The sequence below is a fragment of the Sinohyriopsis cumingii genome, chromosome 11 (genome assembly GCF_028554795.1).
Source record: "Sinohyriopsis cumingii isolate HCF-2022 chromosome 11, ASM2855479v2, whole genome shotgun sequence".
In the NCBI taxonomy this organism is placed as follows: domain Eukaryota; kingdom Metazoa; phylum Mollusca; class Bivalvia; order Unionida; family Unionidae; genus Sinohyriopsis; species Sinohyriopsis cumingii.
The window spans coordinates 17,316,994-17,371,562 of NC_142971.1; the positions used below are offsets into that span (position 1 = coordinate 17,316,994).

The following is a 54,569-nucleotide window of genomic DNA, read 5'->3' on the forward strand; positions in this document are numbered from 1 at the left end:
AGAGACTGATAGAAGACATAGAAACTGGATTTGTATATCAGGTAACTTGACCAAACTTTGCAAATGGCTGACATCTGATATAAGGAAGACATCTATTGATTTCGGGATAAAAGGTCAAGGCCACAGAGACTCAAAAGAAGAAAAATGGTTTTTGCACAATGTCTCAATTTCATTATCACCTACTTTACCAAAATTTTGTGGATGGTTTGCACTTGAGACATGGCTGATAGTTATTTATTTTGAGGTCAAAAGATCAAAGGTCAAGATCATATGGTCTAAATGAAGGAAAAACTATTTCCACAAAATTACGTAAGTTCTGTACAACATGCTTCAACTAAACCTTGTTGATGGTTTGAATTTGAGACAAGGAAGGCACATGTATTTTAGGGTTAAAATGTCAAGGATTTTCCATGTTGTAATATATCAAATTAACACAGATTAAAACCAGAATGTTTCCTAAAATTATTTAAATTCTGCAGGTAATGTTTTAAAAATATTTTAGTATTATCAGCCAAATTTGATGGCAGATCAGCAGCATCTATATAAACTGAAAGGCCTTTATGCCAAGATGCTTTTATATTTGCAAAGTTTTTTTCAGCAGTTTTTGAAAATAAGTAATTTCCTAGTTTTAGTAACTCTATACCAGGATGCTTTCTGTAAAATTTAATCATATTCTGCTCTGCAGTTTTTAAAATGTCACTTAAATGTTTTTCTATTTTTAGTAACAGATGCCATGTTTCATGGTGGGTCAGCATCAATTGTATAAAGCTGAAAGACTTTCATGCTAGGATGTTGTCTGCTATATTTGGTTGAATTAAGTTTTGAATTCAAGAATGAGAAAAAAAGAAAATAGCAATTGCTGACAGATTCAAGACAGATGTAGGGGCACACCGTACACTTGCATGGCCTTAAGATAGGCAGGTAGTTCACAAATGATGTGGCACACCATTATGTGTTCCTCTTTTACTGGATCAGGAAGATAGTACTAGGTTTTGATCATGTGACTTGCATAAATAGCCGGCTCATTCTGCAGCAAAATTCTTTCAGCTGCACTCAATTTTTTTAAACTTATAAAATATAAAATCTTAATGCCTGATGATATCCAAATCATTTGTTATTATTATTATTATTATGTACATCACATATTATCTCTGATCTTGATCTATGTACTGTCATTCGTTAGTGATATGCTATTTACAGGCAAAGACTCCTACCTAATCCAGACTCTGCAGAAAACATAAAACAACAGCCAGAGAAGCCAATATCAAAACATGAAAACCACCCAGGCTCATTTACATGCCAACTCACTGGCAGATCAGTACAGGAAAAACTAGTATTTTCTCCAACTATACTTGAACCTAAATGAACAATATCTTAACGATGGTTCTAAAGGCAGACCTGAAGTTCATGTACAAATTTTGTGTCAAAATTAATTTATGCACCTGAATGTACAGGGTGAACCTGTTTAAATTCTAACAGCTTATTATATTATATTAATAATTAATGACCATTATTTAAGCATTAGGAAATTAAATTATAAACACCATTCTGCATACACCTCTTTAAACATATTTTTTCCCAACTGTGAACATCACATACCAAGATCTGGTGTCAACAATGTACACCAAGATCAGGAGATCTATGCCACACCCTCTAAATCGTATGTATCATAATCAGCCAGTGAATGAAGCCAAGGCATTTCTAGGCTTATATTATGCATTCATGAGCAAATATGGTTACCTGTCCTTTTATCTGCTGACTGACTGATCTTTAGAGATCTTCATGTGCAAATTTATCTGTAATGTCTATGAAAATCCACAAAAAAAAAAGAAAAGAAAAGGGGACCTGGATAGTGCAGGGAAAATGTGTTCCATTTACACTTTTGCAATCTTAAAACTGAACCTTGCTTGAAACAGTGGCAAATGAAAATGGAGAACCATTCTGACTCAGATGTTTCCTACAGGTCTTCTGGTTTCCTCCACTTCAAAGGCAATATTAAACCTTCAACTGAGTTGTGAAATGGGCTCAATATAGCTTCATAGACCTTGCTATGCACATAATATAACCAGAGTTTAGTCAAATAAGACTAAAGCCGTTTTAGAAAATGTCATCTGTAAAATCCAATGCTGGTCACATAATTTTTAGGTAATTATGTAACTGCAACATGCAACATTTGTTAAAGGGAGAATAAAAGACAAAGACAGCATGTACAAGGAAATCCATACTTGTTTAAGGAAGCCAAAAAGAGATATAAAAGATGGCATGTAGGTTTTGGTTTCGTGTTTTATGGCACAGCAACACAAGCACATTATTTAGAGCCTTGCCCAAGGAGAACACCACGGTAGCTGACACAGGCTGGTACAGTGTTAGGATTTGAACCCACACCTTTTTGGTTGAATGTCCAGCATGTTAACCAATGAACCACCATGGCTCCCTCATGTACATGGAAATATGCAACAATTGTTAAAAGGAGACAAAATGACATAAATCATGGCATGTACCTGGAAATATGCAACATTTGTGAAAGGGAGACAAAACGACATACCAAAAATGGCATGGAAACCAACAAGCAGTGCAATATCTATGAATTCTTTCTAAGTTTATAGACATATTTAACCAAGATATAAAGGTCACCTGTTCATGGGCACACAATTTTGTAGTCTGGGGATTCCTTGAGTTTTTGGTTTCATGTTTTATTTTAGTTGGTTTGAACTCCATTTTTAGAACTTTACTGCCAACAGCTGCCAAGGAAATGGGAGCTATACGCCTTTCCCCATCGACATGCCAAGGCAGACAACTTGGGCAGGTACCAAACCTGCAACCTTTGAACTACAAGCCCATCGTTCTACAAACTGATGTGTGGAATTAAGATCAAAGCACAGTCCAAGGGATATAACATTAACAGAAGAATTGGGTTTTAAGAGTTGTCTACCCTGCATAACATAGAAAATATTAAAGTTATTATTTACCAATGAACATTTATTGAGAAAAGAATTCTCATACATACAGTTTCCTTCCAAAACCACTTTTCAATGTGATTTGTTTTAGTAACCTGAGAACATGTGACCATTATAAAATAAATCTAATTTTAACTTTGTCATTATACTGTGTCCTGCTCTCTGTCATGCAATGTTTTTAAGAGTTTACATTAATGCTTACTTCAAATGAAATTTATAAAACTATTTGATGAGCTTCATAAATTTAATTTTAAATAAACACAAATGTAGATTTAATGTATCACACGATGAAAACAAAATAGATTTATTTTACCAAACCACAGACTTATGTAGTGAAATGATTGAAACATATTTGGATACCTTGGTATTATGCTTTTCATGACATTATGATGTCATCTGTGTTATTAAATGTTTTGTAACAAATATGATATGGGTAAATTAACATGAATAACACAGTAGTCATGTGATAAAACATTTGACAAAATATTCAAATAAAATTTACATCCAAATAATGTTCAGACTGCATTTATTTCATTTTCAACAAATGTACAAAAAAGCCACATTCATAAAATAGTTTATCCCTCATCAGTATGGAATACAATATTCAATATACAGCTGCCATTAATTTTGTATTGCAGGTTGATTCCTGATGCTATTCAAAAATTATAACGTCAAATTCTTTACACAAAGTACACACCCAATCATACATGTGCTATATTTGTGTACTGGTCAGTTGCATGACACCATGAAAACATCATATTTAAATAAAAAACCAAACAAAGATATACTTAGATTTCTGCATTAATTTTAGAGTGTACATGCTATCTATTATCACAGAAAAGTTTCTCATATTATATTATGTTAGAAATTAAGCACAAGAAATCAAATTTCCAAGTTTATGTCATGAAAATATTCTTTACGATACTTCATGTGCATGCTCATTTATATCTTAAGTTGCATTTTTGTCAAATGTCTGACAATCTGAATCACCTGATAGAAAGTGAAGTAATCTACCTAATTTACCAGATTTACCTGCATATGAGCCTGGTCCAATTGCCATTACATAATGTTCTGGCACATCTGGATTATTTTTTGTAGATAAACTGATTACTCTTAACAAACTGCACAGAGCCAGATCTGCCTGTGCTTTATGTGATGGCAGATCTGGATCAATGCAGCTTGCAGTTTGATTCCACTTACAGATGATTACATACAGTATATGGACAATTAAAAAACCTAACTAATAAAAAAACCAAGACATCAAAGTTTTGATGTCCAATTGGTTAATCTCAAATCAAAATTCTGAGATGAGTTTGTATCTTCAATGTTGGGGCCTTTTTCAATCATTCCTACTTTTCATTATAAAAAAAACAAGAAGAATAAATTGTTAGGATATATTTATGAAATTTCACAACTGAGGGTCATAACCAAAATATGACAGTATAGACATTAACCTTGGCTAGGTAGTTTGAATTAATGTGATGTGCTTCTTTGTCTTTGTAAATAATTCAACTTGTGTAATTGCTTGAACAGAAATATATCAAGTAGTTCAATATCTATACTTTTTTAAAATTCAGCTACTTGTATAACATTGATTGGAGATGTGGCACATCACTGACTGGAGATTAAGGATGCAACATTCATCAAAATTTCTAAATGTGTACTCTTTATACGTTATCTTGGCAGAGACAGTTAATCAAAGCAATTCAAAACTCGACCTTTCCCAAATCTGCTGAAGGCTATTTATATGTAAACGTCTGACAATGTCTAAATGTTAAAACCTTACCAGAGACATAGTACCAAAAGATATTTCATTATGAAACAATGACTATCACTACAGGAAAGCTATTGAGAAATGGAACTTTGTCTCTACCCATTTTATTTTCTGTACATAAATGTTTTATTTCACTTAAACTTTTTATGTTATAGTTCACTCTCATGATGAGTAAAACATTTTGTTAAATTAATCACAGGGTATGCAATCAACAAGTAGCCAGAGTGGTGTGACATGATAACTGGAATAAAAACAACGTTATCTTGCAGGTTAAAAAGGATTTACCATAGCTGAAAAATTATTAAGTATGACATGATTTTTGTTTCCTCATTTATATTTAAAGCATTTATCAAATGTCACAAGTACAAGTAGTAAGAGTGGTGTGACATAACAAAAACCACCCAAAACAGGCTCTGAAACTGCAATATCTGGCAGGTGTTAAAAACTGCAATGTCTGACAGGCTTTGAAATCACAATGACTGGCAGGCTCTGAAACTGCAATATCTGGCAGGCTTTGAAATCACGATGTCTGGCAGGCTTTGAAATCACAATGTCTGGCAGGCTTTGAAACCACAATATCTGGCAGGCTTTGAATTCACATTACCTGGCAGGCTAGAATTGAACCTGCCAAAGTTGCAACACTGGCAAGTATACAGTTTGTTGGGGGTAGGAGCATTGCATATTACAATTTTTTTTTATAAATATGAAAAATCCACAAATTTAAGTCTCACTGTAAAATTTAGTATCTGTAAACTATGCTGCATACAGTATTATGCATTGCACTTGTCACCATGGCAACTCCTCTCTGTCTAATGTCAGGTGAGACTTTACAATGAGTAAACTGCAGTTGACTGACTGCCTTTTGCTGGGCTGGAAAACTCTTACCTAATATACTTGGTTCAATTCCAACATTTTATGTTCAAGTTTAAACATCTGTCTTTCTATCAGAATCTAACACAAATTTTTTTTTTTTTAAATCATGACATCTGTGCAATTTCATTTTGATTCATGTAGATAATGTTTGTCATTTTCCAGCCCTGAATTGTCTCCAGGATTCAAACAAAAATCTTATCTGTTATATAGTGTACAATAAGTATCAAGAACATCACCATCCAAACACATATTCAAATGTCTTGCTGATGAATCCATTACTTTTCTGTGGAGCCTGTGTACCTTTTACAACCTGAAATGTAAATAAAATGTTTTAATTCTGATGATATACCTAACTAATTCATAAGTACTACATGTAAATAACTCATATGTGACACATGTAAATAGCTCACAGGTGATACATCTAAATAACTCACAGGTTGTGTATTTACTGATTGCTATTTGGCAATAGTAGTACTGCATTTGAGGATTTGGGGACTAAATTTGATGTTACTGATTGCAAATTGATAATAAGTCTTGCATCTGAGGATTTGTGGACAGTATGCTTGGCTTTACTGACTGAAATTTCTAAGACACTAATATCCTCAAGCAGAAAATTGTTATCACTATTCTAAAAAACTAATATCCTCAAGCAGACAATTGTTATCCCTATTCTATGAAACCAATAACCCTCAAGCACATTCCTTTTGTAACTCACTAATATTCCTTAAACACAAAGCTTTAATCCCTATTCAAACATACCAATAATCCTTAAACTCAAGACTTTAATCCCTATTCAAAAATAGTAATAATAATCCTTAAACTTAAGACTTTAATCCCTATTCAAACATACCAATAATCCATAAACACAAGGCTTTAATCCCTATTCAAACTTAATAATAATCCTTAAACACAAGGCTTTAATCCCTATTCAAAAATACCAATAATCCTTAAACTCAATACTTTAATCCATATTCAAACATACTAATATTCCTTAAACATAAGGCTTTAATCCCTATTCAAACATAGTAATGATCCTTAAACTCAATACTTTAATCCCTATTCAAAAATACTAATAATAATCCTCAAACTCAAGGCTTTAATCCCTATTCAAACATACTAATAATTCTTAAACTCAAGACTTTAATCCCTATTCAAACATGCTAATATTCATTAGACACAAGGCTTTAATCCCTATTCAAACACAGTAATAATTCTCAAACACAAGACTTGAATCCCTATTCAAACACAGTAATAGTCCTTAAACACAAGACTTGAATCCCTATTCAAACACAGTAATAATCCTCAAACACAAGACTTGAATCCCTATTCAAACACAGTAATAATCCTCAAACACAAGACTTGAATCCCTATTCAAACATAGTAATAATCCTCAAACATAAGACTTGAATTTCTATTCAAACACAGTAATAATTCTCAAACACAATAAATGAATCCCTATTCAAACACAGTAATAATTCTCAAAGACAAGACTTGAATCCCTATTCAAACACAGTAGTAATCCTTAAACACAAGACTTTAATCCCTATTCAAACATAGTAATAATCCTCAAACACAAGACTTGAATCCCTATTCAAACACAGTAATAATCCTCAAACACAATAAATGAATCCCTATTCAAACACAGTAATAATTCTCAAACACAAGACTTGAATCCCTATTCAAACACAGTAATAGTCCTTAAACACAAGACTTGAATCCCTATTCAAAAACAGTAATAATCCTCAAACACAAGACTTGAATCCCTATTCAAACACGGTAATAATCCTCAAACACAAGACTTGAATCCCTATTCAAACACAGTAATAATCCTCAAAACACAAGACTTGAATCCATATTCAAACACAGTAATAATCCTCAAACACAAGACTTGAATCCCTATTCAAACACAGTAAAAATCCTCAAACACAAGACTTTAATCCCTATTCAAACACAGTAATAGTCCTTAAACACAAGACTTGAATTTCTATTCAAACACAGTAATAATCCTCAAACATAAGACTTGAATCCCTATTCAAACACAGTAATAATCCTCAAAACACAAGACCTGAATCCATATTCAAACACAGTAATAATCCTTAAACACAAGATTTTAATCCCTGTTCAAAAATAGTAATAATCCTCAAACACAAGACTTGAATCCCTATTCAAACACAGTAATAATTCTCAAACACAATAATTGAATCCCTATTCAAACACAGTAATAATTCTCAAACACAAGACTTGAATCCCTATTCAAACACAGTAATAATCCTTAAACACAAGACTTGAATCCCTATTCAAACAGTAATAATTCTCAAACACAAGACTTAAATCCCTATTCAAACACAGTAATAATTCTCAAACACAAGACTTTTATTCAAAGACAACAACACTAAAAATACCTAAATTACAGTAACTACACTCATCTACACTCTACATCTGACAGGACAATGGTCCATACACTGCATAGAGAGTGATGTTTACCTCACTGTCACTGCGGGCTGCTTTGTATGCTGCTGTCAGAGGCCTGATGGGGGTATTTCCTTTACCGATGCTGCTCTGTGTAGAGGTTAACCTACTGGTGTTAGGGGTACTGATGCTGATGTTGATGCCATTTTCTTTGTCTTCCTCCATTACTTTCTGATACATAAGGAAATACAAAACCTGTCACAACTAACAGTTAAGCTAAAAAATTAATGAAATTCATAAACAATGACTCAAAATCCATGTTTATTAAACTTCCAATCCAAATAAAGTCTCAGTTTAAAAAAAAAGACTTTTCATGAAAGAGATATGCTAATCATCTGAATTTATAAATTTAAAAAAAAATGACAAATAACGTGGAATCTGTTGACATGAAAGTTTACATTTGGCAACTTCTGAATTACATCCTAATGAATGTGTACTGCTCTGAATGTCACGTTTTACCAGTCACAAAGATTATTTTGTTTAGGGCCAAGTAGGTATACTATGTTTTGTTTAGCGTCAAGTAGGTACGCCACATTTTGATAAGTATTTATAGGTTACTACATTTGTATGGGAAAATATGAACGTGTTTTGGCATGGAATACTCCATGAACTTGTGAGTGCAGTATATCCTTCCGACAAAATGAGTTCATATTTTCCCATACAAACGCAGTAACCTTTTTATTATATGCTCATTTTGTTTTATTCTACCTAAGGTTTAATTATATAAACAAAATACACTACAAGAAACAATGTAAATGAATGAATGCCGCATTCCAAACTAAATACACAAGCGCAAATTTGTCATTACACAATGACATCATTATTAATGCGCACATAACTCCGACCAGATAAACTTGAACTTAGTCGCGCGCTCAACATAACTTTCGAAAGAAAATGGCGTGTCTAGTTAAAATTGAAATTTGCAGTCATATTGTGAATGAATGTGCATTGCAACAACTTTTCCATTTGATCTGGAATGAATATATTTTGGTATTTTGTTTCAATTTGACGAAAGTTTCTGATTTTTGACTGGATTCATCTGTGCAAATTATACATGAAATACATCGGATTGAAGTGGTGTGGGAGAAGCATGTTTATGTCTGCAAATGTGTTTCTGTTTCTGTCACTAAATGTTTCAAATCATAAGGTGGGAAAAATATGTCTTTCAATTGCAATTATCAAAAAGACGCCATGGAATTTAATGCTTATTTCATTTTGAGTGCAGTAAGGAGGATGCAAGTGCACTTATCATCGAAATTACAGCACAATTTTGAAATGTGTAATCCAGATTGAAAACCTATGACATGGCTCATGTAATTCGGTTTGCAGAATTAAGAAAAAACATTTTGAGGAAATTCAGGATGTAAAACTGTTAAGTATATTTTATTTTGCCATTCTTATCACCAGGTAAAGAAGACAGTATATGCCTTGTCACTTGTATGTTATTTGTAAGGACCTAATCTTCGGTCTTTTATATAATGTAGCTAGCCTAAATCCGTAACGTTATATCAACGCGGAATGTGCCAAAACAGCTTGGTTTTATTGCAGTCCACGAAACATGTTTAAGTTCATTCAGAAACAAATTTAAACAACCACAACGTAAAGAGCCTCTTACGCGAGTGTATATGATTTGTTTACAAATCAAAAGTGCATCCGCGTCATTGTTTGTTTACAACAGAAAGTAGTTCCTTTATTCACATGAATGCTATATGTGTATTGTCGCGCGCGTTCAGTATCGGGGAATACTGAATGATTCTGACAATGTAAAGTTAACGGGAAAAAAAAATGAGCATATAATAATTATAAGTTACTGCATTTGTATGGGAAAATATAAATGAGATTTTTGGATTGAAATAATGTATGACCTTGGGAGTGCAGTCTATCCATCCGACAAAATGAGTTCATATTCTCCCATACAAATGCAGTAACCTTTTTATTATATGCTCATTTTCTTATTCTACCTAAGACTCAATTATGTAAACAAAAATACACTACACGAAACAAAGTAACTAAATGTATGCTGTATTCCAAACTAAAAACACAAGCACAGATTCATCATTACACAACATTATTAATACGCACATAACTCGCCCATACAAATTTGAACTTAATCACATGCTAGACATAACTTTTGAAAGAAAATGGTGCTTTGGTCTACTTAAAATTGAAAATTGGAGTCTTATTGTGAATGAATGCGCATTGCAACAACTTTTTCATTTGATCTGGAATGAATAGATTTTGGTATTTTTGTCATCTCTATGACATTTCGTGATTATGGACTGGATTTATCTGTGCCAATTCTACATGAAGTACATCAGTTCTCAGCGGCGACAGAGCAGCGTGTTGTTATCTGCAACTGTGTTTCTGACCTGTCATTGACTGTTTGAAATCATAATGTGGGAAAAATATGAAGTCTTTAAACTGCAATTATCAAAAAGATGCTATGGAATATAATGTTTATTTCATTTTGAGTGCAGTAAGGAGGATGTAACTGCACTTGGAATATAGTTGAAATTACAGTACAATTTCGAAATGTGTAATCAAGCTTGAGAACTCATGACATGACTCGTATAATTTGGATTTGCAGGACTAAGAAAGTACATTTTGAAGAAATTCAGGATGTAAAACTATAAGTATATTTTTTGCCATTCTCATTACCCGCTAAAGAAGACAGTTTATGCCTTGTCACTTGCATGTTATTTGTAGGGACCCTGCAATTTTATGCAATCTGGTGTCTGTCGCCAACCTAAATCCAAAACACTGTATCAAAAAAGTTAACACGGAATGTAGCAAAGCAGCTGGTATGTGGCAGTCCACGAATCATCTGCTTTAGTCCATTCAGAAACAAATTTAATCAACCAAAACATAAAACGCCTACTATGTGAGTGTACATGATTTGTTTACAAACTAGTTATCATACAGCCATTGCTGCACATTTCTGATATCAAGTTCAGTTGCCTGCCTCACTGAAGATTTCTTTTGTGAGTCTATGAATTCATCCACATTGTCAACTTTGGTGTCTCTACTTTCAAATGGCTCAAACAGTTGGTTTACTTCATCCACAGGCAAATAAAATAAAACAAAAGTGCTGGCGTCTGTGTCCATTGTTTGTTTACAATAGAAAGTAGTTTCTTTATGAATGCAGTATGAATTGTGTGTGCGAGTGCAATATCGTAAATACTGAATGATTCTGACAATGTAAAGTTAACTGAGAAAAATTGAGCAAATATTAACAAGTAGATATACAATATTTTGTTTTGGGCCAAGTAGGTATACCTTATTTTTATTAAAGCTAAGTAGGTAAACCACATTTTGATAAGGGCTGAGGATGTATACCATGTTTTGATTAAGGTCAAGTAGGTATACCACATTTTGATCAGGCCTGAGGAGGTATACCATATTTTGATTAGGGCTAAGTAGGAATAACACATTTCAGTTAGGGCCAAGTAGGTATACCATATTTTGATTAGGGTCAAGTAGGTAAACCATATTTCGTTTAGGGCTGAGGATGTTTACCATATTTTTAATAGGGCCAAGTAAGTATACCACATTTCAATTAGGACCAAGCTGGTAAACAAAACTTTTTTTGTTAAGGCCAAGTAGGTATACCACATTTCAATTAGGATCAAGCAGGTATAGCATATTTTTTATCAGGCCCGAGAAGGTATACCATATTTTGATTAGGGCCAAGTAGGTAAACCACATTTTTTTAAGGGTGGAGTATGTATACCACAATTTGATTAGGGCCAAGTAGGTATACCAAATTTCAATTAGGACTAACCAGGTATACCATATTTTTTATTAGGGCTAAGTAGGTATAACACATTTCATTTAGGACAAAGCAGGTATACCATATTTTGATTAGAGTCAAGTACATGTTGGTACAACATTTGAATTAGGGCCAAATAGGTACACGACATTTTCATTGAATAATGTACACAAAACAGTGAAAAAAGGTGGATCTAGATCTGCATTCAAACAGTGCACTGTCAAATCAGTGTCTTTGTTGTTCCAGTCTATGCATGAAAGGGTTAATGAAGACCCTGATATGACAATACATTATGTGATGACAGAGCCAGGTACCTTCTGTTCACAGTTAGCTGAAACCAAGTTCACGGTAATGCAAACTTTTGCTGCCTGGATACAACCAATCCAGATTAAAGAAGAACCTGCCTTGCATCCATGTGACCCAGAAAATGCATTAAGACAAGCTGAATCCATCATATTTCTCCTGAATGCCAAAAATGGTGACATATGAACAGTATCAAATGATATTTCAAATCTTACTGTGTTGTTCACAAAAGATTTACTCAGTCCTGATCATTTGTACATCCTTCTGCAAGTGTGAATGTATATATGATTTGGGCCTTAAAAAAGGTCTGGTTCCTGAGCCTTACAAGCTAGTTAGAGAATGAAGATCTATCAAGATTTGTACAGCACCAATTTATAGGAAATGGTACAAATCTCTTGACTTTTAGGAAATGGTACATATATCATGAATTATAGGAAATGGTACATATATCGTGAATTATAGGAAATGTATTTCTGCAGTATGTATGGAATATACTGTTCAACTGAAATTAAACTTGATGTGAGAACATGAAAAATTTCACCAATACTTCTGGAAGACACAAATTTTGTCTTGCTGAAAGCCACAACTTGCTAAACTAAATTACTCTGTGTCAGTTACTGACAGCTTATGTACAGTTACACAAGCTCGGGGACACGGGGCAAACATTTTGATTAGCTGCAAGATAAAATGCACTAAATTACCTTATTCTCTGTAAGGGCTGTTCCAGTAAAACAAATACACCTTGGGGTGAAGGCACTTTCAAATTCAACCAACCCACAACAGAAGCAATTTAAAAAAATTATGATCCACCATCAGATGTGTTTTAATCGAAAAACACTGCCCCCTACAGAAGCATATTTTTTTAACATAATTTCTGGCTGTGGGTTAGTGGGCGGTAGAAGCGATTTTAATATTGGGTTGGGGACAGAAGCGATTTAAATGACAGCGGCTGGAGGTAATCTACTGAATTCTTATAGATCATATAATCTACTGCATCTTTTTAGTTGTATTCAGTCATTTTAATCAATCTTTTGTCCTTTTGTTGGTTTGTCTGTCAGCCAAGTATGTCTCTGATACTGTGAAATCACAAATTTTCATGATGGCTTATTATATGTAGATGTCATTGATCAGTCCCTTAACACCTACTAATTTAACATCCATGAATACAGATTTTATAATAGATATTTCTATTCTAATACAGAAATCATGAATTTGTATCCTTACTAAACTCTGTGTTTACTAAAGTGATCACAATGTCTTGCTATTTTTCTTTGTTCTCAGGCATGCTGCTTTTGATTAGAATAATAGTTTCATCTTGTATTGCTTTAAATGTGTGGTCAGATTCTATGATTCCTTGTTATTATTTTTGTCAATAAATGTTTTGGTAAACTTATAATACATGATTTGTCAGAAAAAAAACCATTGATGCCTGTGAAAGTAATGTTGCATTATTTCTGTCTACTTTTAAACTATATCATTTCTTGTAAGAACATCTTTTTCAGTTACCGATGTCTTATTTTTATGCCTTGTTGCAAGACTAATATAAAGTTTTTAAAAAAAATATAGCATATCAAACATTTTTATATCATAAGTTAGATTTTGAAAAATGGATGAAAGTCAAGGAATAATTTTTCCCAGGGTACTCATAAAATCAATGTCACTGCAGTTAACTGTATTGTCAACAGCATCATCATCATCGCTGATGGCCTAGCAGTAACATTCTGCACTTTCAATCCAGTTGTCACAGGTTCTATCTCCCACTTCTAGTCTTTCATATGAGACTTATACCTATAGCCTGAAGGGCTTTCATGGCAGAGTGGTATAAGATGCTTGTCTTGTGATACAGATCTGAGGGCTTCCATGGCAGTGGTACAAGATGCTCGTCATGTGATTACTTGCCTCCAATGTGTAAATGAGAATGTTGCCAGTTACTTGTGGAAGGTCCGTGGTTCTACATAAGTGGTGTTTGGTGCCTCAAAAGGACTTGTATTTTCTTCAGCAGTAAAACTGGCTGCCATATATAGATTCTCTTCATGTAAAAATGGTGTAAAGTCCATAATGATCTACCGAAACCCAAGATCTCATGTCTAAATGACTTCGGCTGTTGGAGATAAATGTCAAATCAACAGAGGCTCCATGTGCCAAAGTGTACTAAGGTGCTTGCTTTTACATCACTTGCACATCTCACAGAATGAGTTTGTGTTACAGATCAACCAATTTAGGTTGGTGGTCTTTCGGGGTTCTTCCTCCACCCAATATAGTTAAAAAATATTAAAAATACCTAACTAAATCAACCAACGAATCAACTGTGGGAACAGCAGCAAAGGTACTAGTCAATCATTTTTGACACAGCTGTATGAGTTTATAACATTTGACTCAAGTCATTTTTGTAGACCTTTGAATATCGTCAATTATGCCTTTCTGACAGTTACCTAAAAGTCATCATCAGTTGGTACAAACGGATTTTTCATGGTGAGCATATGAGATGGAAAAGTCGAGCAATCCTGCATCACACACTACTGAAAAGTTTAAATTTCAGCTCGCTTTAATTTTTTCTAACAATGTCCATTGTTCCAACTAGAACTGTTATAACTTATTCAAGCTATATTCACCAATAACTGGAGATATGTATCTGTAATAAATATGTGTAACAAAGTATGAGAATGTTTTTCAATGATGCATTTGAAATGAGCAACAACCACAATCAACAAACCAAGAAATAAAATTATTCACATCTCTCAGACAGAAGTAGTGTATAATCATAATCTGCCAAAAGATTTTTAAATTTTTTAAATTTGTCAAATATTTTTCCAACCATACTGATTCAGTGGACATATCTCCAGAATGGACAGAAACAGACCAGAAGGTTAAAATCGATTTGATACACCTCTTAAGTAGCTTAACTGATACTGGTTTAGTTAACTGTACACCCTTTTTGTCTTCCTTTTGATGAAATTTCTTACTGAAGCTGAGAAAACAATGTTGCACACTTAAAAAAAGAGGCACACTTCTACTCATTATTGTTTTTATTATACTTCTCCATTCTAGCCTGTTATTATGATCTTGTCCCCCCACATACTGTTTGTCTTTTTTATGATATGTATCTAAATTTCTCACTTTTCCTAGTACTATACAAATGTTCTGTGAATATGCATATCAGTGTGAAATGCAACGGGGAGACTAAATCCAAGATTGAAAACCTCTACATTTCTGGATGTATTCTGCTTGGATTCCATATTTCTGCACAAAACTCAAGAGTTCAGGACTCTCTGTACTAATTCAGTTCCCACTGTAAACCTGTGCAAACACCATGATATTAAAATTCAGAAACTTAAAATTTTGAGTGCTCATGATCAAATTGGTATCAGTATAGACACATCTATGATGATAGTTTTTGTGAAAAGAAAACCCTAACAGCCGCACCATTTTCTGGATCTATACAAATTTGAAATGTGTGCTTTCAATACTGCACCAAACAGTCAGCTGCTGATTTCAGTAACAATTCGTCCAAATTTCAGGTCTGTAAAGGGACAGAAATTATGTTAATAAAACCATGTCCCTCATTTTTTTCAGTTACAAGTAGGACAAGCTCTCAAAAAATTGTTTTTTCTAAAATCTTACTTTCATTATCAACCAATCAGGGACAGTCAAACCCATATATACACTATTTTATCTTTACTGATTTATAGTATGGTTCTCGTTCTTTCACATCTGTAGTAATGTGAGTCCTTTAACAACTCTCAATGGTTGTAAGCCTTTTTCGACCATGCTGACTGGACACACTGTAAGATAACGTTCAAGTAACAGAAGTACCATGGGATAACCAGAGACCAATAAAATCGAATAGTCAAGTTATCTCCCCTGCAGGGATGCTGCCAGGATTTCAGGATTTACTCTACGTTTTGTGTGTGTGTGATCTCCAATGAGGAAGTGGTGGCAGGAGGAATAGCCAGTGTTCAATATCTCCCCAACACTTAAATATCTGTCACTCTTTTTTACTGTTCCACTCTGTTAAGGCTCTACTGAAATCAAAATTCTCGAAGAGATGTCATCTCTAGTTGTATAGCGATTATTACTGTCATAGGGCATGGTCACGTGGTTGTGGTTGGGTCTTGGTTGGGATGGCAGAAAGGCCATAGGCTTACTCCATACCTGACAGCTAATTATGATGTCAAAAGAATTAAAATATTTCTAACAATTCAGTTGGACTCGGATACTTGATTCATAGTCAATGAACAGGTTCTAAAATTGATGTGTTTATTTTGGAGCTATGTTCCTCCATCACATTCAAGATCTGGATATACCAAAGGTGAAATTAGTACTTCAAATGTTATTTAATGTGAGACTTTAATGCAAGAACTCGTAGCTGCAGTGATTTTTGGGTTAAAAAAATTAATTTCTTCTCAAACAACTCAATTTGGTGCAGATTACATTGTTTTTTTAATGATACTGTGAGAATTCTTGATGTGTGAAAATTGCACAAGAAATGAACAACATCAGATCAGAAAATTACTACTACTGGGAAAATACTGATAGGAATATACAGAAATAATGATACTATTATTTAAGTAGAATATGTGGTGACAATCAAGCGCTAGTTCTACAACTTTGCAAAATACATCTTGTACAACTATTCTGTTGTTTCTAAAACTGTAATATGGTAATAATTTCTGCCCACTTTTTACTTCAGTCCCTTGCTAATTAATAGTTTTAGATTTTACAACACTAAGCACATTTTACCTTTTGACAATAACACATCATTACAAATATTTAGATTGCAAGAAAATAGAAGTTACAATTTTATTAAAAGCACTGGTACCAGTAAGACTAAAGGAGATGGTAAAAAAAAGAATCAGGATGAACAGATTAGTAGTGTAGTAAAGAATCCATATATCAGAATGACATCAAGTATTTTTTCATCAATTTCATCATCAGTTAATGACAGTGCTTAAAAATGTAGTGTACTAGACAACAGACTTTTTTAGTTATCCCATTTGTAATACAAATACCAAATGATGGCTTGGAACCAAGTGCCAAAAGGTCTGCAGAAAATATCACCATGATCAAAATATACATAGGAAGAACCGAACATAAACAGGACAAATTTTATCCATCTTGCTTTGAGTTTACACAGATCAGCCAGTCTCTTATGTTTAATGTCATTTAATTTTTGCACATAGTGAGCATGTACTTCATTTGGTCATACATCTGCATATGATACAAAAGTTTGTCTCTTTATTCTTTTGTTGCCATAGTGGTTCTGCCAACTAGATCTACACACACTTAATTATATTGTATGGGGATTCTCTGATGTTCCCTATGAGCATTAATCTGTTAATTGTTTCTGAACTTAATATGATCCTCCTCCTCTGTGTACGGATATTATTCTGTGCTATGAACTTCTTTCATTGCCTGCTGTCTGAAACGTATATGCATAACTAGCTTGGACAGGTTACTATTCTTTATGGTTGTGCAATTTTCAACATCTCACAGGTATGGCCCCATGGGTATTCTCTCTTGTATATCTCTGTTCCAAAAAGAAAAGTTTTGAACCAGAGGTCTTGTTAGGATTTTAAAACTAAGAGTCCATGGCTCCCATTTTGGTAAAAATATGAGTCCCACCAGCAAAAGTTGCAGTCCCCTCCCAGAAAACTATGCAAATTATAAGAACTATTACTTGCCAGAGTTTAATTTCTACATTCATTCACTGACATAGCCCTTGTTTGTCCATCAGAGTTTGTCTGAATTTTTTCGATCCAAGGAAGATCTTATTCAAAGCACTAAGCTAGGCATCACACACTTTCTTACACTTGGCTACTGTCCCTTCCAAACTATCAGTTCTAGCAACTTTAGCACTCTCCTGAATCTCATTACAATCTTCCTTGGTTTACTGTTGAACCCCAAAATACTCATTCAAGTCCAAATCTCAACATGTCATGATTCCGAGTCACGTGCACTGCTTATTCTGTTACACTCGGAAATGAAGACAATAATGAAAGCTAAAGTTGTTTATTTGATGTACTGTTATAAATGACCACATGTACATCTATGGGTCTTTCTGCCTCTGAATTCAAGCACTGTAAATATCAGTAGATTTTCCGCACCCAGCTGCATGTCAAAGCCTTTGATCTTGCCGCTCAGCTATAGCAGCATGTTCTTTTGATGTACTCTTTTAATGGTGACGACGGGGGGGGGGGGGGGGGAGGAGGAGGAGGGGGGCTTTCAGCCACTTAATTCTTTCATTGTAAATATCAGCACAGCTAACTGATAACACATTTTCCCACTATGCATGTGACTGAAGCAGGACTGGCAAGTCTTTGAATTTTACCGTCCACCTAAATAAAAAAATTGGTGTCCAAATAAGTGTGATTATAAGCATTTCCGAGACCTATGTCAGTTTTCACTAACATGAACTTTGCCAAAGATTCACTTCTTTGAATTAGTGCTTTGCTGCCTCTTATGCCAGATTTTTCTCTTCCATAATGCTGTATTATGGTTTTAAGTCCAACATTGCCATAGTCTGCTTGTTCAGACATGGGTATCTTGCATAAATATAACCAACATATTGTCCAACACGTACATCGGACTCGCACTCAACATCAATTTTGGGCCCAAAATCACACACTGGTATTTCCAGTGACGTTTTCCCAATGTCCAGCAGACCGATATACATGAAATTCATTGTCATCATAGCTATCACCAGCCAGTATTTGCTGAATGAAAACGTCGTCTGAAGACAAACCATGTTGTGAATCAGCCATTTTGGTTTGCTGTGTGGCCCTTATTCGAAACATGCATTTGTAAAACTTCCTTGATGAAAGTAAGGCTAAAACTACCATAAAATGCTTGTTCCAGGGCCAAATGAACCAATCACATTTAGTTTAACAGCCATTCATGTTGAACCGAAGTATCCAGATATCTGGATGTCGCATCAAGTGCCGTGAGACAGCTGTGGCAGCATGAACTATGTCGCAAAATGCACTTTTAAAGTTAAAAGTTTAAGAAAAATTACATACTGCGCAAAGCACATTTATTATATCCGCAATGTTGATGTAATTTGCTGAACGCGTATCACTGCTTTAAAAGTACGCAAATTCGTACAAATTACGTGCACTCTCATGTACTGGCATTAATTGATTGATTGGATTTACGTCACGTGCTCCCAGAAGGGCATGTGCGATGGGTTTATTCCCGCACAGTGGGATGCTAAATGTTCCTGGGGGATGGAATTAGTGCCACATCCCCCAGGCCTGTATGTGCTTAAGAAGCACTGCTAATTTAGCTGTCAGGTTGTAGGACTATATGTCAGACCCAATGTTTTATTCACGTCGACTGCTAGGAGGGGGTTAGATGCGATTTTAAATATATATTGGTTGTTTTTTTCTGACAACCCCACCAGCGATTTCTCATTTTTTTAACACAACCCATAGCAGAAGTGATTTTCCTAACCAACCTTCCACTGTCAGAATCAAAATAGTTTGAAACACAACCTCCTACAAAAGTTTTTTTGAAGTGCCGTCTGGGGTGGGTGGGTGGGGGATATGTTTTAGTGGAACAGCCCTAAGTTACTGACAGTTAATGTACAGTTACACAAGCCAGAGGACATAAATTTTGGTGCATGCATTCTAGAATGTTATGTACAAAAAAGCTAGTACAGTTTCTGATGCATGTTATTCAGGGGTATAGAAGGTACAATGAAGAGGGCTATCAGATTTCATTAACATACTTTGTCTATACATGGTGTCATTCCATGCATGACATGGAGCAGGCTATGAAGAATTCATTAACAAACTTGTCTAAACATGTCACTCCATCCATAACATTGAGCAGGGATATCAGAATGCATTAACATAACTTGTCTACACAAGGCATCACTCCATTCATGATATAGATCAGGACTATCAGAATTCACTAATATACCTCGTCTATACATGGTACAGGGCTATCTGAATTATTAACATACCTTGTCTATACATGGTGTCACTCCATGTATGACATGGAGCAGGGCTATAAGAATTCATTAACATACCTTTTCTATTCATGGTGCAGGGCTATCGGCATTCATTAACATACCTTGTCTAAACAAGGTGCCCCTCCATTCATGACATGGAGCAGGGCAATACAAATTCATTAACATACCTTGCCTAAACATGGTGCAGGGCTATCTTAACCCTTTAACATAACATTGTCTACAAATATTCTCTCCAATCATGAAATTGGGCATGACATGACTTCTGGAACCCATTAACTAACCTTGTCTATACATGGTATATATTAAACAGGAATATATAACATAGCTGTAACTGGGCTCAGGATCCATTAACACACCTTGTCCATGTATGGTGTCATTCCGGTTATGATATGGAGAAGGACCAACATAACTCATTAATATATGTCGCCTATGGTGTCACTTTGATGACAATATGGAAATGGACCATCAAAACCCATTAACACACCTTGTCTACACATGGTATCATTCTGATGATGATATGGAGAAAGGTCATCAAAACCCATTAACATAACTCGTCTACAAAAGGTGTCACTCTGCTGATAATATGGACAAGGGCCACCAAATACCCATTACCATACCTTGTCTATACATGCTGTCACTCCAATCATGATGCTTCCTCCTAAAATTTTCCCATTTTTACTAAGGGCTTTCTTGGCCTGGATTTTAGACTGATAGTGGATATGCATCCAGTTTCCTTCTGTAGCTATCTGTAAAACATAAAAACAATTTACATGACAGTAGAAAAGTTGAGAAAATTGGTAATGAACTCAAAGTTATATCATTGACTCAATAAAAAAATGATTATAAAACATTTCATTAGAAAACCAATACAAATGGCATAAATAAATTTATTGTAATTTTAAAAGTTCCAAAATGAAAAGCAGTACACTGAGCTAAAATATGCAAAAAAACTTAAAATATCCCCATTCTTCCAAAGAGTCACTGAATTAGTCACCCCCCCATTTAAATGTATGTAATTTGTGTAAGTGATGCTCAGTTTATGCCAATTCAAGTTACATGCTTTCATTTTAACACCATTTATAATGAAATAACATTTAATTTGTACCACTTTGTTCATATTTACTCCATCACTGGTGCCATGTGCTGTCACTCACATGTACATTACTTTGATTTATGCTAATTTTGATTACACTATAACTCATTATACATCTATGGCATAAATCGAGCATCACTTGTAAATAAGACCACAGCGAATGGCACATTACAAGTCTTCTCTGTGTCTATTAGTCCTTTATGTAGACACTAGTACAAAATGGAGGACAAGGGTGAATTTAATATAACTGAACATCAAAGACAAAATTGTTTATTGATGTGTAAGTAAAAAAATCCCAGCATACAGATGTCATCACTATTCATTACTGTGTCTGATCATCAGTTATTTTGCCAGATTTGAAGATAACTAGGACCTTATTAAATAAACTCTCTTGTTAACATTATTTGTAGTTTGCAATCATATATGGACTATTATTTATAAGAATGTGATTGGAATTCTTTGGTAATGGTATGCCATTCTGAATTAAACTTGCTGCACAGAAACCAGTGTTTCTTATGACATTACACTGACCTCTGACCTTTAAACACCAGAATCTATAGCTTTTTTTTATTAGCCTAAGTGCAATTCATCTACAAATTGGGTGAAGGAACTTAACCTAAAGCAAAAGTTATTCTGCAAAATCCTTTATACTTTCAGCCACAATGACCTTGACCCCTAGATCTTTTGACCCCCAATCAATAAACCTCTTCCAATATCTCAAGTACAAGCTCTCCAGAAATTGTGGTGATGGTATGTGGTAGAGAACTATGTTATATTTCTTCTTTCAGTCAGTGACCTTAACCTTAGACAGATCAAAAGGCTTCTTCTTACTCAATGGTCAAGTCATTCACATACTCTGGCAAAGGTACATGGTTGTGAAATGAAATTGCTTTGTGTAACCATTTTTACTGTTTCCTTAGTCAGTGACAATGATCTTTAACCATTTGATCCCAAAATCAATAAGCTTCTTCTCTAACCCAAGTTCAAACAATCCACAAACTTTCATCCAAGTTTTTCTTCTTTCAATCAGTGACCTTGATCTCTGACCACAAAATCACTTGCCTTGTAAACTAAGTCACAATGACCTATTTTGGCCATAATGACTTGTCAGGGACATCCAATAGATTTAAAATTGGAGAGTAAACTGTCAAGTAGGTGAGGGGTTTGGGGGACATTGCCCAATGGGGATGCAGATTTTTTTTTTTTTAAATGGCCAGGAGTAAAGTAAAATAGCCATGTAAATCACCTTGCTCTTTTTGCTGATATGGCAAGTCTTGGTTGTACCCTCCAAGATGAATACAGCCATCACATTTCATGACTGTACATATTTACTACTCTGCTTCATATGTCTATTGACTAAATCTCGATGCATGTAATACTAATTTGCCACTTGAAGATGAAAGCAAATTTTACATACCACCTTTTTGAGAATATTCCCATACTGTGAAAACTGTTGTAGAATAAATGAAGCTGCAGCTGGGGGAAACCTGTAAAGAGGCATTAAAGCTGTAATGAGGTAATAAACCTACAAAGCGACATTAAACTGTAAAAAGATATTAAAACTGTGAAGAGGCATTAAAACTGCAAAGAGGTATTAAAACTGTAATGAAGTATTAAAACTGCAAAGAGATATTAAAACTGCAAAGAGGTATTAAAATGCAAAGAGGTATTAAAACTGAAGAGGCATTAAAAATGCAAAGAGGTATTAAAACTGTAAAGAGGTATTAAAACTGTAAAAAGGTATTAACACTGTAAAGAGGTATTAAAACTGCAAAGAGGTATTAAAACTGTGAAGAGGTATTAAAACTGTGAAGTATTAAATCTGCAAGGAGGTATTAAAACTGTGATGAGGTATTAAAAATCTAATAATTATTATTTTCCTGCAATCAAACTTAACAGTGAAGCTAACACAAGAAAGAATCACATGATTCAATGTGTGACCAAATTACTTGTTGAAGGACCCATTGTGAAGGTCAGAAATTGACCATCACTTAAATGTGCATATCAGTTGTTCTTAAGAATGATTGATTATGAAATGCTGCAGTATTTAACATTTTTAAAAATTGGTATTTTTACTAAGGGCTATTCCATTTAAACATACCACTACCCCATGGATGGCAAAATAAAAAACTTCCATGCATGGTCATCGATAAACAATAATCACTTCTGTGCCATGTCACATCAAAAGAAAAAAATGCTTATATCGGTGGTGCCTATTTTATTTTAACCCTTTACCTCATGCAAGTGCCTTTGGACGCCTCTACTCCATTCGCATGGAAGTGCCTTTTGACCCCTGCTGTAAACATAAGCCATTTTAAGCGGTTTTTGTAGCGCCACCTTCTGGGGAAAACCCCTATTAGATACTACATTAATTTCTGCAAATGACCATTATGTCAGATCATCAGATTATGTGGTCACTGTTTATCTTCTGGTTGAAATCTGCTATTTAAAACAAGTGGGTCGTATTCTCCACTCTCCAAAATGGAGGTTGCGGATTTTGTTCAGTACTGCAAAGTTTTCACGATTAGGATCACAACTATGAAAGCTTCAATAACTTAGGTAAAAGCGCTGATATTGATGTAGGCAGCAATTAGTTTTTATAAATTATTAAATTCAGATGACTTAGTGATGTAGACGTGGACAAAAAACTTGAAAATTTCGAGTATGAGAAATGGCAGCTACGGTTGGTCATACGGCTTTACTGACTTGACGGTGAACAAGTTCTCTCAAGATTTTAAAGCACATTAAAAAAATTCCATACATAATAGATGTGTACCAAAAATGTAAAATGGTTAAAATTGCTGTTTAACGTAACATACACTACAATGCTTAAAAGTTAACATGCAGGCCTATGTATATGGAATCAAATAGGTAACGTGTTCTATTTATAGCACACTGCACTGGGTAACTTTGCTATATGTGTATAGAAGGCCTAAAAAGCCACATACTCTATAATAATATGTTTCTGTCATGCCACCATTGTGTTTGTTTTCTCTTCTGTGCCCCCTCCTTTTAACAAAAAATAATGTCATTCCAGATTACTCATTGTAATTCGTGGAATTTCAGGGAAAAGAAAAACTAAATCAGCAATTTCTGATGAATTGTAACGGAATTACGAAAGCAATCAGAATGTGGATCTCCAGAAGTACTCGGATGTAGCCATATATGGTATGGATTCTGCAGCCGAATATTTAGAACATGACTAAAAAGGGTGACATAAAGACAATACAACACGTGGTCCATCGAAGATGTGGGGATATGGCTGACTTCGGTCGGCCTGAAGTCAGCTGTGGCTAATTTTAGAGGTGAGAACTTGACCACAGACAGATACAAGGTTGAGACATTCTTCAGCCTCTGAATTAAGTTTGAAAATTGTACATTTGAAACTCTGCAAACTTAGAAAAAGTCCCCTTCTCTTAGCTTCCATTTGATTGGTTAGAACTATTTTTAGAACAAGCACATGCTTCCAAAGGAAAAAAAAAGGACCTTGAAATAAACCAGATTACGCACTTTCTCAAGCGACTTCTTGAGACTTATTAAGCAAAACTGCGGGTAGCATAATAAATTTTGTACCAATGTTTAGCTCAGGCATTCGACTTTGTATGCATGCTAAAACTTTGATGTACTATTATACATTTATGGAATGCCAGGCTAATTTTCCACGCTATAGCTTGTTATGGTCATGATCACACCCACTTAATATGCAAGTGCAGCAGACAGAATGGAATGTGGTCTTTTCATTGGCTGACTGAAAATGAGGTACTGAACCCAGGGAAAAACTTATTTTAAGATGACTATGATGGGAACATTATTTCATTTTTTGTGTTGCACTAGCATATTAAAGAGGTGCAATCACTGTCATGTCGAGTGATTGCATGGGAAAATGGTCTGGCATTCCGTAAATTTATAAATACTACGTAAAAGTTTTAGTAGGTGTATGAAGTCGAATGCCTGAGCTAAACATCAGTACCAAATTTATTACGCTACGTGCAGTTTAGCTTAAAATATCAGTGTTGATTCTTCAATAGGTGCGTGAGCAGGCAGAAAATGTCCTCTCATGTAGTATTTTATACTGCATGTATGACTTAATTAAAATATAACTACGTGCGCCTCTGTGACTCTTCATTGACTGTACGCGATTCGGTCATACCAATCATATATATATAAATAAGGTATGGTAATGTTTTTGTTTTTTAATGTTTGTTTGAAAATATAAATATGTAAAAACTTCAAATGGGTTGGCATAATATCCTATAATACTGTGCAAAAGGTGTGATATGAGACATGTGTCATCTTTATATAAGACAATTAAAGCTGCATGTTCACAGTCTGTTGGGGAACATTTTCCATGTTACTGAAAATAAAAGTAATTCAGGCATCCTTTGGTTTTAATATTTCTTTATACAAAATACATATTACCTTGTCTAACTTGAAAATAATTTTTGAAACTTACTTGTATGGCCCTGCTATCAAATTTCATATATAATTTCTGGGTACTATTATTTAGGTGCTTATAAATGGATTGATCTTAAACCATGTAAATATTGGGTTTTTAATCCAAATAAACTGTCAAGACAATGTTTCATCTTTAAATCTGAAAACCACAAATACCCAGTTGATCAAAAATGAAAAACTTATTTTATTATTACTATTCACAAAATGTTTTATATTTATCATATTATCTTTAATTATAAATATTAATTAGATCCATTACATTTTATTTCTGACTGTTAAGTTTAATACTTCTATTCAAGTTACCAATAATAAAAATGAACATATAATTCACTTCTATACAAATAATTTGCATGCACGGTCATGAATTTCCAAAATTTGCTTCTATGCATGGGCACGGGTGTCCAAAATTCACTTCTATGACTGGTTGGTGGTATGGAAAAAATCACTTCTATTGGTCACCCATTTTTTAATGTGCCTCCCCACCAGGAGTTTGTTTAAATAGAATAGCCCTAAGCTAAAGGTCAGAGCCAGTGGTTCTAAATCTATGGGTCACCATTGCTGTTTAGAGTGTGTTGCCGAGATCAACCATAATAATAAACCTTAATAATATGAAATTTCATATCCAAATGGTTTTTTAGCATTTGATGAGTGGCAAGGATAACACCACCCAGGTCAAGAACTGCCAGACCAAGCAATCCAGAATCATTTTAAAATTACGAAATGGTGTGTATCTTTCTGCATTAAATTTAGTGGAATATCTCTCAGAGAAATGGTCATTATATCAAATGTATAGGGAAAAAGTACTTGTCATTAATAGCTTAATGAGTGTTTAAAAATTCATCAAAATTGGCATCAGATGAAGACTAAAGATTCCTCTCATCAAATACACTAAGAAAAAGTTATATAGGTGTGTCAATTTTATCAGTAAGAGTTATTCACATGATTACTGACATCACATTGGTGTTATGCAATGGAAAAACTGTGCAACTGATTTACAAGTTATAATTACAAAATCTTTCCAAAGGCAATGTATATTTTTCCTTTAACTGTTGCTAATATTTTCAGAATTAGCATTTTCTCTTCAAGTATTTGCACCTCCTAATGAATATTTATTAAATATGGAAGCATACTTACCCAAACACTGTGACCCAAGTTTCATCTAATACATCCTCAGCTGTCAGCATCTCTCTTTAATAAGATGAATGACACATTAATTAATATCCACAATACAAAACATCTATTACTCTTCTCAACAACTGTATATTTATGTGTATCTTCAACATCAACTTACAGTGTTTGCACACTTCCAATATAACTTCTATATCTACAAATTAAAACAATGAGAGAGCATATATATATATATATATATATACACACACACACACACACACAAGTTATTATGATGTGCACAACTGGATAATTTGATCATGGAACAAACAAGATCTTAAAGAAATCATAGAAATATACATGTGATCTTATATACATGTGATCTTTGTCAATAAGGACTTTTGATAAATGGTAATTTATAATGTAAACAAAATAGCAGTAAAACTTAATTATTTGTATAATTATTTACACCTTTATTTTTAGCCAGTTATGGAATCAATTACAAATTGATAAACAAAACAACATCAATGAATGGCATGCTCTCACAAGTTACCAGACCCTTTACTACAAATTCCTAACCCACTCACCTACCTTCCTGGTACACAACCTCATACAAAGTCAAAACCAGTACATTCAAACATTTGTGTGTGTGTTTTGGATTTTTAATATAGCTTTAAAAAATTTCTGTCAATTTGCTACGATGTCTGCAGCGTGACAGTTTATAGTGATGTCAGCACTGGGGCATCATGATGCAGACATAGCATGATGTCCCACCCCGTCACATTATCCTGATACCAGGCCAACTAGTCCAAACACTATTCTCTTAATGCTGAGCGCCTAGCGAGGCAGCTGTGAGTACCATTTTTATAAGTCTTTAAAATAACTGGGCCAGCTGGAGTTCAAACACATGAAATCCCACATCCGAGGCATATGCTCTAATCACTAGGCCATACTTTTAAAATATACATGGATAATAATGCATGTAAATTTACATGTTTACACCAAGACTAGTTATGTAAAAAATTTCCAGCAAGTTAAAATGTCACAGACAAATTACAATAGATACTCACTTATAATACGAGTCCACTTGCAAACTGCACAGACCTAGATCTGCCATCACATAATGTGCCAGCAGATCTGGGTCTGTGTAGTTTGTTAGGAGTCATCAGTAGAACAAACAACATATACAATTGTCTGCATGCACATTATGCTACAGCAGATCAGGATCTTTCTTGTTTGCAGTCTGATTCTTACTTATAAGCAAGTACATACATTATCTATACTGAATTTTTCTTAAAACCATGTTTATTATGCATAAGAAATGTTGACATTTCAAACCAGATAATATAATATGCATGCTGCTGCATGTCCCAAAGAAGATGGTCTATTACACAAGAATGGTGCTTACCCTTGTGTGTAAAATGGGTCCAACTGGGTGGGTGAACTGACCAAATGGGAGGCATTCATGGATGTAGAACCACGATCAGGTGTATAATGAACACTGGAACCAAGGCCTGCAAACAAAAAAGGCCATGAATGAACCTGCACTCAGACATTTATAGTAGCTGTCTTTTCACATAAAAGTTTATGAATTTACCTATTTTTATACATCGGTGAAACTCAGACACTGACTGATACCTAAATTCCACTGATAAATGTGTGAGGCTTTACTTATTGAATAGAACAATGATGACTTATTGGACATTCTGGTCTAATACCCATCAAATAACTATCACTTTGTAACACACAGCCTCAACTGTTTAAAACCATTATTAAATGAAAATTTCAGCATGTATTCAATATTCAAAATTAATGCGAATGTCTTTACTTAAATCTGGAAGTCATTTCAGCGCCATCTTAAAAATTTCCTCATGCAAAGAAAATCTTATCTAGAAGAAGTCTGCATATGGAAGCAGAGATGACTAACTAAATCCTTCACACTGCACTTTCTGTACATGCGAAACACTTGCCAAGGTCATAGACACATGGTTGTTTCTGCCAGTGACAAAAGACATTATTTACAACACCCATTAAGCTTCTACAATTTAATAAGGTAGTTTTAAATCTGTTCCCCTGCTAATTCTGTGCTAATTTTTTAAAAAACCCATTGGTGTGTTTCAGTTGCTGAATACATAAAGAACTTGTTCCCCACATATGATTTAAGTTGTTGTTGTAGGCTTAACACTATTTATCAGTTACTGTACAGGGAAAGCTATACATGGCAGCCAATATATTTGGTTGAGGAGGAACCCAGGAAAACCCTTCAAAGAACCACCAACCCACACCAGCTAATGGCAAGCCTTCTCACATACCTACATAGGCCAAGCCTGAGACTTGAACCCACACAGAAGGCAAGATGTCAGTAATCAATAAGTGACTTAGATCACTTGGACACCCAGGGATCCCAACTGTGAAGGCTTGGACTTTTCAGTGAGTGTGATTTATACAGAACTTAAACCTTGTATTTGAAGAATTTTATCAAAATTTCCTTTTTTATGTTTGTATTGCTCTTTTGTGAAGTTTATGTTTCCAATATCATTACCTTTTCTCTTTTCTCTTATGATACATTTTTTTAAATTTGGTCTTTGGGATTAGTCTTGCCCTTAACTTTCTTGCTGCCTAGCTGTTGCTCAGTACTGTATAGCCATGATTGTGCTGATGTGTCATTATATCATATGAATACAGTAGTCCCCCTCTTATAAGGCTACCCCTATTGCAGCAGGGAAGTGGCCTTATAATGAGGGTGACCTTTCTAGAGGGGGATGACAAATGCAAATAGTAGATACATATGAAGAAAGTCACAAGTACATTTAATTTTAAAACATTTAATATTTTCATTAAAAAATCACAAACATGAATAATGTAAAACAAACTGTTTTATCATTTTCAAAAGAATGTTATGAATAACCACTGATATAGTTTTAAAAATGTCTTTATAATTATGTTACAGATCACTACATCTGTCACTTTGTTGGTAACAGTCTAAAAACAAACTCGTCTCGTCACAATTAAAAATATCCTTGCTGTCATATCCCCTGCATATATCGTTTAGTCTTTTGTTCCAATCTTCGACAACTTCATTATTAACATCAGCTGATTCTCCACTAAGGACAGAACACTTATTGTGTCGCACTTGAAATCTGTGCAACCATCCGTTACTTGCAGTCGTCATATCCCAATTCAACTGACAAAATTGTTGCTTTTTCTTGTCATTCAAATCAGGATACAAAACATCTGGCTCAAACAATCTTCCTATCTTTGTCCATTTCACCATCTCACTTCTGCAGAATTAATATCTTTCATAATATTGTTTATCTGAGTCTTTTCGACATTAATTTTCTGCAAGGATCCTCGACCCCCCCCCCACTTCTTGGTCAGCTGAATTACTTTCACTTTCTCTTCTAAACTGAGAATTTTTATTTTCCTCGATGACATGTTGATCTTTTTGCAGTAACTTATTCTTGTTGCCAACTACAATACTGATAAAACAATTTTTTATGCATCTAAACAAATTGCCGTGTGTTTTTAAAGGAAGTGATCTTGTCACATGATTCGTTAGTCACAGTCTGGTACCTTATTGTTTTTATACATTTCTTTACACTGAGTGAAGCCAAAACGGCTTCGACATGTACCATTAACATCACGCAGATCTGACCTCGCAGTCGTTAGGATTTGTAATTTTGACAATATTGTCAGTAGTAATAGCCACTAATTATCAAAGTGAACAAGCTCAACATCTTACTAAGGGAAGCCATAAAGGCTATCAAACCATTTTCCTGCTGACTTGTGTATTGTACATCGATGCTGCCACTTCTCAGCTGTTACTAATGTTCAATAATTGTAATCTTAACAATTATCAGAGTGACTAAACCAGACATCTCATGATAAAACAGCAGTAAGGCTAATTGGATTACATGTACTTACCTTTTTGTATGAATTAAAATTTGAGTCTTTCTCGGCTTTATGGAATAAATGTGGCTTCTCGCGAGGCATAAATGATATAATATTAACCTTACTGGTACATGTACTTTAGTCAACACTTCTTTCAGTAATGAGAACCTGACATCGGGAAACAGAAATCAGATTACTAAACACACATTATGAATAAAATACTGGGTCTGGATACATATCAAAATAAAATGCGTCCGCTTGTGAGGGGTAAATTTTATATTATTGCACTATTATGCTGTCCACTGGTCGTATTAGCAAGGTGGCCTTTCGTGAGGGGTACTTTTGAACACAAACTCGTCGGTGCCAACGGATTCTGGCTGTAAGGAGCATGTGGCCGCTGGTCAGGGGGGCTGTTTAAGAGGGGGACTGCTGTATACACACTGTAGCCAATCATCTACAGCTGACTCATCACATTTCTATGGGCTACCTGTCAACAACTAGGTAACTGTGAACACATAATATCAAATTTTCAAAAAGATGCATATTAAATATAGTTGAATTTAACTGTAATACATTTACCTGCAGTAGGCGGTGCTGGTGTTGAATGCAGGCCAGGTGTCCTTGGATGTGCCTGTAAATTTGATCAAAAATTGAACATATGTTTATCATTTAGTGGTCATATATATGGATTCTGTTGGACATTTTTTGAATATTCAGCAGACATAATTACAATGCTCAAAAAAATAACAATGTTTTCAAAACGTGAATCATCCTGAGATATACCTTATCTTTAAACATTTTCATAAACTTTCACAAATGATCACTCCTTTCAGTAAGATTGATCATTCCATTCAGAAAATTAGTGGTTTTTACTCAAAAGACACCAAGCAAACCAGCCATCTTTCCATCCATGAATCTCTTTATCCCTCTATTAATTTATTATCCAACCATCCTAATCCACTTGTCCATCCATTACCCACACATTGTAGTTATCAACAGGTGTTTTAATCATTTCCACACACAAAAACAATCATAATTTAAAAAAAAAAGTAATGACATCCTAACAAACCTGTGCAGGGGTCCCAAAAGAAGGCTGAGGTGATGAAGGGCTGACAGAATGAAATATGCCTTTAATAGGAGGTGCCCCTCCTTTGTCCTTCCCACCTCGAACACCTGACTCAAACCTGGAATGAAAAGAAAAAAACAATATTGAAAAACATAACATAAAAATAATGTGAAAAATCAGTATCTGACTTTCCAATCATTATGGTTCAACAAGTTAGTTGTTTTAATTCAAATACAGCAATTACGCAACACTGTGTGAACACATGATGAATTTATGCAGATTTCCTGCCCATGTTTCGACATTCTGACAGCATTAGGTATTGAATGTTCTCATTTTTTAATACTTTTTAACAACAATTTAATCCTTGCAGACTTATCGGCCAAATGAAAAATAATAATTACCTACATCACCCTAAACAAAATTACCAGCAATTACCTACATTACCATACACAACAGTTCTGCTACATATATGCACTAAGGACAATTAATGATTTATTACTAATTAGCTGAGAAAATCCAATATATTTCATGACAGTTATGCTTGACTGTCATAACTCTGACCACCAGACTCAGGAACACGTTATTACTTACTCATCACAGGCTGAGTAGATGCAGATCTGCACCATGACAATAAATCTGTATTTTTTACTGTTAACAAATGCAGAAGTTCAACATTACTTAACACCTAGCAAGTAATTATCAAGTACTTTAGCCTATTTTGTCTACCTGTTGTCAGTGCATAACATGTCACACAAGAAGCTGACTTTATTTTTTTAATATGGGACCAGATCAAGAAAATATTATGTTTGGAGTGAAGATGATGGGTTTTAATTTGACCTGGGGTAAGATGAGAAACAGAATGACAAGATGTGGCAGGTTTTAGTCTAGACAGTGAGTGTGACACCCTGGGGTCACTGGTATTTTCATTAACATGCAGGTTTTAGTCTAGACAGTGAGTGTTACACACTGGGGTCACTGGTATTTTCATTAACATGCAGTTTTATTGATACACAGTCATAACAATGCAAAGACACCAGATGATACAAGCATGTCATTATTTTTCAGAAGACGGAGCCACAGTGGCTCAGTGGTTAGCATGCCAGACTCATGACAGAACGAATGCTGGTTCAAATGCTTCCATTGAACCAGCCTAGGTCAGCTACAGTGGTGTGTCCTTGGGCAAGTCACTTTACTCCAACTGCCTTGGCACTAAATAAACTGTGTTCCTGTGCTACAAAGTGCTTACCAAACCAAAATTGTTCATAAGAAAAATGTTGCTAACTTATATTCAAAAGTAAAATGTAATTCTCTCCACCAATTCTCAAAAGCATGTCATTATAATCTATTTATAAAACCAAAAATGTCAAAACAGCTGGGCCAGGAAGGAATATGAACCTTGTAGCTTGAAGCAGCTACTGAGTGTTGTAACATACAGGGAGAATTTGACCCATAAAATTCCTTAAATGAGGAGTCACCAGAATCTGAAGGATTGGAGTCACCAGAACCTGAATGTTTGGCTCACAAATCATTAGGCAAGAGGTGGTGAACCTCATTCACCACTTTATCAAATGACAAGAAAATCTCCTCTTCTGCCTCCTTAGCTGAAGGTTAAGAAAGGGTATGGGACCTGAGGGAGGAAGTACAATGATCACCTGCTCTGAATTAAAACTAATTGTCTTCAACAAGGACAGAGAAGACATGGTGGGAGAGGAAACTTGATCTGGAAACTCATCCACTGGAGATAATAAACTGTTTAAAGCAGCGGTCTCTGTTATGTGGTTTAGTGCATTTCTCTGCTTGCCTAAAGCATCTTGGAAAAGGTCTATCCCCTCTTTGTAGACCCAACCTATAAGATGAACCTTTCAAACTTGCCCAATGTATGGGGTTCTCACAATGGGCTAATCCAGTATTCTGTAACATTCTGGTTCATCCTAATGGGAGGACAAGTGCTTGGGACATTTTTTCCTGAACCCTGGATGTCACAAATTATATACAGATTGAATAATGGTGTAAGTAATCATCTTTGTTAAGATCATGTACTATTAATTTGGCCTTCATGCCATGTAGACATTGTGACACTCATGTTTCGATAATTCTTTGTACAGCAAAGAATTTAGGACAAAGTTCAACTTCATACATTCATATCATCCAAGTTTAATGGTCTCACAAAATCTTGGGACGTAGAACTATCAAAATTGTGCATGTGTGTGATTTGGATTTTTAACGTAGCTTTAACAATTTTTCAGTCATATTGCTATGATGTCTGCAGTGTGGCAGTTTTTAGTGATGTCTAGGACTGGGACATCATGACACAGACATATAGCATGATGTCCCATCCAGTCACATTATCCTGACACCAGGCCGACCAGTCCTAACACTAACCTCTTAATGCTGAGCGCCAAGCGAGGCAGCTGTAAGTACCATTTTTATAAGTCTTTGGTATGACTCAGCTGTGGATTGAACCCATGACCTCCCACATCCGAGGTGGATGTTCTAACCACTAGGCAACTGGAACAGTCTATCAAAACTCTATGTCTGGGCTACAGTATCTTGGGCTAGGGGTGAAACGGTTCATCGATATATTGATGCACCCACACTTCTGCCACACCGATACACATATTGATACAAGAGGCAGAGAATTGATACAAAACAATATTTACCCTATATAAATTACTTTTAATATTCAGCAATCATAGATAATTGATAGTCATTTACCTTTTTATTCTAAAATTAACACATTGTGACTTTCATAATGCCAGCGCCCACTGATCTTTTCCATGCTAATTATCTTATCCCAACTCCATGTTCAGCATAAAGGAGACAATCCAAATGTGTTCCCTGTGTATGAAGCACTTTACTCATCAATTAATAACCACTTTTAAACAAAGTCATTCTGTTGAACTTGATAGCAATAATACTTCCAGTTTTCACACAATGAAATATGTTACACAGATTTCTGATTGGTGGTTTCAGTTTGTTACAGTCCTGGGCAAACAATAACCACCAATCAGAATATAATGTAGCTTATTCCCTGCATGGCACAGGAAAAATTGGCAAAAAATTAAATTTTGTGCAAAAATGGTTATTAAAGGATATGTAAAGAACTTAAACCATACATTGGGTTCAAATTTGGAAATGTGTCTGTTTATGTTGAAATATTTAGTGTCACTGAATGTGCTGATGGAATATAACAAAAATTAACATAGAATTGGCGAGGAGGCAGATTTCAAATTGCACAAGTTTATCACCTTGCACAGGTTTCACTATTGGTGTTGTCAATAGTTTTCCTTCTTCACTAACAAAAACAAGTGCCTGTCCCCATAAAAACTGTTCTGCTTCTTCACATGTACAATGTGATATATTTTATTGTTATTCATCCCTACTCCAATGCCCAGACTTGTTCTAGATGAGATTTTTCTTGTACAATGAAACTGCACTAATTTTCTTCTGTTTTAAGATATCACTGTAACATCCTGCAAGTTTATGTGAACATATGAACTGGAAATAATAAGATGTATTTAAAGCATTCATACAGAATAAAACAAAGGGTATGAGTCATTAAATGACCTCAAAGGCTGAAATAAAATCACTGAAAACCAACAGGTAGTCTGTCTGAAGGTATTTGTTACCTTGTTATGGATGAGAATGGCACAGAAATAGATGATAAATCTATATCAGATTCTGTCTAATCTTCGTACATGAAATACAACCAATATGTCAACACATATTAAAGTCCAGGGATGGTCCTGGCTTTTAAAAAGATGTCGCCAAAAAAAATCGCCAACCTCAATATTTTGTCGCCAATTTTTAAAAAGTGTTGCCAAAAAAGTAGTGTGCATTTTTCCAAGTGTTAATTTAGTCTATTAATGTAACAGGCAATGAAAATTACAAAAGATGGATTAGTTAATACTTTAATTACAAGAAGCATTAACAAAATGTTACAAAGTGTTACATGAAGATCCGTCGCGATTTTAGGGCTGCCCACTTGTTGAATGCAGTTTCAAAGTCTAATTTTTCACATCTGTACATGCTGATTCTCATTAAATTCTCGAGAGATGAGATACAGAGCTTATTTCTGATGTCAGTTTTTATGAAGTTCATCTTACTGAATCCACGTTCACAGTCTACAGTGCTGACAGGTGACACCAGTAGTCTCTCAGCAGCCCCCCCCCCCTTTATGGCTAGCTTCACAAAGTTTGTAGTGAATTGCTTCCTAAATTCCAAGAATGATCACTGAATGCTGTATAAATTTTCTCGACAAGAAAATAGGATCTCCATTCCCACGAATGAAACTTACACGAGTCAACACCTGGCAATATTGGAACGTATATATAAGCATAAATTCACACCCAACTTAGGGATTCTTTCACTCCTGCATTTTGAGAAATAAATAATTATTATTAATTATGCAAAACTGTTTTTTTTTGTTGCTATTTCTTGTTGCGGAGTTTAAGTCTCTGCAGCCGTAACACAGGACTGATGGCAAAAGGAAAAGATCAATGAGTAAAATGCTGCACTGGCGACAGATGTAATTGTGATTTAGATTTTTTCCATTTGCTTTGTATTTATACACGGTAGTCGGTACTTCAAAGCTTATCAGTTTTCTATGAAGGTTCAGCAAAACTACTGTATTGGTATATGTATAAAAAAAACAGAAGGATTAGCCATACAATTAATTTTATCTGTTCTATTAGCGTCTTCAGAAGTCGGTCAGTTGTAGGTATTGTGCGGTAGCATAATTGACTGTATCACAGCATACAGTACTCAGCCCAGATGTCAGCATAAGCAGATTATGATGTAACAATGCACTGTAAAAATTGGGTTGTCAATAAGAACAAAGGATCGTTTGTGTAACAGATTGATTCCAATGCATTGCTTAGTCAAGTTTGTGGCTTCCTTTCGTTCTGCCTTTTAATTTATCCAGTCCAAATCCATGATTGTATGTACAAATCAAATAACCAAAAAGTATGTCGCCAAAAAAATCGCCAGATGGGATATTTTTGTCGCCAATAAGGAAAAAAAATCGCAATTTGCGACATTGGCGAAGCCCAGGACGATCCCTGAAGTCAGTGGATCACTGACCACTGTCAGATGGAAAGAAAATCAAGCTGATATATGTATTGATAATGTTTCATCTTACAGGCTGTGTATCATGAATCGTATTGATATGTGGCACAGGTGAATCATTTAAATTTTCACCCCTACTTGGGGCTATCAAATTTGTATGTCTGGACTATGGAACTTTGGCATATCAAAAATACTAGGTCTGGGCTACAGAACCTTGGGGCTTTCAAAATTTTAGGTCCTGTCTTCAGAACATTTAAGCTATCAAAATTCATGGTATGGGGTAACCATGGGCTACCATATATTAAAATTAGGTTCTCTGGTGAGCTACTAAATATCATACCTTGTTCTTTTTAAAACAAAATGAATATAAATATATTTTAAGCCCTGGAAATTAATCTGGAGTCAAGGATTGCTAAATCATACTATTTTTGCACCAATAAATAGTTTCAATTTTAGCAGCTTCGACATACATATGACCCAAATATTGTATCAAATTTGCATACTCGTAATATCAATACACTGTTGATTGGTTACCTTCTGTGGGTTTTGATTATTTTGTGAATAATGTTTTCATCAGTACTTACATTCATGGGCTGAAGATGTCCTATTCTTTCCACAGAAAGACAAAAGCTAACTGAATCTTTCAATTTGTGTTTTGTTGCATCCACATAACCTAGGAAAATTGGTACCTCATGAAAAATAATGATTGCACAATATTGCTATGTTACCACTAGAATGAATAAAAAATGGCAGTTAAATTATTTCAGATGATAAATTGTAATTTTTTAAGCATATCAAAATTGTACAATTTAAAAATGTTCTACCTGGGAGTACCTGCAGAACCACTCTGGGAGGGAGAAGTACCTGACTGACGTTGAGCAGACCTCGGTGGACTGTGACCACTTGCTGACCATAGTCTGGTTACTGACTGGAAATATTAAAGATGTGATTGAGAATAAAAACAGTGATAGTAAATTATGATAGATAACAACATGCTGAATTGATAATCAAATGTTAGTTTTATCTGTAATATTTAGTTTTAGTTCAAGTCACATTTACCTTTGCTTGAAAATTTTGTTGCCATCGTGTAGATCAACCTTTGTTAGAAGTAATATTTATAGGCATACAGTGTGACAGAGAGAGCGACAGACAGACAGATGTCTACACGATTGTAACACTATTATTCACATACCCGATGACCTATTTTACTTGTGTACAAGTGCAGTACCATATTCCATTATCAATTAATAAGACAGATGTCTTCACGATTGTAATGCTATTATTCACATACCTGATGACCTATTTTACTTGTGTACAAGTGCAGTACCATATTCCATTATCAATTAATACCACTAGTTAAGCGACTCCTTCAAATTTTTGTTTCCGCTTACATATTTACAAGAATCACATGGCTTTGTAGTGGTATTTACATGCTAATTAAATATGCTACGGCTGTATTCAATCATTGCAAGATAACACCTGTTTGAGGTCAAGATTCTGCAGACCAGATTAAATTAGCAAGGCTACTAATAGGGAAATGAGGCTACCCATGGGTATTGTGAATACTGTACCATATAGTTAAAGGAAACGCCAGGTGGTAACTATTCAGGGATGGTCCTGGCTTTTAAAAAGCTGTCACCAAAAAAATCGCCAACCTCAATATTTTGTCGCCAATTTTCAAAAAGTGTCGCCAGAACAAGTAGTGTACATTTTTTCAAGTGTTAATTTAGTCTATTAATGTAACAGGCAATGAAAATTACAAAAGATGGGTTAGTTAATACTCTAATTACAACAATCATTAACAAAATGTTACAAAGTGTTACATGAAGATCCGTCGCGATTTTAGGGCTGCCCACTTGTTGAGTGTAGTTTCAAAGTCTAATTTTTCACATCTGTACATGCTGATTCTCATTAAATTCTCGAGAGATGAGATGCAGAGTTTATTTCTGATGTCAGTTTTTATGAGGTACACCAGTAGTCTGTCAGCAGCCCCCCCCCCCCATGGCTAGCTTCACAAAGCTTGTAGTGAATTGCTTCCTAAATCCCAAGAATGATCACTGAATGCTGTATGAATTTTCTCGACAAGCAAAATAGGATCTCCATTACCACGAATGAAACTTACATGAGTCAACACCTGGCAATATTGGAACGTATATATATGCATAAATTCACACCCAATTTAGGGATTCTTTCACTCCTGTATTTTGCGAAATAAACAATTATTATTAATTAGGCAAAACTGTTTTTTTTTGTGCTATTTCTTGTTGCGGAGTTTAAGTCTCTGCAGCGGTAACACGGATTGATGGCAAAAGGACAAGATCAATGAGTAAAATGCTGTACTGGCGACAGATATAATTGTGATTGAGATTTTTTCCATTTGCTTTGTATTTATACACAGTAGTCGGTACTTCAAAGGTTATCAGTTTTCTATGAAGGTTCAGCAAAACTATTGTATTGGTATATGTAAAAAAAAAAACCCCCAAAAACCCCAGAAGGATTAGCCATTCAATTAATTGTATCTGTTCTATTCATGTCTTCAGAATTCGGTCAGTTGTAGGTATAGTTCGGTAGCATGATTGACTGTATCACAGCATACAGTACTCAGCCCAGAAGTCAGCATAAGCAGATTATGATGTAACAATGCACTCTAAAGATGGGGTTGTCAATACGAACAAAGGATCGTTTGTGTAACAGATTGATTCCAACGCATTGCTTAGTCAAGTTTGTGGCTTCCTTTCATTCTCCCTTTTAATTTATCCAGTCCAAATCCATGATTGTATGTACAAATTAATTAACCAAAAAGTCTGTCACCAAAAAACTTGCCAGATGGGATATTTTTGTCGCCAATAAGGAAAAAAAAATCACAATTTGCGACATTGGCGAAGCCCAGGACGATCCCTGCTATTGTAAATTTCTCAGCCAGTGACATTTTTAAACTTGCCGATGGAACCGACAGCAATTTAGAGTACATCTAGTATGAGCAAAGATCATAAACAGCTGCTGCCTAAGTACAGGAAGAGTACATGCACTTTAAACAAAATCTTCATTGTTGGGAATGGAGGTGTCGTTATACTTGCAAAAAATATTAGCAAGGGTCATTCTTGGAATTTAACCTAATGGAGACTATATGGATATAACTACTGTGAATATTTAATCCCTGAAGGAGTATGGTATGTATTTTTATAGTTTACATTTATGGTTTCATTTATTAATGTTTTCTCTTTTTGACTAAAGCTTCAGAAACATAGGGGCAATAAGTTAAAAAAAGAATTAAAAAAATCAACAAAGAGCTGAACTTTCTCTTTCTCTCTCTTATATCGGACCATCTTTGATTTTGATCACGAGGTGAAGAAAGAAAAATGTGATGGAATACATATGCATCCTTCTCTCTTTATCCCCCCCCCCAACCCGAAAATGCATTCTGGTATTAATTATGCAGTTTCCCTATTGCTGGTAATCTGAAATAGCACACAGTAATACTTTTAATATTTATGAATGAGGAAGTGATTATAATTTAATTCCACACAGCATCGCAAGTTTTATCCTATCTGTAACTCAATAAATTTTCAGGTCAGCGTCATTATATGTAGCTAAAAGTACATAATACGTTTAAAATACTAATTGTGAAATAAGTTAGGACTATTAGTTACATTTAATGATCCTGACTGGAAAAGTTACTGAGTTACAGGTAAGATAAAATTCGAAATGCAATGTGTAAAACGAAGAAAAAAAAAAATCTGAGGTGTTGATCTAGCCTCGTCTTATACTCAGCATCGACTTATATAAGGATGAAGGGATAGAAAATTTGCCAAATTTGCTGATTCGACTTGTACTCCACATCAACTTACATGCCAGCAAATACGGTACCCAAAAAATGGTGGTGGTAGGAGGTGTGTGTTAATAAAAGTGGATGCAAAAATATGTGCTTTTGATTAAATGAAGACAAACTAGTCTGAAATATACCTGTATGTTGAAAACTTACATTTGTGTAGTACAATCTAAAATCCATTAAATACTGAACAAGTATGTAAAAAAATCCATGAACTCGAGTATAGATCACAAATTGTAAAATTCTTGTGTCAGTCACATCTTGTTAGAAAACACAAATAACACATACATAAAAAATGTTTAGTCCTCATTTGATCTATATATGATTGACACTTAACAGTTCACTATATTGTCACCAGTAACATGTGGCTGTAGTTGTTTGCATGCTACATGTACAGATATTTATAGTGGCCTAGATTTTGGTCAGCTGGAGACAGCTATCATCTTGCAGGGGCTACCCAGAGGATGGGGCTATTCACTGAGAAATGAAAACAAGTGAATAAATTAAAAAGTTTAACAAACATCTTTGTGAGATATCCCATCTTCAATTAACCTGACAGCCAGATATCTATGGTTTCAAAAGATTGGAAATTTAATTTGCATTTATGCCACCATTTATTTCCCAGGAAAAATACTGTAAAAATGAAAAAATATGAGCACTTATGGTTTCCAGAATCAAATCCAACAATAATCCACAAATAAAATGTTTGAAATCCTAATATTTAAATGTTTGAATGATTCCAAGAGAAATTCCCCATAAGAAATAATGGAAACTGATTCGTTCCACAACCCAAAAATATTCATGTAAAAATGATTAATATAAAATACCTTTTTATATTTTTATTATTTAAATTTAATTGTAGCTGGTGTGAGGGAGATGAGAGAGAGAGGAGAGGAGGTGGAGGAGGTTTATTGTGTAGGACGACTTTCACTGTCACTAACGGAATCACTGCTATCTGTTGGCTAACTGGAATCTTTTTCTTTTTGTGTGACTTTAGCAAGGAACCCATCCAATGACACTTGCTTTTGCCTCCTTTTGAGGATTTCGTGGAAATGTAACATTGCATTGTCGTTAAACAGATTCATCGCTCGCACTGCAAAAGCCTTATTCGGGTGGTGCTTTTCTACAAAACTTTGCACGGTTTCCCACATTTTACACATCTCCCAAATCTCAATTGAAGTGAGGGATTCCTCCGTCTGTTTCTCCTCTTCCTCAGACAAGATCTCCTACATAACCTCTTGCTGTTGCTCGCGATGCAGATCCATCAGTTTGTCCTCCTCCTCAGACGAGATCTGAGTGGGACAGGTACTACTAAATTAATTGCACGTTTAACCTATCTCTTTCAATATACTGGTACTCCTATAATTTATTTAGATCCCAGGAGCACTAATGTTATAATTTAACTCATTGATTTTCTTCTTATCTTTGTAAGGACCGTAATATCTAATCTGAAGAAAATTCTGAAGAATGAGCTTGAGAGACATAACTCCATTATTACCAGACTCAACAATTCTCTCCATTAAAATTCTGCCAAACTATAATTTCACTTTGACTTGAATTGCTGAATGCCAAACTCAAGTGCAATAGGATGGAAAGTTCCAGACCTAAAATTTGAACCTTGACCCGACTGGACAGATTTGGGAAGGCCAAACTGAGCAAAAACCTTGATCAAAGTTTTAATATTCCTCAAAGGAAATGCCTCTGGAAACCTTGTTGATGCACACATAATGGTCAACAGGTATTGGTTACCTGACTTGGTCTCAGGTAAGCGACCAACACAGTATACCATAATTCTACTAAATGGTTCGTCAAAGGCAGGAACAGGTTGTAGCTGAGCCTTAAGCATTTTCTGATTGGGTTTTCCTACCATTTGACAGGTATTACAAGATCTACAGTATTTACAAATATCACTTTTTATTTTTGGCCAATAGAAGTGAGTCAAGATCTTGTGATAAGTTTTATTGATCCATAAATGACCAGCCAAAGGAGTTTCATGGGCCAGACAGACTAAGTATTTCCTGTCTGTAAGTTTTTGGAACTACAATTTGATAGTTCACTGACCATTTGCCATCCACAGATACCCCGGGAGGTTTCCATTTTCTCATAAGAATTTGATATTTAATGAAATAACAGACAGTAACTTCAGTAGCTTCAGTTTCACTAATGGCCTGTTGAAACAAACAGGAGATTACAGGATCCTTTTCGGTTCGACGACAAGTGATTGTCGTTTATCACCCTGATTAGAATAAAGTGAATGAATCGTTAAAAGAGGATCACTGTGATCAATACCGTCTGATTGATCCAAACAAGGAGTGAAAGTGACCTCATCAAAATCCTGACCAATAAATGTGTCAGCTAAAGGAATACTTTCCTTATCAACATCATTTTCAAGAGCTTTCTTTGCAATAGCTCTGGTAGCTGTACAAGATGGAAATAAATCAGGGAATTCTTTTCAATTGGATCAACTTTCTGATCCAAGCAAGGCTTGTCAGTTACAAGTCGATTAACCACATCCTTGTCTCCAGCTTGGTCGTTGCCTTGTAATAAATGATTGTTTTTGTTGTTGTAGGGTTTAATGCCATTTTTCAGCACACGATAGGCTATACATGGCGGCCAGTATTAATGGTGGAGGAAGAACCCGGGAAAACCCCGGAAAGAACCACCGACCCTTGAGAAGCTACTGGCAAGGTTTCTCACATACCCACATTGGCCGAATTTGAGACTCGAACCTACGCAGACAGAGGTGAGATAGCAGTGATCCGTAACGGAGAGCACTTTAGACCACTCTGGACCCCTGTAATAAATGAATGCCCTCAACAGGTAAAACAGAGACTGTTCTGACTGTCACTGGTCCTGAGACCAAGTCTGATGACAAATTTATACAATGGAGAGGAACATTAACAAAGCCGCACTCTACTCCCTGAATAAGAACACTCTCATTAGAAGAAGACTTCTCAGAAAAAGGCAAAGTACCTGACAATAAAAGACTCTGAGAAGCTCCTGTGTCCCTTAAAATATTAATAAGGATAGGATTGGCTGAATCACCCATGAGTGACATAGAACACTTCGATATGAATGGTTCATAATTCTCCATGATCAAATCAGACTAGGGTTTATTAGACCCAACAAATGTACTGCTTTCAATACATGACTGTAACCTTGACCTCTTAGAAATGAAATAAGAGCATTTGGAATAGGTCTGTCTTGATTCTGATGCCTATTTTTTAATTTGTAGCAATCATAAATAATGTGTCCTTTTTTCTTGCAATAGGTACACGTAGTAAGAGACAAGGATCTTGAATCATGCTTACCAGAAGCTTGAGTTTTAGAAGTTGTGCCAGTTTTAGTTTTAGAAGGGTTTGTATTAGGCTGAAATACTTTTCTGCCAGAAGACTGTTCAGTAGAAGTCTTATTTACAAAAGGAACTTTATGAGTTAATGAATACTCATCAGCAGCTCAAGCAGCATTTTCCAAGGTTTCAATCTGATACTCGTCAAGTTAAGACTATGAACACATTTTTTTTAACTCTTCAAGTAATATAAGTTGTTTAAGACTTTCATAATCTTGTTTAACTTTCTTGGCTAAGCAACATCCATCAAATAACTGCTCTTTTTCTCTAGCAAATTCGACATAAGTTTGTCCAGCTTCTTTTCAATAGTTTCTGAATTTTTGACAATAAGCTTCAGGGACTAACTCATAACCCCTCAAGATGCATTCTTTAACCATATCTTAGTCACCACTTTCTTGAATTGACAGTGAACAGTAAATATCACTAGCTTTACCAGTGAGTACACATTGTAATAATTGAGTCCAATTCTCCTTTGGCCACATAAAATTTTCAGCAATTTTTTCAAAATAAGTAAAATATTTGTCTACTTTTTCTCTGAAAGGGGGCACTAATCTAATATTCTTTGCAAGATCAAAACTTAAATTTGTATTTGAAGTATTAATATGCTTTTCACTTGCCAGCTCCATTTCTTTATTCTAAAGTGGATTCCATTTCTTTCTCTCGTTCTTCCTTTCGCATTTGTTCTTTTTGTAATTGCATTTATCTTTCTTTCTCTTTTTCTTCTGCTTGTAAATGCATTTGTTTTTCTTTCTCTCTTTCCTGATACTTTCTCTCTCTCCTCTTTCTCAAACTGTAACTTTATTTGTTCATTTTCTTTCTTCAATTTCATTTGTTATTTTTCTTTTTCCAATTTCATTTGCTTTTTTTTCCAACTGCAATTGCATCTGTTTTTCTCTTTATTCTTTCTTAAGTTCCAGCTTCCTTAACTCCAATTCCATCTTGTATTTGAATTCTAATTCCTTCATTTTTATGTCAGAGTCTGATATAGGATTACTGATCATGCCACGGTCATGTGACACCTCTCTTCGTTACAAATGCGGGTTATTAAAACTTCACGAATATTCATGAAACTTTCAATCTAATCAGAGGAGATGTAAACAATTCGGTAAGTGGTTGTAGCACATTCCTATGATATTCCTACATAAAGAAAAAATCCCTCAAACTTGACTCAGATTTGACCAAAAGTTTGGCAATTTAAATAAATGCATCATATATCATCAAAATCGGCATATTCCAAGCTTTATTTTGCTACCAAATATATATATATCAGAAACGTTTATAAACCAACTGCAACAAGCATTGAATTTGTAAAAAAATTTGAATCTCCACGTATCAACATTGTCCGTCATGTTTTAATTTTCTAACAGCTGATAATGATGTTAACTTTTCCAAAACTGATGTACCAAAACTAAACTTATTATTAATTTTACACAAATTGGTCTGCCAGAAGAACATGCTAAAATGATTTTTAAATAGTTTTTATCGTATTAACACTTGTTGTACGGTTAGACAGTATACAGTCGCAAAATGAACACTCAAAGCGTAGATTTTCATCCGCTATAAATAGGCTCCAGTTGTTGACGCTGTAAATATCTGAATTGACAAACGGTCAACGGTTTTAAAATATGTTCAACCTTGTATTCATTATGTTATTGCACTTGTTTAAATTTTGTGATGGAACACTGTCTGATGAAATAAACTGCTCCGGTGGCCTAGTGGTTAGAGCGTCCGCCTCGGATAGTACTAACATCTGCCTCGCTTGGCGCTCAGCATTAAGAGGTTAGTGTTAGGACTGGTCGGCCTGGTGTCAGGATAATGTGACTGGGTGGGACATCATGCTACATGTCTGCAGCATGATGCCCCAGTGCTAGACATCACTATAAACTATCACACTGCAGATATTGTAGCGATATGGCTGAAAAATTGTTAAAGATACGTTAAAAATCCTAATCACACACACACACACACTGATGAAATAATGATAAAAAATTTCATCACTATCAGTCAAATGCAGTTCTGGTATGACAGTTTTTTTTGTTTTACATTGATGAGCATAGCAAAGTCACTACACGCACACTTAAAGTGGGTTCTTAAATTCCCAATGCATTGATAACATATGATAGGATCAATAATGTTTTTAAAATACAAAACACAAAAATACAAAGTCTGAAAGTGATCAATTATATTGCAGGTATATGATATTGAAACGTTAGTTCCAAGTGAAAGATGGTAGCTTTTCCTGGTCCAGTCTGCAAGGAGCTAAATATAACATCACAGGATTTAGAAGATGAAACCAACTTGAATCATATTCATGAAATTAGGTCTTGCAACATTGTTTCAATAACAGTTTTGAACAAACATTGGACTTTTTGTTTGTTTTCGAAGTTGTTTTACATACATATAAACTATTGCTAATGTGATATATTTGTATTAAGTTAAATGTCATAAAAGTTGTGAAGTGTTTATATGCTTTTCATTTATAAACGAAAATATTGAAGTTAATGAGAGTAATGAATTCAGCAGGAAAAATGCAATCAGAACATCAAATTTCATAATAATATTTCAACCAAAAAGAAAGTTATAACATTTTTTATGGAAAGAACATTTTACTTTGGTTCCATGACTGCCATATAATCTGAATACATTTATATAAGACACAAATTCTAGAAATTGGTAAATATTTTGGAACTTGCATAACTTTGTTTCTAATAGAGATATTTTAAAAAATTAAAATGTTTTGGAATGCTGTTAAGAATGAAGAAATCAAATGTGTTTGCAGTTATTTCAATATCAGAAAAATGACTGGGGTTGCTATATGTAGAGAAGTACAAATAATTAGCAAGAGACTTTTTCCAGCATGAATTTTCCATAAAATTGTTAAGCACTATGTTAATTCATGAGCAAACAAGGTGAAATGTATTGTATAATGGCAGTACTTTTGTAACTTAGTAAAACCGCAGTTAGTGACAGAGAATGAGACAATGGCAGAGTCAAAGGACTCTTTATCAAGACCCCATAAAATCAGGTCGACTGTGTGCCATGTTTCAAAGATACCCACCAATGATGCACTGTGTGACATGGAGTCTCCAAGGAGATAGCCTGGGAGAAACTGGGACTGATGACCAGCATGTGGACTGGTAGGAGAACCCATAGCCATTGGTTCAGCTCCTCCATGATGCATGTATCCTGGAAAACAGTTCGACATTTACAAATATCATGAATGTGCAATACATTACAACAGTAATGTCTTGCTTGCTGAATAAATCCTGATCATAATTCTGTGATACAGAGGTATAGTACAAGTCACATGGGTCATGTATGCACATTTACTCATTAAAATTTAATATAAATTGTTCTTTTGAATTTAACACTACTTTTCTTTAACCAAAACTCGATTTAATCCTGAATATTGAATGCACTGCACCTTAACTGTCACCAAGAAACTTCCAGATGAAAATTATCACTATGCACTTTTACAATGGTGGCCATGTACTAAACTTGGGTCAAAATAAGAGCACATTGAGTGGAATCTAGGACAGTACAAATTTCATTATCAATATGCGCAGCTATCATTGTGACATCACAGGACACGACATTCAATCCAGATTGTACTGGATCACACCTTTAGTTCATTTTGTCCAAAAATGTATATGTACTTTAACACTTACTTTGCCAAATGCACCTTTTGGGATGTCTCAAGTACTTTTCAAGGTAAAAACAATTTCCAAGTACTTTTCCAAGATGAACTGAAATTCCAGTACTTTTCAAGGTACCATGCAAACCCTGTAAATGCAAAACTTAGCCAAGAATGTACAAATAATTTTGTTATATGCTACCCACTCGATTGTACAACTAAATCATTGGTGGACTATATGCACACATAATAGTACGTCACATTGGAGATCACCAGTCCTATGTAAGACATCAACCACAATATTTATGATCCGAGGAGTACAACATTGTACTGACAGTACAAATGATATTTTGTAGCTTGTTCCACAGTTAACTAACTGGGCAACTACAGGAGTCAAGAATACAACTGCCATCCTATATTAATATTGCTGCACTGAATAAAGTCTAAATGCTTTAGTCAGACCACACTTACTTCTATTTTATGTTCCCACTGGAATCATATCTTGCCAAATATAGGTGGAAGCATTTCAATTTCCACTGACACAGATTTCAATCCAATGGTAGTTGAGGGAAGCATAAGTCAGTGGAAATAGGGGTAATTTTCTTTAACAAAACAAACAAATGCAAACTAATGTTGTCAAAAGCAGTTTGATATCATTAAATCAACTTACCCAGATTCATTAAGGAGAGAGCAACATGTTAGTCATACGATTCCAACAAACACACTGCAGACACATGCTCTACTTGATGAATATGGTTATTTTTTGAGAAAATGAATAATCTTCCTATCAATTTCATGCATAGGGTTGCCATAAATCCTCTTTTTCCCAGATATGTCCAGAGGTCTTGCTAGGATTTTAAAACTAGGAGACTCGGTGTAGGACTCCTATTTTGGAAAAAAATGAGCACCACCAGCAAAAGTTGCAGTCCCCTACCAGAGGCATATTGGGCACACCTGAAGTGGCTAAATTTCCAGATGAGTAGAACCAGTGGTTGCCACGAGTTTAATTTTCTAACTTCTTTACACCACTGACATATACCTCTTGTTTGTCCATTAGAGTGAAAGTAAATTATGTCAGGCCAAGGAAAGGTCTTATTCCATGCACTAAGCTAAGCATCACACATAGGGTTCCATGTGAAATATCAGTTCTAGCAACTTCTAGCACTCTGATGAATCTCATTACAATCTTTGTCAATTTGCTCCAAAATAGGTATTCTGATTTGCAAATAACAATTTGTCTAACTCTCAACATGTCTTGATTTCAAGTTCACGTGCACTGCTTATTCGGCTACACATGGAAACGAACACAATAATGAAAGCTAAAGTTGTTCATTTGATGTACTCTTACACAAAAGTACATCACTAGGTCATTCTGCCTCTGAATTCTGTCATTGTAAATATTAGAACATTTTCCCACCACTCTGCAGTTAGTCAAGTCTTTGAACTTGCTGCCATGCTAGAGGGTCACCTTCTTCAGATGTACTCTTACAATGACAACATGTACATCTGGGTGTCTTTCAGCCACTGAATTTTCTCATTGTAAATATCAGCACAGCTAAAATGATCATATGATCAACATATTTTCCCACTCAGCATATGGTTGAAGCAGGACTGGCAAGCCCTTGAATTTGACGTCCGGCAAATGCGTGCGTACTAAGGACTCCTGTATAAGTGAACGTACGTGTCCCAGGTAAAAAAATTGTGTCTAAATACATGTGATAAAGCGTTTCCGAGACCTCTGTGTGTCCCCTTAAATGTCTGGCCAGCCATTTTAAAATTAAAATATCTAACAATGTCTGTGACTTTGCCCTGCTCATTCTTTATCAAACAAATTTAGCGGATTGATGACTGAGGAAAGGAAAGAACAACATGTAGTACACAGTATATTATATACTCACATTATTTACCCACTGTTATTCGCATATGCTCACGATGGATTAATGTGACTAGATGTGCAGAAGTCCTAAATAGAAACTATAGAAGACTGGATATACAGAAGTCCTATAAATAAAACCTATATTTAGACTTCACACTCTTATTTATATTGCTGTGTGTCCTCTCACAGTCACAGTATTATAGCAGTGCAGTTTTATTTATACTACTAGATAGATAGATAATCAAATCAGAGATGGTTTTGCAAATAAAGAATATTTGAAATGGGTACAATGGATCAACAAATGAGTTTTTAGGTTTTCCGACTGGGTATGAAGGTCCGTCCAGGTAATTAAGTTCGTAAGTTACAAGCCAGCTGAGATTCATAATTTTTACAGCATGGACAGTCCACCACTGAACACTGAATTTAAGGTGGCAGGGTCCAGTTTCGTAAATTGGCTCCTGGCAAATTTCTTAACTTAACCCTTTACCTCATAGAGCATAGTTACAAAGTGCAGCACACTATAAATAGAACACCTATTACCTATTCGACTCCATACGCATAAGCCTGCCTGTTACCTGTTAAGCAATGTAGTGTATGTTACGTTTAACAGCAATTTTAACCATTTTACATCTATTATGTGTGGAAAAATTTAAGAGTTAAGTCCTATTGTTACAGTTGTGCAATTATTTTTCATGGAAGAATTTTTTACGTGCTTTAAAATCTTGAGAGAACTCGTTCACCGTCAAGTCAGCGAGACCGTGTGACCAACCGTAGCTGCCATTTCTCATACTCGAAATTTACAAGTCTTTTGTCCGCGTCTACATCACTAAGTCATCTGAATTTGATAATTTATAAAAACTAATTGCTGCCTACATCAATATCACAGCCTTTACCTAAGTTATTGAATCTTTCATAGTTGTGATTCTAAACGTGAAAACTTCGTAATTCCTGAATGAAATCTGCAACCTCCATTTTGGAGAGTGGAGATTATGACCCAGTTTCTTAAAATAGCAGATATCAACCAGAGCATAAACAGTGACCATGTGATCTGACGTAATTGTCATTCACAGAAATGAATGTAGTATCAAATTGGGATTTTCCCCCGAAGGTGGTGCTACAAAAACCGCTTAAAATGGCTTATGTTTACAGCAGGCGTCAAAAGGCACTTCCATGCGAATGGAGTAGAGGCATCAAAAGGCGCTTCCATGCGAATGGAGTAGAGGCGTCCAAAGACACTTGCATGAGGTAAAGGGTTATGGCTATGGTGTGACTTTTTCAACTATTATCGTTTACTATTTATAGATATGGATATATTTGTGAACTAGGTATTTCTATCTTGTGTTGTTCTTGAAACTAATGTCAGGCTTGTACACCTTCCATAGCTGCTCTGCAGAATGTTGATTGTGAAATACCAACAGTCAGCTAGGAAGAAGAGCTAGCCTCCCATAGCAGAAGACATGTGGGTTCAAGGCAAGTACAGTATCTAAAAAACGGCTTGAATGACAACTATTCTGAATTGCATCAAACTACTTAGCAGACAATGTTTTTCCAAATTTTCATCCAGGAAAAGGGCTTGTGTTTGCACTGTAAGCACCACATGCTGTCAAAAATGGCCTTTGGTTGTGAAAAAACATGTATAAAATAGGGGTTGGGGTTCATAAACTTCTTCTGCTATCAGGGATCGTCCTGGGCTTCGCCAATGTCGCAAATTGCGATTTTTTTTCCTTATTGGCGACAAAAATATCCCATCTGGCGATTTTTTTGGCGACAGACTTTTTGGTTATTTAATTTGTACATACAATCATGGATTTGGACTGAATAAATTTAAAGCCAGAACGAAAGGAAGCCACAAACTTGACTAAGTAATGCATTGGAATCAATCTGTTAAACAAACGATCCTTTGTTCTTATTGACAACCCCATCTTTACAGTGCATTGTTACATATAATCTGCTTATGCTGACATCTGGGCTGAGTACTGTATGCTGTGATACAGTCATTCATGCTACCGCACTATACCTACAACTGACCGACTTCTGAAGACGCGAATAGAACAGATACAATTAATTGAATGACTAATCCTTCTGTTTTTTTTTGTTTTTTTTCACATATACCAATACAATAGTTTTGTTGAACCTTCATAGAAAACTGATAACCTTTGAAGTACCGACTACTGCGTATATATACAAAGCAAATGGAAAAAATCTCAATCACAATTATATCTGTCGCCAGTGCAGCATTTTACTCATTGATCTTTTCCTTTTGCCATCAATCCCGTGTTACGGCTGCAGAGACTTAAACTCCGCAACAAAAAATAGCTAAAAAGAAAACAGTTTTGCATAATTAATAATAATTATTTATTTCTCAAAATACAGGAGTGAAAGAATACCTAAATAGGGTGTGAATTTATGCTTATATATACGGTACAATATTGCCAAGTGTTGACTCATGTAAGTTTCAATCGTGGGAATGGAGATCCTATTTTGTTTGTTGAGAAAATTTATACAGCATTCAGTGATCATTCTTGGGATTTAGGAAGCAATTCACTACAAGCTTTGTGAAGGTAGCCATAAGGGTGTGGGGGGGGGGGCTGCTGAGAGACTACTGGTGTCACCTGTCAGCACTTTAGACTGTGAATGTGGATTCAGTAAGATGAACCTCATAAAAACTGACATCAGAAATAAACTCTGCATCTCATCTCTCGAGAATTTAATAAGAATCAGCATGTACAGATGTGAAAAATTAGACTTTGAAACTGCGTTCAACAAGTGGGCAGCCCTAAAATCGCGACGTATCTTCATGTAACACTTTGTAACATTTTGTTAATGCTTGTTGTAATTAGAGTATTAACCAACCCATCTTTTGTAATTTTCATTGCCTGTTACATTAACAGACTAAATTAACACTTGAAAAAATGTACACTACTTGTTCTGGCGACACTTTTTGAAAATTGGCGACAAAATATTGAGGTTGGCGATTTTTTTGGCGACAGCTTTTTAAAAGCCAGGACCATCCCTGGCTATGAACTGACATTGACTTCTCTGGTTAAGTGAATAATATTCTTATGCTTTGTTTTAATATAGGTACCTAAAATTATGGACCTTTTTGACCTCACCTGTGTATTTGATTTTTTATACTAGGTCGCTGATTGCGGCATTAAATTTGTACATAAAACTGGCCCCTGCCCCCTTAACTCTGCACAATTATTTTTCTGCCACCAACAGAAAATAATAGTCTCCTGGACTCCTTGGTTTTGACTGTACTGTACAGTACTGCAGAGAGCATCTTATTGGTCAAGAGAGAGAGAGAGAGAGAGAGAGAGAGAGAGAGAGAGAGAATGTGGGTTATGACCACATAAGACGACTCAGTTCATATACCGTGACTATCTGGGGAGAGAAACGACATTGTCTGCCACAATAGGCTTCTTCTGGGTGAAATAAACTGCCCTTGTTTCAATTTAAATTTGGCGGAAGTAAAATCCACATGTGAATGGCGCAACTAATACACAGTCTTAATAAACACCACAAATAGGGTCCTACTAAATACTGCTAATCCTGACAAAGCCCGACAATGCCACACAAAGCCATCCAAAGTCAAATTTAAAAAAAAACAAAAAAAAACGTGTATTTATATTGTTAATTATATTGATGAATAAATTAACCAAACCGAAAGACTAGTTTTCGACATATTTAAGCAGAATTAAATGACCGAAAATTGGGCGACAGAGTAGAAATTCGAAATCGAATAATGACAAAGTAATAACATGGTCTGACAAAATCATTCGTAAATTGTTTATTACTTTATAACTTATTCATTTAACTTATGATCGAAAGAAAATGCTATTTTTTAAACTATATCCTAATCACACAAAGCCTGACAAAGTCATACAAAAGCCTAACAAGTCCTCACAAAGCCTGACAGTCATAAAAGTCATATTAGACAAGTGTATTTATATTGTAAATTATATTGACAAATAAATTAACAAAACTGAAGAATTAGCTTTCAACATAATTATGACGAATTAAATAACCTAATAAATTTTGGCGGCAAAGTTCGAATTCAAATAATAAGAAAATCGTATGAAAAATGTTTATTATTTGATAAATTGTTCATTTGAATGATTATCGAAAGAAAATACAATATTTCAGTAAGTCCTAATTATACAACGCCTGACCAAGTCATACAAAGCTCGACAAAGCCACACAAAGCCTGACAGAGTCGCGCGAAGTCATATTAGAAACGTGTATATTGTAAATTATATCGACAAAAAAATTAACCAAACAGAAGGACTATTGTTCAACATAATTATAAATAATGATAAAGTACTGATAAAGTCCGAGAAGAAAAAAAGCAACCGAGAGGGCGAATCCCACAAACTATTTCGCTTAACAGAGCCTTCTATCGAGAACATTTTAGATAGAGCGGTTCTTTTCACAAAATAAACCCTTCAAGTCAGTAAACATGACAAAATAGGCTTTCTCTGCTGACTTGAAGGGTTATCTCATGAAAATATCTACCTATACAACTATTCCTGCTAATACAAGGGTCTATCTTGCGAAAACACTCGGTGTTGTTCAGCCCTCTCTGCTGCTCTCTAGTTAGAGAGGTCGCCGCCTACAACTGCTAAACATTGAAATAGTCCTTTATAAAACGCATTGATGCCGTAAACATAATTGTTGCCGTTTTGTTGTCGTTGTCGTCAGAAGGGTTTCCCTACAACTTCAGTGACTTTGTTGCCGAAATAGTGAGCTTTGTAAACGCAATTGTCGCTGTTGTCGTCGCCCTCTCTGCTGCTCTGAATTAAAAATTTAAGTTAACAATAATGGCCAACAATGGAGAAGCATATTCCGCTAGACTAGCTCGAGAGCGACTAGAAGCAATAAAAAGATTTCTTCCTGTGAGAGATTCTGTGTGACAATAACTTCAAGAACGGCAGCAAGCACAAGTTGAATTTGCGACAGGTGCAGAAGAATTATTTAAACCCGTTACAACAGCTACCGAAAAAGCTGCGGCGGTCACTGAAAGAGCTTTACTGGGAGATCCTAGCCACGAAACAAAAGGTATTCTTCCAGTGCTAAAACAAACCG

General features: G+C 35.1%; 1 protein-coding gene across 1 annotated transcript; it reads right to left on the bottom strand.

Annotated features, from left to right (window-relative positions):
* Positions 1-2,208: 2,208 nt before the first annotated feature.
* Positions 2,209-52,979, bottom strand: LOC149787673 (nucleoporin NUP35-like). Its single transcript, XM_089973872.1, has 11 exons — positions 52,860-52,979; positions 47,033-47,160; positions 37,621-37,724; positions 31,733-31,847; positions 31,243-31,294; positions 28,181-28,286; positions 26,800-26,853; positions 22,628-22,697; positions 20,735-20,863; positions 8,089-8,244; positions 2,209-5,914 (listed from the first exon to the last, which is right to left on the bottom strand). The coding sequence occupies exons 1-11, from the start codon at positions 52,885-52,887 to the stop codon at positions 5,837-5,839; spliced, it is 1,020 nt and encodes a 339-aa protein (XP_089829998.1). The 5' UTR covers positions 52,888-52,979; the 3' UTR covers positions 2,209-5,836.
* Positions 52,980-54,569: the final 1,590 nt, after the last annotated feature.

Coding starts and splice junctions, on each gene's coding strand:
- LOC149787673 (XM_089973872.1), bottom strand. CDS start 52,887: ATGTCGTTTCTCTCCCCAGATAGTCACG. Junction 47,161..52,859: donor TCTCTCCCCAGATAGTCACG/GTATATGAACTG, acceptor ACTGTTTTCCAG/GATACATGCATCATGGAGGA. Junction 31,848..37,620: donor GGTTCTGCAGGTACTCCCAG/GTAGAACATTTT, acceptor TTTTCATTCCAG/GTTTGAGTCAGGTGTTCGAG.